Source organism: Rhinichthys klamathensis, unplaced genomic scaffold (assembly GCF_029890125.1).
Source record: "Rhinichthys klamathensis goyatoka isolate OS25496 unplaced genomic scaffold, OSU_Roscu_1.1 h1tg000021l_1, whole genome shotgun sequence".
Taxonomy (NCBI): domain Eukaryota; kingdom Metazoa; phylum Chordata; class Actinopteri; order Cypriniformes; family Leuciscidae; genus Rhinichthys; species Rhinichthys klamathensis.
The window spans coordinates 793,606-865,694 of NW_026606572.1; the positions used below are offsets into that span (position 1 = coordinate 793,606).

Genomic DNA, 72,089 nt, shown 5'->3' on the forward strand with positions numbered 1-72,089 from the left:
AGGACTATGATTAAGCTGGAAAATCTCATCTCATCACGACACGCAGCTGCTGAAAAACTGTCCAAGAATCACTGCTTATACATTTCATAGGTTGAGATTGGGATACCAAGTTAACAGAGTGGCAGTGCTTTATCTAGGTGGCATGCAGTGGCTCCCTGCATCACGGTAGATCAGCCCCTTAAGGTGAGTAAAGCGTGATGTATAAGCAGATGGTTTTGTCTATAAATTAAAACTTTTTCTTGAAATGCGGGTGGAGTCCTTCATGGTTTCAGCTTTGTTAGAAGCATTGTTATTGAATTAATTGAACAAAACAGTCCATTTCGATGTGTTAATGATGATCTTTAAGATTTTAATAAGGTGACAAAAACACTGGATGAGGGTCTCCATTTTGTACGACTGCCTCAACTTTAATAAAAATATTCTGGTGAGAGCTGAAATTTACCTTCATTTTTCTTTGTTTTCTAACACATCACGTTTCATTTTATCTTAACTGTTTCTTTTTTAAACATATAGGCCTACTTCAACTTTTAACAAAACTTGTGGTAAGTGATAACAGTGGTGTGGTGGTGGTGTTGCAATATGGAGATAGAAAAATATATAAATAATTCTTACAGTATTATTGAAATGGTTTATGATTTCCTTGCATTGTTTAGATCATAATTTAAAAATTAATCATGTTTTTTATTTATTTATATTTTTATATTTTAAAGAATAAAATCTACACCTAAAGGCATTTTAGCTAATATTAATGATCTTTCACACTATGGGACCTTAATTTAATAATAATAGGCCTAATCAAAAAAAAAAAAAAATTGTTTTATTAAGGGGAACATAGGCTATGAAGGGAATTAAAATCTCAGCCGTAAAGTAGCCTAATGCTCAGCATTCAAAATGAAACCGACAGCGATGGAATGGCCTATTTTCATATTGATTTACGATTGGTCTTTATTTTTTACTAGTCTATTTACATAATGATTTGCGAATGCGATTGCTTTTCCTTTGTTCCATTTATTTTCATACTAATTTGTGATTGTTTTTATTTATTTGTCTTTCACACTGGATGCAGAAGCTGTCTTTTTTCCTCCAACTTTTCTAACTATCATTTGACATAAAATGTCATTCTCCATTGCTTTGCTTCCTCGATAGTCGTTGTCTTGCGATTCCAATAATTAATTTGCATGTAATATGGGCTAATATAAAACGGTAGGCTACTCTTCGACGCAAAGCTCTTGCAGTTTGAGTCGGTCACTCGCAGAGGAGTGTGTGCATTTGAGTGTGTGCTCTTTATCTGGATCTGCTCCACGGCTTTCCACGGGCCACGTCACGTCACGGAGGGGGAAGAAACAGATTCCTGAGCTCTGCTCGAGTTTCCTGCGATCACATCCTCAGATCCACATCTACAGCGGACCAGACGCCGCGCTTTCCCCACTACAACACACTAAACCGGCTTTTCTTACAAAAATGGTGAGAAACCTGAACACTATTTACTAGCCTACCCTTTACACCGTTTAAATAACTTGTGTTGTATTGCTTTGAACGCTTTCTCTGTTTGTAATGTATTTGCCTCCCTTCTCACTCTCTCCGCCCGTTACAGATGTTTCGATGTTTCCCCGTGCTTTTCCTCCTGGCTGTGGTGTGCTGTCATGCCGAGGTAAGTTATATGAATACCGCATTCATTAGCTCGTCTTTTAAAGAAAAAAAATGTTTATGGGGAAACCGGATTACAATGTCTCTGAAATCCAACTTGCACCAAATGAACTGTCGAAAAAAGCTACCAGTCCGGTCAACATTAACTTAGAACAAAACAAGGCTGTGGGCTAATGATTATGGTGTTAAAGCTGAACTCAGTCATTTTTTTTTGCTAATTGAAAAAGTTTTACACATAATAGACAACATGTTTAATAATGTTTACTTACACTCCAGACATCAGTCCTCTAGAATTTTTTTTTTTTTTTTTTTTTTTTTTTTTTTTCTGCATGGAGCGGGTCGCTACCTCATGGGCGGCGTCATGTTGACATCACCAGTTGTGCATTTGACTAATAATAATACTGCTACCACCAGTACTGGGAATATAACTTACAAATTAACTTGTATTTGTATAACTTACTATTGTTGGTTACTGATTCCAAACTGCAAGACAAAAAGTTTTGTTAGGGTAAACAATTACATTGGACATTTAGGTAATCAGATTACTTTTTGATTAGGCCTACTTTTAGATTACGTTTGATACATTTCTCTGAATAGGATAATCTTGTACCATATTGATATAAAATGCAAAGTGCATTTGCAACCAATTACCAATGAATTATGAATAATTTACTGCCCTTGTGAGAATAACATGTAATCAATAAAAAAGTAATTGTTGTCTGATTACGAGTGTTTTAAAATGTAATGTAATATAAATTAATTACAAGTGTTTCATTTTTAGAAAACTAAATACATAACCCAGATTACATGCAATCAGTTACCCAGCACTGACAAGAAATGTTTATTATTTTATATATAGTTTTGTTGTGAAGTGGCAGCAGTTGGTAAACAAACAGCATGCATGAATGCAAAAAAAAAATATTTGTGTTCTTTATGGATCAAAATTGACCCATAAGAACCAGTTCCTTTCACCATGTCTCACGGCTTTTATTTATTTATTTTATTATGATTTCTTTGTTAAATATATGAATCAAATTTAACCTAAAAATACATTACATTTGAACAGATTTAGCATGCACATGCTATTTAAAATGTATACCATTGAGTGACTAAATAAATAATATGTAAAGTGCATATATTAAGAAGTTGTTTATAAAGAATGTTGGACCAGCTGAGATGTCAAGATGCATCTGTCACAAAACACACATTTACATCACCTGGTTTGTGTTTGTGTGGTTAATGAACTCTGTGTGTGGTGAGAGTGTGCGTGGTGGTCTTTACTTTGGGAATTGAGCTGTAAACAGACAGCTGTTAAAACCAATCAGATAATAACATGTTAGGTGGTGTTTGGCCAGTGAGTTTACACTGATTTCAGTGCTCAGATGCAGCTGCTGATGGGGGCCATATGTTGTCTTTGTTAGTGTTGTGTTAATTGTGTTCGTAGGCTCTGTAGTGCAATAACAACCTGCCAGGTGAGCCGCATTTAAGCCACACAACAACAGGAACCCAACACATGCAAATGCAAACATTCTCAGTGTTTCCCCTAGGATTTTTTTTTCGGGGGGGACTGCTAGTGTTGCAGAGCGGGCGTGTTACGGATACGTGGTGTAAATTTTTTAGCAATCAAAAAGCATGTCTAATTAATTGAAATAGTGTATTATGAATCATTAAACGTAGCTATACAACATTTAAAAAAAAATATGGAAAAAAAATTCACACTAATTCTGTGTTGTGTTTTTTCTGGTAATAAAATGAAGACATAAAACACAAATTTTATCATTTATCAATCATCAATTTTAATCATATGAAATTAAATAAACTTTTTGTCAAATAACGTGCTGCACAATGAGCTTTACTGTTAAAATTAAAACATGGATAATTCCTTAAATTCAGTTTTGATGATAATTTATTTGGATTAGTGTTAGTATTATTACATTGGGACATATCTAAATTCTACTGTACAACAGTAATATATTTCTGTCAAGTTAAACCGAACTTTTATTTTGACGGGTTGCCGTGAAGACCTTTTGAGTTTCTGTGTTTGTCATAATGATAGTTTTTCTCAAATGAAGCGGTTAAATGATCACGAAGTGACTTTCGGAGTGGATCTAGAGCCTGGAGAGGAAGTTTATGCATTTGTGTCTTCATATAGGCCAAAAAACAGCGCAAGCGTCACATGTGCTTCAGTGTGTGTGTGTGTGTGTGTGGTAAATGAAACTGCGCGTCGGCTGCACCATTCATTCACACAGAACAAGCAGGATTCGTATTTAAATTGTCTTTGTGGTTTAATACCCACACACACTCTACATCGCGATTTGATTTCAAGTGTATACTGAACTGCTTTCTATTTATTCCTCAAAAGATTGACAAATTCCATGAAATTCCGCGTTATACAGTAAATTTCTTTTTTTATGACTGGATTTCGTCAGCAATTTAAGGGGGGCGGGGGGTCGTTTTGGGGGGGCGGGCCGCCCCCCCAAAACAATGGTAGGGGAAACACTGTTTCTTGCCCTATATTTTAATTTATATGCACTGTGAAAATTACCTAAGAATGATTTTTTTCTTGAAATCCAAGATTATGCCTTCATTTATATTTTACTTCTTGTTTATGGAAACAAACAACACATTTTGGTCAAAGTTGTCCCCTGTGTCAATGACACATGCATCAAGAATGTACTTCCTGTGTAATACATCTGCCATTTCTCAAACAAGCACATATACGTATATACAGTGTGCTGAAAACAAAGTGGTTTTATTTTTAAAAATGTATTGAATGTTCCCAAGCATTATTTTTTAATTTGAATTGAGATTACATTTGTAGTTAGAGCATGCTTTTGTATGCCAGAATGACGTGTAAGTAATTTCATGCTGACAAGCTTGATAAGACAACCCTTAAGCTAAAAGAACAGCAGCTCATAATGGGTGTCATGCAACCCGCATGATTCTTCCCTCCGCTATTCACGCAGCTCATGCTGTGGTTTGTCTCTTTCTTGTATCTCACTCAGTGGGGGCTTTGGATCTGTCAGAGCTTGTGTTCCCTAAAGGCATGATGTGCTGCTTACATAGACAAGCTCTTAAATAGTGTCACCCCAAATTAAAACACACTGAATTTCCTACTCCTCCTACTACAAATACAGTTTGTGCTGGGATGATTTTGTAGTTGGTTGATAGAGCTTTCACATTGTAAGTGTAAGTGAATGGATTTGTGTGTGTGTGTGCGCGTTTATACAGTATTGGAGTCCAAGACAAAGAAAGTGTATCTTCTCCCATTGTTTGTGATTATGTGTTTTCATATAGACTGATCACAATTCAGACAATTTTTCATTGATCTTGAATCTTCCCTATTAATTCCAATGACTCCACATGGCTTTATAAAGAAGAGAAAAAACCCAGCTCCAATATAAATCTAACATTTAAGCAAAAAAAAAAGTATATAAAAATTTGAATAAAAATGAAAGACTGTGTAGACAAATTATTTAATATTCAGAATTAATTTCTTATCCCATAAAATATTGTGAATGATGTAATTTAATCAAAAACGTTTTTTTTTTTTTTTTTATTGATTTTAAGCAAATACAAAAATAGTTTGAGAGTGTAGAATGATGTCATTCGCAATTTCGCGAGTTAATTTGTAAAGTATTGGATGGTAGCAGCAGCTTCTCTGATTGGTGATTGGTGAATTTCTGTCCAGGATTATGGGTAGTGTAGTTGTTTACCAGTTTTTTTTTTTTTTTTTTTCATCAAATAACTTAAACTTGTGGCATCCACAGAAGTTTATATCACTGCGTAACAATCTTTTGTGGCAGGTCCTAATTAAAAGGTTTGCACATTATTACCAAACAATTGTCTTTATGGAGAAATATGTATGGGTTTTTATGTTCACATCACTACTGTTGCACTCTATTGGAGGTTTTATAATTGGCAGTCAGCAAGAAAAATTGAATCATTAAAGGGATAATTCACCCAAAAAATGAAAATTCTGCCATTTACTCACACTCATACTGTACCATTTCAAGTCTGCATGACTTTGATTCTTCAGTGGAAAACAAAAAAAGTGCAAAACAAAACAATGAAGAATGTTGGTCACAAAGCAGTTTTGGTTTCCATTGACTTTGATTGTACAAAATAAAACACCTGAAAGTCATACAGTTTTAGAATGACATGAATGTGCATAAATGATGACAGAATTTTTTTTGGGGGGGGGGGGGTGAACTATACATGCCAATCAACCTTTAAAAAAAGAAAAGAAAAGAACCCCAAAAGAAGTATCTGTCAGTTTTATCCCCAGTCTCTCTCTGATTCTCTGTCGTTTATAGGATTCATTAGTGAACAAAGAAAATTTTGTAGAAGAAAACACTGTTCTTCAGAATATGATAAGAATTATCACACACATGCACAACCCAAACACATTAGCACAAAATGTGGAAAAGAATGAATTTCAGCTCTTCTCAAGGCACTGTTTTCTCTACACGGCTAAATGTAGCAGAGGCAGGATAATGCAGTTACCTAAATCCCTTCCTATAATCAAAAACTGAGCTCTAAGAGTTTTGAGTTGCTTTCTACGTGCGTTTCCCTGCTGTCTTACAGCAGGTGAATCGACTGCGCTTTAAGCCCTGATAAAAATAGAAGTTACCGAGGGAGAAAGAAAATGAGGGAGAAAGAGAGAGTGAGGTAGGAGAAAAGAGAGGTGTAGAGAAAGAAGGCACTGTCAGGGTCACAGTGCCCTGTCTGCTGATCTTAACTGAGAGTAATCATCCTCTGTGATTTCAACTACGGAAATTATTGTTTTGATCTTTCCCAATGCAATGCTTTTGTTACTCAAATGTATGCACTATTGCTATAATTTTGTTCCTGACGCATGTTAGTGGCTGTGCCAGAAAAGCCAGCTGCCTCGCTGCCCAGTCAGTCAGTGACTTAGTGTTTTTGTATGAAACCCCCTCATATGGAAACTGGTTTCAGACAGGCTTCCAAGGTACCATAGCGTCATGTCTAATGATCTGGAACACATTCACGTGAGCTTAGGAAATAACCAAGGAGGTCAGAAAGACCCGATGAAAATTGTCAGTTAGCTTTCCCATTCATCTCAATGAAGCATGTAAATGTTATTGCCAAAATATATATGTAAAATATATATTTCGTCAGAATACACAGATACCTTTGAGAATGGCCATCAATGGTGAAACAGGATTTTTGCATCTAACGGCAGGGCTAACTGCTCAAGCTAGCCAGTTCAATTCTGACTCATTTTGGCAATAACTGAAAATGTTTAATGACAACAATACTTACTTCTCAGTAGCCTGGTTAAAACCAGACCATTCTCAGTTGTAACCGAGTTAGGGTCTGGCAAAGCGTCATAGACAAATCATTTCCAGAGGGGCGTCACCATAGACTGTAAAAAATATGGACAAAGCGTCTGTGACGTCACCCATAGACTTTCTGAAGAACGGTTTTGAGGCTGTTTATGGGGGGTATGGGCGGTGCCATCTTGGAAAATCTTACGATATTTCAAATACAAATGTTCAGAAAGGATACAGAGGTGGTATGATGTGTTGTGTCAGATCATGGCCGAGACGTCAAATTTCAGGAATTCCACTCGGCGCAGCCCGTTATCAGCTGTCAATCACGCGCTTATTTGACATACATTTTATATCTAAATACGATCTAAACTACCGAGTTAGAAAAAAATTCACCCCCCTCACAGTTGTCAGGCACTCGGGACCTATCCAAAAATACAATAAAAGTCCATGGGACCAACATGTAAACATATAAATTTATGCTGTGAAAACGGACATTTTAACATGCGGTCTATGGATATTTGCTCCCTTTTGGGACCTCCCTCTAGCGGATTTTCGATGTATTGCAGTTTTTCGCACTTCCGGGTAGGCTTCATTTTTCAGATTAGAATGTTGCCGCTTGGGCGTCACCAACGGACGTCGCGGATAGACCTAAAACCAATCAGAGCGATGAAGGAGATGACGTATGCAGAGCGGCAGAAACATCTCCGAGTGTTGTTCTTTGCTCGGTTTTTAACAAAAAGGAAACGTTCAAATTGATTCGAACGAGTGATGTTCGACGGCGGCATCCATCTTTGTAATGTAGGCTACAAAATCTGCTTCAAAATCCCAGCGCTGTCGTCATCGTGTAAAGCCCGCCCCAACGTTTCTGATTGGTGCCTCGATTTCGACGGATTGGAAATGGGCTTGAATGAGCTCTTTGCCAGACTAACTTTCAGAGCAAATCTAAATTTGCCGGAAGTTGTCTGGGTTTTCCCAGGCTAACTTCTCAGGATAATTGGAATCAGATTAAAACAGACTTACTGTGTATGTTTTTTAATCAGTTATCATTTTTATTCTTTTATTCTTTCCACCAACCGCCAAAACCAAAGTTCACATCTGCTCCCATCAACCAGATGACGGCATCTAAAAGCTGGAATACACTACACACTTCCCAGATTTTTGCCCCCATTGACAATCTGGACAAGTTGCTGAAAGTCAAAGCATATATGAGATATGAAAATCACAGTGTATGATGGGCACAGACTGATTTTTTTAGCTTCAGATTCCATGCAAGGGGATGTAAAACATGGCCTCATGAATGTATCTCCCTAAAAAAAAAAAATTATAAATATGATCTTCGATTCCCGCACCTTCCGATCAGAGAAAAAAACATGAAGTGACCAGGTGTAAATGGGGCCCATTGATATTTTGAGCTGATTTTTGTTTTTATTTGTCGTTCGTCGTCTAGCAGCGAGGCACATGTTTCTGTGTGAGTTTGTTGTGTTCGGAACAACTTACAGTGTGTGATCCTCAGTGCTATAGTGCACAAGGTCCAGTCGTGCAAGTGTATGATGCCTAGTGCCTATAGTTGTGTAATGTATTTCAGCCTTTAGTACTCAAGGACTCGATGTCTTCATACCTCTATTTAATGATACACAGCATTTTTCCTGTCAGCACAGTCAGTATTTATAAGCTTCACTAATGCTTTCAATAGTGACAGCTGTTATGAATAATCTCTTGCGATGAGGATTTGGTAGAAGGAATTCTTTCTCCCTCAGGGTGCGAGTCTAGTGTCCACAAACAGCTGGTCAGTCTTTTATTAAGGGGATATAAACACACTCACAGGACACAGGCAAGAGAGCTAAAAATTCAATTCTGCATTTCTCCTATTTTCTAGTCTGCTCCCTAATCCAGTTGTCTAATAAACCTGGAATTGTATATTACACTGGCTCTTTGAAAAATTGTTTTAGTTCCTCTTTTGTAAGTCACTTTGGATAAAAGTGTCTGCTAAATGCATGTAAATGTAGAGCTTAAATGTCTAAAATGTTCACCTTTTTTATGACTAATCTCGTCCGATGCTTAAAGGAGCTGTATGTAAGAAATGTATTTCAATTAATCATAAAATGGCCCTGGTATGTCACAAGACATTAAGAAATCATGTTCATTTCAAATACTTATATCACTGACGACAGTAATCCGGCCAGGATATTGTCATTTAAAAAGTGAAGTTGCAGCCCTCAACTGATGTTGATGTTGTCATGTTGTGTTTTGGTCTGATGCGTTGCCCTCCACCTATCTACCAATCACAAAGTCAGTAGTGTTGAGGCATCCGGGTTGCCAGCTCTGCTCTAGTTACCCCACCTGCAGCTACACACGTTCCTGCTGGATCCTGCAGCCGATCTGGCAACCTCGAGTCAGGGAGGAGGGGGAGGGGATGCACCGCTCTACAGTAATTTGAAAGTGATTGCATTACCAGTTTTTCCCACAATCTTACATACAGCTCCTTTAAGGCATGATCTGTCTTTGAATTTTTTATTTTTTATTGAAACGTCTGAAATAATACTAAATACAAGTTGTGTGCTCTCTTAACACGGTAGAAAATTGTGAATTCAGAACATTTTGTTCCATTTTAGCAGGCCGTCACAGAATCTGAATGCAATGATTTGTTGGCAGATTTCCACAGAATTGGATATCAGATTGGTACTAATAAAAGTATAGTATTCATAGTGCCGTTTAACACATATCTTATATTCAATATGGAGATTATTCCTCAAAATCAGCATAGAAAAAAAGAAAAGAAAAAAAAATGCTGTTGACAAGGTGCTGCTCACAAGGTTTTGACTGACAAGAACAGCCGAATGATAAAAGTGAACTTTAGTACAGACACTGAAGTCTTTGGTGTGTAGAACAGGGCTGATGCAAACCTTGTTGTGTTGCTCAGTGTTGCTTTTGAGCTGTATTATATTTCACACTCTGTCTGAAAACCATCTGCTGCATATGAACATAACAAACCCATTTCATACATATCCACTCTTTTCTGTTTTTATTTAGTTTTTCTCTATCTCCGTCACTGTTATCTCATGTTTGATAAGCTTTGACTCTTATCTTGATTCCACTCTTTTTCTTTTTTTCTCTCTCGTATCTCCTTCATCAGTGTCTCGTATCTCGTTCATCAGAGTTTGCATTGTTTACCATCTGTTTTCTCTCACTCGTTTCCCTTCGTCATTTCCCTCCCCCATATGTCTCAATGAATGTGCAGTGTCTTGTCACTGGCTTTGTGCTGGTGTTTTATGGCCTTGTTTTGTGTAGCCATCAGAGCTTGAAAGAGCCTTGTAATGAGAGGGAGGAACAGACAGTGGGAAGGATGAGGTGATGAGGGAAATTACAAAAGGAATCAACAAATTTAGTTCTGCTCATTCTGATACTGGTACACAAGGTGATACAGGGACAACGAGAGTAAAGGAAGACATAATAAAGAAACATTTAGCCCATTGTATTTTCTGGGTTATCCACAAAAGGACTGCGCGCTACTTTACAGTTCCCGTTGGATTTAATCCTCTGAATTTAAGTTCAATAAAGCCTGAATCTCGTCGTCGGCCCATTGGTCGTATTTTTTATACTCCATTGTTGATTCAAATAGCAAACAACTCTTACTGCACGCACCGCAACACATTTTTAAAAATGGTGGTTGAAATAAAAGTCAAACTGCATGGAGTCAACCAATCAAAATGCTGCGTGGATAAACTAGTTATACATTGGTTGAGGATCCAAATGCAGCTAAAATTATTGGGGCAATCCAGAATCGTAATCCATAAATAAGGCAATAGGTCAAAACACAGGGCAGATAATCCAAAAAGACGTCAGAGCAGAAAAACACAAAACCAGACAGAAGATCAAAAACCATGACAAAGGTTTTTGACAACTAGAGAGTGCTCAGAAATGCAGTGTGTGACACTTACAAGAATTTGCAAAGAAAAAGTGAAAACACAGGGCTTATATAGGCGGAGCTTAACAAGCTAATGACACACAGCTGAACCTAATCACAACATAATGATTTTTTTCAGTTCAGTGATCCAGTAAGCGAATTCGTTCAAACAGCGCTTATGTAAAGAACACCAGGCTGATTACATCTGAGATGGCAAAGAGAATAGAGACTCACGTTGCATTTTTAATGAATTATTTCATTGTTTAGCTTTAAAACACGAGCTCTGTCGTATTCTGTGATTGTTTCTGATGTGAAATGTCGCTATGTGAAATGATGGATGAGGATTGCATGCGATAAAGACAATTGCAGTGATATACTGTCGTGCAATAAGCACATGTGAGTCTGTTATATTGATGCGCAAACATGTGGCCCTGTTTGGTATCGTATCTTGACTTGTCTCAAAGGTAAAAAAGCTCTTTGCTGTTGCACTGTACACATATTATACACTGTGAATTCTGTGCATAAATGTATTATTTATATGGACTCCTGATATAAGCAGGTCTATTCTGCCAAGACCAAATACATTAAATTTGCCATATCCATTAACATGCTAAACTATTCAGAGAGTTATACAGTATGTGCAACAAAAGTAGGTTAACTATGTGCAATCAATAGTCATGTTTCCATCCACTTTTCAATCGAATTATCTGAAGTTCGGTAAAAAACTTTGTGCGAATAAAGCTGGTGAAAGTGTGTTTCCATCAAACGGCTTTAAAGCGGATAAAAACCTGTGCGTAATGACGTCACATGCTGTTTTGCGATCAAATTGGTATATCGAATTGATTTGAGACATGTTAAGGTGTTTCCATTCATTTTCTCACCGAATTGCACAACATTCAAGCCAACATTTGCGAACAAAGTTTTACTAGGCAAAATGGATCCCACCATAATAACGTTTCCATCCGCGTTTATCGCATAAGCCGTATATCGATCAAGATAAAATCCGATGAGACCGATCGTAGTTCATTTGAGTCGATATTCATGAAATTCCTTCGAATTTTACTGTTTCCATAAGGCATTTTTCATTCGATATCACTTAATGCGGATAAAATCGTGTGGATGGAAACATAGCTAATGACAATGTAGAATTCTGTAGACTTGCATTAGTGGAGGACAAGAGTTTGGTGTTTCAGGGCCTCGCAGGACAATAAAACGCCTTTGCCTACTTTGCCATAATACACAGCTAATGATAGCTGAGAAAACACACCAGTATGTATCCATTTCTGATTGAGAATACAACATCCATCTACCCGCAGACAGGTCCTTCACCATATTGTGGTGCCTTGCACACAGAACAAGGCCATTGCGAAGAATGTGGGACTGAAAACAAGCACACTTCCTTCTCCAAACACATGTCAGCCATTAACCCAGCTCTCCTAGTCCATGACCCTTTAGAGAGAATCGCAGCAGACAAGCCAGGGCGGCTGGAACAGAGCCTAGATTCAGATGGTAGGCGGGAGATAGATTGAGAAAAGTAACTTGGGTGAAAGAGAGAAGTTGGCGGGATTTACCAAAAGCTGAAGACTAGCTGTAATCCTGAGTGACAGCCAAAATGAGACAAAAGGCTAGAGACCAGAGAGGAATAAAATGGATTGATTCACTGAGGTGCAGCGAGAGATGGTACCACTTGAAAGGAAGTGGAAGAGGGAAAAAGAAAGAGAATGTAATTATAGCGGCTGAAATGTAGGAAATAAATAGGGAAAAGACTGTCCCATGCTGCCAGTGTGCTGGCGTCCATCCACCATCCTATTGCCAAGACCAGATTTGGAAACTGCTGAATGGACATTAAAATGGTGTCACTTCAGCGATAAGATTTTTTTTTTTTTGGATTAATTTAGTTATAGACATTTGTGAGGCCTCATGATTTGCAAGGTATAGCACTTATTGAACTACTCAAAAAAAAAAAATATATATATATATGAAATTTTTTGTAAATAATTCAGTCTGGGGTGCTTAACAGGCTCTGTTCATGGTTTGTTTTGCAGATAATAAAATCTTAGTCTGGTCAGAAATGATGAGATCAATTAATCAATTAAATGATGAGAGTTGTTAATCTAAGATAGCCTACACTGTTAATTTAATAAAAAGTAAATATCTTCCAGATAAGATTTAAATCTTTCCCGGCCAGCGTTTTTTTTTTTTTTTTTTTTAGTCTGCGCCAACATTTTTTAACACTTTCACAAAAATGTCATGGCCCCCAGGATATTTTGTCGTATGCATTTGCATTAGCATTGATGATCACAGATTACGTTATTTTCCATGTGCGTGTTTCTGCTGCTTCTTCACCTGTGTTTTGATCCGTTTTTTGTCAGCTTAGCCTTTTAGCCAAGTCTACCTAGTCTTTGTAGACAATTGAAATGGGGAAAATAATGCTGTTATCTTTCTTGAGTCCTGTGCACACCCCCTCACAAAAACACATTTGCAGTTCATCTAGTCTCTATCCCACTGCTACAGATGAATCGGTGTGGCTCTTTGGAACATTTAAGAGCTCTCTCACATTCACACACTCTGTTCCTTTGTGTGTGTGTCATTGAGAGCACACTCCTGAGGCCTCATGCAGCGCCGCCTTTAACTGAGAGCTCCATAGAACCTGGAATGTGATGCATTAGAATAGACTGACATCACTGACATTCCTTTCCAATAAAGGAGAAAAATGAGCAAGAATGCACAGATGGGACGGCATTCCCTTTTTCTCTGATGGATATATTGGGAGACCATAACATCATGAGCTAGTTTTGATGTCAGACTGTCAGTTTTTTATAGTTATATTAATATAATAACTAAAATTCATAACAGAAAGCATGCAGTGTGTTTGAGAGCTTTTGTAGTGCACTGGGAGTTTCATCTGCATATTTGTGACAGCTTCTCTGACCCATATAACTGAGATGTTTGAAACAGGACAGACTCCATGGAGAGACCCATGAGAGAATTTAGCAGAGAGGAATTCCTCTCTGTCCTCACTGCTCTCACTTAAGAAAGCATTTCTATTGTCTGGGAATAACTAATGCTGTTGTCTGTGGGAAATTCAAACTGAGTTTGGCAAGAATGTCGATAGAAAAGAAAAGTGGAGAGAAAAATAAAAGACAAATTAATTAGGGAAGAGAAGCTAAAGAAAAGGACATCATACCATTGCATACTTTAGAGAGGACGTGTGCTCATTAGCTCTGACATCATCTTTTAAACATCAAACATTAAATATGTACCCAGAATGCTCAAGGTTTTAGGGCAAACCAAACTGATTTTTTTTTAGCATTCAAATTTCCATTTAAAAGGAAAAAATAAAACGGACCTTCAATTGTCTTGAATTATTCTGTAACTACTCCAATATGCATTAAACATGTCATAAAATATGACTCCTTCCATCATCATGAATTTCGGGATGCTTGAAAACATGCTTTTTTTTCTTTGTTTCTTTGTTTTTTAATTATTACTTGATAATGCAACATTTGGATGTGGAGCCCTGAACATGACATGCAGACAAAAATATATATAGTAAATTGTGGCCAGAAACTGATCCAGATTCATCAATCTAATAGATACTTGCACAAATAATTTTTTGAACCTGTTTAGTTTGCAATGATGAATTCTATATTATAGAAATGAGATAAATAAGATGTTAAAAATAATAATTTCACTGCATTAAGCCTTTTAGGCTAGTTTATAGAAAATGTGAAAAATTTAGATACATTTCTTTATTATAATTTCTTGACAATATATTGTATAAACAACACATTTGTGATCATATGTTTATTTGAAAAAATAAATTGTTCACGTATTCATCCCAGTAATTCAGTATTCCCTTAATGTGGAACCACTTTTTCGTGAAAATCATATTTCGTAACCCATAGATCTTGTAATTTCAGGTAAAAGCAGACATAATAAAAATATAATTATACATATAAGTTTTTCCTCTTTTGACTAGACAACATGATATCATGGCCATGTGTCTCCAGCGCTTTTTACCTCTCTTTCTTATTATCATGCCCATGTGATAGTGTAGTGCACAGCTATGCATTTGAGTGCCTTGAATTCTTGCTCATTCGTGGCTTTGCTAGATTGCCAAAGTTATATAGATGCTGTTTGACATGCCTTTCATCTAACGTAATAAGCTAACAGTGATGCTAGACGGAGGCCTTGATGTGGTTTGTATTCTCTGTTGCTATCTTTTTCCCCACATCCTCTCATCCCTGCTCATTTCCAGTCCGCGGTCTCCCAGCATGCTCCTCTCTATGTGTGAGCAGCACCAGGACTGTATGCGCGGGTTTAGTGTGTCTGTGTGGGGGGAGGTCAGAAAGTCAAAGCTTGGCTTTGTCTAGAGAAAGATTGCTACACTTGCATTATTATGAGGAAAAATCTCTGTTCAAATTCCCAGCCTATACCATATGCAACCATTTATCTACCAGAGCAAAGGTAAAATATGGTATTATGTGGACTTGCAGGCACAATTGGTTTAAAACATGATCTCCTGATTGAGTATAATGACACATTAGCAATCACGAGTGGGATTAGTCATTGTGGAGGCACATTCCCACAGCAGTTTGTGTGGTCGATAACATCTATTCACCATGCAAGCCTCTAAAACAAGCATTGTGTGCCTGTGAAAGGTATTTTTCAGTGTGTGCATCTAATTCAGGAGCTGATGTATGATCCTCTCAGGTTGTTTGCATTGTAAGATAAATGTGCTTTATGCAAATATATGTCATCTAGCGTCCCAGGGACAAAGTTAATGATGTTTACAAAATTAGCCTTCAGCTAGAAATTTTAATTATATTCTCTGACTCTTGGGGTTGTCAAATACATAGGGTCAATAGCATGCCACTGTTTTTGATTAAGTTGTTCAAAAATCCTTAAAAAAACTCATTCATACAGACTATGGCTTGAATACATCTCTTTTATAATGAGTTTTCCATTTCTGAATTAAAATTCTCTTTTAGTGGGGCTGAAATGTTTAATTGTGAAGAAAAAATGGCATAACCAACCATTTTGGTTATTGACAACCGAAGCCATTTTGTTGTTGTCAATAAATCCATAGAACATCAAATTATATCACAGAAAAAAGACCACAGTTCCCCCTTAAAACTGTGTGTCAAGGTCAGTAATTGAGATATTTTTTATGACATGGCAAGGTTAGTTCAGGTTTTCAGGTGTCAAATGGAATAACCTCCAAAAAACATGTTCATGATATTGTTTTTGATATTTGGAAGATAGATGTATGAACACCCACAAAAAATAAAAACATTTGCATTGACTTCTATGAAATACCTTGATGACTAGCGAACATCTGTTGTAGTTAAATTTAATGCTGTCTCGTAATACTTAGATCAGTGTGTACTCTTGTAAATTCTAAGTTTTTACGATCATTACAATGATTTTCCCCCTGATGTCATCTGCACATCCTCTGCTTTCACACATTTACAGTTACGCCCAGCAGCATTCAGAACAGCTGAAGTCAGCGTGTTGCTGTCTCCTCGCAGGGTGACATTTATGCTTGAGTTATGGAGATATAGATGCTCCTGGAGGGAGATCAATGGAGGTTTTCGCTGGCTGGTGACATTCACTCTGGGAGAATTGACTCAGAAATAATGTTCAAAAACAAACAAACAGACTCCTTTGGGGTTTCCTCCCCATATCGACAGGGGTTTTGGGTTCCATCAATCTGTGAGTCTAATCAAGCTCACACAGCTGCTGACTTTATTATGAGAAAACAGCTCTTTTCTAATCAGCACAACCTATCAGTATACACAGAAAACAATGAACCCTTTAGCTAAACGAGCAGGGGCAATGAGTTGAACCCAATAGACTCTGGAAATGGTTTCCTGGGTTTCCTTTTTATCTTGGTATTCAGTATCTTGAATTTTCCATGTGGCTGGCATCAAATCTTTGAAAAACTTTCGGAGTTTCATTTGAAGCAAGTAAACTTGACGTTCCTTTAATGGATATTCAAGAGCTGTGTTCAGTTTTCTGACTCATTTCTGTCAAATAATCTGTCATTTTACTTCTGGATTGACCGAAATTCTGATTACAAACTCTTACACATCGTTTATGAAGCGACTCTAATGCTGTTATTTGAATTTCAGAGAGTCTTTTTCCATGACAGTTTATTGTTGTGGTGTCACTGATTTTATATTCTCTCTCCAGCACATTAGAACAAAATAAAATGCAATTGCTTCTTCATGATGACTAAAAGTCTAGCTAGCTAGTTCCAAAAGGGGGTTTTCACAGTCATGCCCTATGCTGGGTTCAGACACAATATTTTTGTCTGTTACGATAGTCACTGTGTCAGATTATGTGATTTTGACTCCCAAATTGTTGTCATGGACAAGAAACATGTGAGACTACTCGTTGCTTCCCGACCAATCATTGCTAACAGTCTTTAACCGTCACCATCACGAGCGTGATGTCATCAAGAAGGCGGAACTAGCGACTAACTTCACAAGAGTGTAAAAAACAATAGTTGTAGGCTACTAGCCTAATGCTAATTCCAGTACTCACCAGGTTAAAGTGCCTTCGCTATATCGTTCGTCAGCATTTATCTTTTTTCACTCTGTAGTCCCGCGAGGAAACATCATAAAGGCATAAGTATTGATTCATAGCTCCACGAACTTTTCCTCCAATGCATAATTCCACCTAGCAGCACCAATACAATCATCTCTCTTTCGTTTCGCCATGTTTGAAAGCTGTTTACAGAAGAGCTTCTGTGTTCCTATTGGTCAACGTCACAGATGTGACGGAACCCGTCATGGAGGACCGGAAAAAAAGTTAAACATGCTAGTCTTTCTGTCGGGACATTGTGAGGACGCAGGACGTTGGTTGTCGTCTACTATGACACATGAAACGATCGATTCTTGCATTCCGACGCCCATTGTTGCTTACAAATCATCACGACACCCTACGCCAAATGGATTGCGCCAAAATTGGGAACCGGCAGGAATCAAGCACGTCTCCCCTGCAGTTTTTAGTCGAGCCTGGCCAATCAAAAAAAAAGAAAGGGGCTTCACAATAGCCAATCAGAAAAGAACACGATTGTATCTGGGTAAGATTTAACGCAACAACCAATGACAAAAAAGCATATCATGGAATTGTTCACGTTATTCTGCTACAACATCTCCGAAAGTTTCGTTTGCCCACAGAGGAAAGCACTGGAGCTTCGAGCATCACTTTGAGCACAGAGTAAGTCATGATCTCCTGTTTTAATGTTACAACAAATTCACAACTTGTTTGACACAAACAATGACAACTTGACTGCTGTTAGAGAATGATTCCCAGATAATTAGTATCAGTTTTTCATGAGTGTCTGTAACTTAGCCAACAGTTTTACAGCCTGTTCACTGACAACACCTGCTCAGAACAAGTAGTCTAGGCCTAGTCATATTTTCCTTATCACACGATGACTGACATATTATCACATTATAAACATCTCTCTCTCCAAATAGGCTTAATAATTTTACTAGCACTAAATAAATTAAAGTGTATTGCATAGTTGATGTTATAGTTGACTTTTAAAATCATGTCATATTTTATAATTATATCCTGGCCATGGATGCATTAATCATTGCATCTGTCTTTCAAAGATGTCAGGTAAAAAGCAATTAAGCATCCTCTCATTCGCCCTGAGAGGAAAGCCCCCTAAAAAGGCCAGGTTAGAGGATGCTGGCCCAGAGAGGGTGGCGAAAAGGGTAGGCCCATTAGATAAAGGAGTCCAACCCCCCACACACGTTGGGGTCAAACGTCACTCTAGCCTGTCTTCAAAACTTGAGAGCCCTGCATCATGTTTTACCAGTAGTATCTGCTGTAGCTCTTTGTTTTCGGACTGTTCTGTTCTCCCCCTTTGCTACTCCAACACACACTCAGTTCTCCAGTCTCTTACTGCTGTGCTGAAAGGAAAACCGACAACCGCATGCCTTTTGTGTTTCAAACAACTTTGCTTTTAAAAGCAAAGACCGTGAAAGCTGTTAGATAAGTGGCATCATTGGAGGCCTGTGGACTAAATGTGTATGAGGATGTTTTTGTTCTCTGATGCAGGTTTTCTGTTGAAATGCACCTATTTTTAATGCAGTCTGGACAGCATATTTCCTGGTTCCAGTTAATTCATCTGTAAACATCAGTCATGTTTGCTGTTGGAGCCGTATGATTATATGCAGCTTTTTCAGTAATTAAAGATTCAACTTACAAGTACATTTTCACGAGTGAAATGACTCACACATGGTGTGCTCCCTTAATGTTTGTGCTCTTACGTCAATTATGTTAATTTAGCAAAGCACCACAGGCTACAGTTTATATGTACATTGAAATGTAAAATATAATGTTAGATTTACAAGTGAAATATTAAATACTACAATTACTGCAATATTTGGTATAGCTGTCTATAAGCTGTCACTGGAAACCTAATGGTTTAGTTATTGGTAACTGAATAATGTTACAGCTAGTTACTCAGATGTCATTAAGTAAGTACAATAATGTGGAAGAATCACATAAACCTGAACACATGCCAGAATTAGATGCAATTTAAATGTCACTTATGGCTCACATTGTAAAACTGAAAAAGAACAACATTAAAAACCTGCTAATGGTAAGTTAACTCTTCTGCTCAGCAAGGCTGCATTTATTTGATCAAAAGTACAATAAAACAGTAATTGTCAAATATTATCACAAATGTTTTCGATTTGAATATAAAATATTTTATAATGTTTTTATATAAATGTTTATTGAAAAAGATTTTTAAACTGCATGTGTGGGCAACAGTGTGAAGGGAAGTGTGATGTTTAGTCATTTTTGTGGAGAGACGAGGAGGTAATGATTCTCTCTGCAGTGATGATGATCTTCATTATAAAGCCATATAGTTACACTCTCTTTAAATCGGTTTGTGCAGTGAGAGAGTCCTTAAATGTGCTTTTTATGCGTGTGGATAGAGATTCAGCATGGAGGACAGACTCTATGATGGGGGAAAATATCGAGGGGAGAAATAAAAAGCTGACATCTATATTTTCCTCCTTCCATCCTGAAGTCAGTCTACCTGCAGCCCTGAGTTTAGTCTTCCCTCAATCTATCAATCACTGTTCTCGGCATGCACCCATTAATTCTTACCCTGGAACTAATATTCCTTCTCCTGTTGTCATTCTCTCACCCTATTCATTCTGCAATTTCTTTTATTCTCTGCTGAGAGTCTGGCATTTGCCCTCTATACACATGTAGTCAGCACTGCACAATGCTCTGTTCTTGGAAGTCTAATTTATGAAATTCAATAGGCACAAGGTGTGATAAAGAAAGAGAAGAAAACAGGTAGAGAAGGAATAAAAGGAAAGAATAAATTAAATTAAAGATTGAAACCTTGTGAGACTCTTTCAGTGAGATTCTGCTTTTATAGTAAGAGAAAATGTCCGACTGTTATCTTCAGTCTATCTTCTTTGACTATTATTAAAGAGGGGTGTTTTAAGGTGCAGTGTATTGTTCCTACACAAGGTCCAGGAACAAATGAGAACAGATGACGGAGATGTGACAAACATATCTCAGTGGACTAGACAAGGACAGCTGCCTTGGTTATGGAAGCATTTTTCCTGTTCATATTCTTCACATGTGTCCGTTAAATCTTTCAGCATTCTATGAACCAACTAAACCAATGCAAATTTGAGTAAATGAAAATTCACCTGTTATATAAATGCATGTTATGGATCTTATTCTGAATGATTTTGTCATGAAACCACCAGACTCAGAGGGATCCAAATGCATCGTAAGTTTAATCTCAGACAGGCAAGGGTAGCAAACACAGGCAGGATAACAGACGCTCAGAGAACAGACTAAGAAACGCTAGGAGATGTACACAACAGTGAATAATACATTCATACAAGACTAAGCAAAGAGTGATAGTGACAGTGAGGTATAAATGTGTGTGGAGCTGCGTGTGGAACCAGATGCAGGTGTGAGGGTGATCAGTGGAAACAGGTGTGTGCGAAATCATTTCAGGGTGTGTGCGTGATCAGTCCCAGGGAAGGCAGTGCAGGGGTACGCCCTCTAGTGACACTCAAGGGCAATCCAGCCGAACATCGTCACATAACCCCCCCCTTTAAGGAGCGGCTTCCAGACGATCCAAAGAAGATCCAGGCGGGGGGCAGAGCGAAGACGATCCCGGGGGAGGGACGGAGGGCCAGGCCCGTGCAGGGGAACGGGACCAGGAGGTAGCCGAGGCGGGCCTGGGCCTCAGAGCATGGGCGGACCAGACTGGGCCAGTGACCAGGACGGAGCAGGATAAGGCGAAGGCCAGGGTGGAGCTCCCTCAGGCTTCCCTAGGTGTGAAGACCTCACGGGAGGCCACGGCAGAGACGACCCCTCAGGAGACCACGGTGGCGCGCCCCTCATGGTCCCTTCGTGGCCCCTACTGCCCCCCTCCAAAAAATACTTGGGAAAACCTACGGGGACATAGGCTGGAACTGGAGGCTTTCGTTGGTTCGGCTGCAGGCTTCACTAGGGGTTTCGGAGGTTCGGCTGCAGGCGGCTCTGGCAGTTTGGTAGCAGGCTCTGGTTCAGCTAGGCAGACATGAAACTCAGACTTGTCATGGCTGACGTGAAGCCCAGGCTCGTCTAGGTAGACAGGAAGCTCTGGTTCGTCTAGGCTGACGTGAAGCTCAGGTTCGTCAAGGGAGACGTTAAACTCAGGTTCGTCAAGGCTGACGCGAAGCTCGGGTTTGTCAGGGCTGACGTGGAGCGCGGGCTCGGCTGGGCTGTCGCTAGGTGCAGGCTCGTCAGGGCTGATGTGACGTGCTGGCTCGGCAGGGCTGGACGGGACCAGTGGGGCAAGCTCCTCTAACTCACCCATAATGAGAGCCGAACCACTCAGTAGAAGAGCCGTGTGAATATACCGCCTTAAGGTGCTGTGAGGCTCTGGGTTGGGCATCAATGAACGAAGCGGTTCAGATAACCCTCCGCGGAACAAGAATGTTAGAAAAACGTTGCTCATCGACGTGTGCTGAGAAAGTTCATAGAACTCTGCCACATACCACTCGAGAGATCGATCATCCTGACGAAGTCACATTATCACAGCTCCCGTATCCGTGCTCGGAATCGCTGTGTGAGATCGCTGTGATATTGGGATCGGTTCTGGGCTAACAACTGTGGAGAAGGGTTGAGTCTGCGTTGGTCCCGGTGTAGAGACATGAAGACCGCGAACCATCTTGGCCAACTTCTCCAACGACGAGGTGAGTTGATCCAGTTGATCCTGGTGTACGGCGGCTGACTGGGAGACATTCAAGGCTGACATGCTGCTGGATCTGGTTTTGGCTTGGTCTTCTGTCATGAAATCACCAGACTCAGAGGGATCCAAATGCAGCGTAAGTTTAATGTCAGACAGGCAAGGGTAGCAAACACAGGTAGGATAACAGACGCTCGGAGAACAGACTAAGAAACGCTAGGAGATGTACACAACAGTGAATAATACATTCATACAAGACTTAGCAAAGAGTGATAGTGACAGTGAGGTATAAATGTGTGTGGAGCTGCGTGTGGAACTAGATGCAGGTGTGAGGGTGATCAGTGGAAACAGGTGTGTGCGAAATCAGTTCAGGGTGTGTGCGTGATCAGTCCCAGGGAAGGCAGTGCAGGGGTACGCCCTCTAGTGACACTCAAGGGCAATCCAGCCGAACATCGTCACAGATTTATTCATGCATGATTCATTTTTTTAAAGAGGACCTAATATGATTTTTTACAATTTTAAAATTCTTGAGTATATAGTGTTGCTGTTGAGTATATAAAATTACCTGCTGAGTTACAAATCACAAACTTCAAAGGGAGTTTTTCTCTATATCAGTGCGCACTGTTTCTGAACTCCCTGAAACGCCTCGATTATAGTCTTGCGTTTTCTTCTGGGAATGTACATGTCACAATATTCCTCATTTGACTAATTCCCGCCCAAGGTACACAGAAAAAAGATTGGGTTGCGTAAATTGTTTGTTGAACAACTCGCGGTTATGGTAAGGTGTATGACATTTCCAAAACACGCTTGAATCGGTTGGCCAATCCCAACACACTGGTCCAGTCAACCAATCAGAGCACATTGCACTTTTAAGAAGGAGGGGCTTCATATAAATAGGAACTAAACGGAGCATTACTAGGTGCTTCTCAATAGTAAAATTGATGGTTCTTCGTTTCCTCGCTCCTCCGTCCTCCAGCCCATGACCCAGAAACCGGTCTATTTCCAGCCATCTTGAAGGACTAATTGCATCGCGAGAAGGCAATGAATTAGGATCGAGGAAGCTACCTGAGGACTCATGAGTGAGGAGGATTCACAGGTGTATCCTTCCCTCGCATCCTAATGGAGGGTGGAGCTAAGACATAAGGAAGGGGAACGAAGATACACAAATAAGAAAAGCACCCACTTACAGACTGGGAAGAGAGGAGCTGGAACAATGTAAAATATGTGAAAATAATGTTTTTTCTAAACATTCAAGCATGAAAACCTTTTCTAGTAGATCAAATATGGGCATAATTTGGCCTTTTTAAATGTTTAATCAAAATATCATGACACAGATCCTTCCAGTGAAATGTCAGACTTTTCCAGTCTTTCAGTCTGCTTAAACCGCATCTTTCTTTCAATCGTCTGCAAGCTCACTTTCATGTCTGCCTCCGTCCAATCAACAACTGATAGATAGAACCAAGTCCCCGCCTTAAATTTTTGTGTTTTCCCATAATCCGTTTTACCTGGGTGCTCGTCACAATATGGAAGAAATTCAATTGCAACTTTAAACCAGAAAAAAACAGTACTCAAGTTGGATGAACCAATTTTATGATATCTTTATCAAGTGTAGCGTCAGTTCTGGCAGGTCACGTTGGTCAAGCTCGCATCAGCTGACTCTCAGCTGATCCACGTCTACCTATAGGAATACGCCACCTATCACTGTATACATATACGGTCCTTTAGTATTATCAACAGCTATCGCGTTTCTCAGGAGCTAATTACCCTCCTCCATCCCCAGCTTCTCCTCTCCCCCAGTCAGGATTTGGCATTCTGATTCCCTTTGAATCAGACTAAATTCTCTAATTATGTTGTACATTAAAATATTGAAATTAATGATATCTGCAATACATTCTTGTTGGTTCTGTTCTGTTTACCCTAAGGGGGGTTATTGCTGCTCTTATCCATGCTAGGCTGCACGGATGCACAGGGAGTTCTCGCCCAGAACAGAACCATACCACCAATCCAAACTATATACTAATTGTCATTCATATTTGATGATAGTGGTCCTGACAGAAATGGCATTTTGGGTAATTGTTGGAGCTTGACAGACTATGGTCACTGTAACATTCTTCAGAATTTTTCCTTTTTGTGTTTCACGGTGGAAAGAAACCTCAGCTGTCAGTGTGGAGTGACATGAGGGTGAGTGAATGATGACAGATTTATATTTGGGGGTGAGTTGTCTTTAATGTTATGTAGGTATATCTAGCTCAGCTATAGCCTGCAATAACTCGCGGCTGTGGCCATTATTCCTGTTTCCATGGTAACATTGACTTCTTGATTGGTGGATTTTGCTTCAAGAATTTGGGTAGTGTAGTACTTGATCAGGAATGTGGCTATTAAAAATGAAGTAGAGTTGCTGCTTCTACAGAGGCATATACAATCACTTCACAACCTCAGAGCTCGGGAAGTTTTTAAAGGGTTTCACAATCTTGCCAAAAAAATTCTCTTTGGGATTTTTCAGTTGGATTTCTACCTCTGGAATCCCACTAACTTATCATTCAAAAATTCATTTAGAGTTTAAATGATTTAGCTTCTGAGGACAAAAAAAAAATCCATTAAATTTGGACAGATATAATGAAATATGTTCGTATGAGAAGTATTGTATTTTTTATATGTGGACATTATAAGGGTGAAGTGTGAAGCTGAAGACTCTTCCTCTCAGGCATTGCCATTTAATTGGAGCTCTCTTTCCTCCCAAGATACTGTTTTTCGCCTCTTTCCTGCTTGTTCCACTTTTCTATTATCTTGTGACTGTCTTCTCCACACTTTCACAGATTTCAGCTGTTCTCTCCCGCTCATGTCACCCACATTTCCCATATACCCATAGACGTTCACATATACCATCAATCATGAGAGTTTGCGTTTTCCGGTGACATTAGCAGCACAGACGGTTTACAATGAGGAAGAGTTGAGCAGAGTTCAACTATATGCAAAGCATCATGTACACTTACCAATACAACGACTGCCTCCTCGTACAGTTGTATATACTGCAGTTAAATGGGAACTGACTGCAGTTGCTTTGAAACCCACATGACATTTTTTTTTTCACTATATCAAACTTAAATTATACCACTGAAAACCTTTGGTTAACAGCCACTGACCAACCTCTGAGTTGAGACTGTCTAGTGGTCAGGCTGATGTAATACTATTTTAGGATTTGTGTAGCGTGTGTGTGTGTGTTGCATTTGAAGGGACCGGCATACACACATACTTACTCGTATACAGTTAGATGAAATGTCTCTACCAATGTTAAAACCATTGAGTCAGAAGGGCAGAGAGATTAGTGTCATTATAAGTATCGAGGAGATTGATTTCATATTATTTTAATTTAGCTGCGGATGTACTTAATGTGAACTGATTTGCATTTTTAGCTCTCACTACATCAGTATTATGACCTTTTTTGATATAGGACTGTAATAGTGCATGAGTTAGCTATAGCGTATGGGATACAGTTGAAAGGAAGGTCACATTTCTTTGTGGTCATGATTCCAGAGCCAGACAAAACCCCACATTCCTCGACTTTTCTGCACCAGGAATGTTTGCTCTCTGTCTTCGCTGTATATCCCTCTCCTTGGCAATCCCACCGGCCCCTCGGCCTGCCAGAACAGCCCTCTGGGTAAACAACAGCAACACTGTTCAGATGTGCTTGGAGGGAAAGCCTCTTTTCCCACTGATCTAGTGATCTGTGACCATTTCAACCACAACTCTTGACACTTGAGGCTGATTGAATTTACACTGCAAAAAAAAAAAAAAAAAAAACATTCCTCAACTACTTTTTAGTTGGTATTTTTGTCATTCTTTGTTTTCCTGTAAAAATACCTAAACTTTCCTACATTTATTTTTGAACATTAGGAAGATTGTTTTAGATATATTAAGTTTGTTTCTGCCCCCAAAAAATGTAAATTCGTGAAGAATTTTTTTTGTTAATCGTTAAAAAAAATATTTATTAGCATAAATCTAATAAAATGTAGTGAGGTTTAGAATTCAAGAAAACAAGAAGTAGCCATTCGCCAATTTGGAAAGAATAATTAACAGTTCAAGATATACCAATACTACCTTTGGGGGTTGGTAAGAATTTTTTGGAATATGTTTTTGAAAAACAGTTTGTTTGACCAAAAATACAGTAAAACTAATATTGTGAAATATTATTTCAATTTAAAATAACTTTTTTAAATTTTTACCTGCTCACAAAACATTCAATGCTGAAAACAGTTGTGCTGATTAAAGTGCCTCTATTATGCTTTTTTGAATATCACATTTCATGCAGTGTGTAATATAGCTTTATGTGAATGTTTTAGGTCTGCAAAGCTTTAAATTTCAAAGAGCACGACAAATAAAGTTATTGTCTTAAAAATATAATTGATTCTGAACTGCTGAAATGAGTCGTCAGCAACTTCCTTTTACATACAAATGTCTACTTTGACACTCAAACACTGTAGTTGTAGAAGACGCTGTTTTCAGCGCTGTGAATCCAATTGTCATGCATTTCAAAAGGATTTGGGCTTGGGCTTGAATTGACACTGTAAAACCGACGCCATTTTTACTGTTCGTATCACGGTGTAGGCCTATCAGGCGCTGAGGAAGCTCCGAAGATAAAATTCAGATATGGTAAATGGCCGTTTCGTTTCCAACACGTGCTGTAAGCAGCAGACCAATCACAACAGTCTGGGCCATCTGACCAATCAGAGCAGAGTAGATTCTCGGAAAGGAGGGGTTTGGAGGGACCGGATCTTTTATCAAACTGTTTCAGACACTGTGAGAAAAGAGGTGATGCTGCAATGTATATTATGAGTAGGCCTAAATGTTTATGCTTTTTGACCTTTACTGCATGTAAACCTATTGTAGGAGACTTCCAAAACAAAATTAGGAACCTTTAAAACAGCATATAGGGGCACTTTAATTAGCGGAAACCGTACATTTTTTCAGTATTCTTTGATAAATAGAAAGTATAAAAGAAAAGCATTTATTTGAAGTAGAAATCTTTTATAACGTTCTAAATGTTTTTACTCTTACTTCTGATTAATTTGAATGTATCCTTGTTAAAAGAAAAATACATATATACATTTATTAAAATGAACGTATGACAAAACATTTTAATCGTTAGTGTATATTCTCTGAAAACCCTTATTATCTTGCACACTTTTTCTTCTTAGGTAAATTTATTTGAGATATTTTTACTGTATGGAAAACAAGACAAAAATTGAATTAGGCTCAGATGTGTATATTTGTACAGTAATTTAACAACATTAATACGGCCAATAAAGGAAACAGCTGAGAGAGAGAGAGAGAGAGAGAGAGAGAGAGAGAGAGAGAGAGAGAGAGAGAGAGAGAGAGAGAGAGAGAGAGAGAGAGAGAGAGAGAGAGAGAGAGAGAGAGAGAGAGAGAGAGAGAGAGAGAGAGAGAGAGAGAGAGAGAGAGATGATAACAACACGATTGTTTAAGAGTCTGAGAGCATCATGTGTGCAATGAAGTCTTGGAGGTCATAGTTCAGCTTCAGCCATCTTGTAGCCCATCTCTCATTTACTCTCTCCTACAGTAAGTTGTATAGCTCTCTTCAAGCCCCCCTGCCTGGTTGTCATGGAAACATGCTTTTTGATTTGATTTAGCTAAAGTACGTTAGAATGTTCATTCGTTTAAATGTCAGTGTAGCTTCCCTGTAGAGAAAGAGATTCATTTATGCATGAGGCTTGGGTTTTCTTCTCTCTCCTTTAATGTACCTCTGTTACCGCTGGTCCGCAATTGTATCTTCCTCTATTGTCAGGACAAAACTCTCTCAAGTGAATATCCCATAAACTTTTAATACGGCAGCGTTGTGTCGGCATGTCCTCTGATGACCTCAATCGGAGCAAATGGTGAATAGAAATGATTGTTGATCTATTTTAGAACAGCACTGGCCAAATCCCTCTAAGAATGCAGGCCTTGGGATAGAAAATCTCACTCTGGAAAGTTTGCTTACATTGTATGACTCACGCATGAGCTGGAAGGGGGGAAGGGTCTGTCCATGTGTGTGTTTGTGTGTGTTTGTAAGTGTGTAGTAAGTCCAGGGTGGAACCAGCAATCATGGTTCATAGGAAAGGAAAGAACAGGCAAGATTTCAGATGTGACGACACCCTTTTTGAACACACACACGCATACACACACAGGCTGCATTTGATTATGGTTGGACTCTATGTAGGCTTGGGAAAGCAGGAGGGGTATTTCAGGAAACTCCTAAATCGTTACTCCAGGCTCAACTTGGCAGCACGTGATTGGCTAGCTCTCTGTTCACATGACTTTGCTGTGGTGTGGAGTCTGGGGTCCTGGATAGCAGGGGGATATTAGAGGAACACACACATACACAAAAAAAAGAAAGAGTAAAAAAAGGGAGTTGGTCTGAATTTTTCAGACGTGAGGCACATTCACTGACCTTACACATAAATCAGAGAGAAAGTTAAGTGGAACTAAAAAAGAGCGCAGTGTAAAAACCCCAGCGCTGTCTAATCTACATGAATTTAGTGTCTATTTTTAAACATGCACTTGAACTTTATCCTACAGGACGTGTTCTTGCGTATTGTTGCGTTTTTAGGAGTGTTGAGTTAAACGTTTAAGAAACATGCTGAAACCATTTCATTGTGCTTTGTCCATAGTTTTAAACGAAAAAACACGTTCCGTGTGAACGGCCCACAAACCTGATGTCATTGCTCCATCTGCTGGTAGAAGAGAGTAGATCACTTTTGATGGACCTTGAGGTCTTCTTTGTATTCAATGTTTTGTGGATAATGATGATTTAACCCTACCATTCAAAAGTATGGGGGTCAGCAAGATTTTTTTAATGCATGTACTTGATCAGAAATACAGTGAAAACACTAATATTGTTGTTATAAATGTTGGAAAGAGTTGCTTAATATATTTGTGGAAACTGATACATTTTTCAGGATCATTTTATTAATAGAAATTTCAAAAGAACAGCATCTATTTGAAAGAGAAACAATCCCCTCCATCTGTTAATCTGTTGGCATGTTAAATATCATGCTTATTTTCTAATTTATATTTGTACAAATTTTATATCATTTTTATGTTCACATTTGTATTTAATAAGAAATTAAAAAGAAATTAAAATAGAAATTAAAATTTAATTTACCAGATACTTTTATTTTATATAGGCTATTGTGATTTACATGATTTAAAGGGATAGTTCACCCAAAAATGAAAATAATACAGTCAACATGGAGCATATACACGTAAGAGTAAGTAAGTCAATAAGTCTCTATACCAATATACTTAGCTTTATTTCAAAAGTAGGCTATTATTATTAAAATGTATTTATTTATTTAAAGGTATATACAAGTGTTATAAACGGATAAAACTTAAACAAGAGTAGGCCTAAATTGGTAGGCAATATTACAGAGCGATTGATTCATCCTTACTAACACCCTGCATGTCTATACCGGACACGACCGCTGTTATATTTTTAATGCATCTGTGCCTTGTGGGACACACGTTATAGAAAGGTTGTCCTAGTTTTCAAGGAGAACCGCTAGTTGTCAGGGAAACTGGTGGCAGGAGGCTCTCCCGAGTGTTTAAAGTGGAGAGAGTCCGGTCATTTTAAGAGATAGTTATCAATCTTCTGTCCCCAGAGGAAACACTGTGTGTGAGAGAGAAAGAGCAAGTGTGTTTGTCTATGTTTGTGGTAAAAGTGAATTTGTGGTCCTGTAGCCCACGCTAGTTTCTGTTTCGAGAGTTTTTTTAGTCCGCCCTGGTTTCATGAGCTATTCGAATAGAGATGTCAAACCACAAAACAACCTTCACAAACAGTCGTTTGTGAGAAGTGAGCGTTATGCATGCTAAATGTGGGGTTTAAATGTCAACTGAATAATTCCAGAATCCGACATTTAAAAATACGAAATAGTGCTTTTGCAGCAGATGCCTTTTCAGCCGCCCTCTGGTGGTGAGAGTCTGTATGTGCACAAACTTACTTTGTTTCTGCCCACCCTTACAAAAAAACAAAAAGTTCATTTTAAGTATACTAAAGTAAAGTTCAAGTATATTTTTTAAGTATACGTTATGTAGTAAGTGTACTAATATCAATGTACTTGAAGTATACTTGTGTATAAGTGTACTGTTTCAATACTACTTGGGACCAAATTGGCCCACTTTTTAGTGTAGTATACGTTTAGGTGTACATTAAGTGTAACAGTAGTAAACTTTGAGTACACAACTAGTTTAGAACTGTTTTTCAGTTGTACTGCAATACTACAAATGAACTTATAGGTATACTTATAGTTTATTAGTCAAATCATTGTAACACATTTTTTTGTTTGTTTGTGAAAGTACACTTTGAAGTGTACTCTCAGTAAACTACTAGTTTAGTAGTTTTATACTACAAGTATACTTGTAAGATTTCTTTAAGTGAACTTAACCATACTTACAGTTTACTATTTATATATTATTTTTGCACTAAATATACTACTATTTATGTATTAATTTGTATACTTGAACTAACTTTTAGTAGATTTGAAGTAAATTCTTACACTACCAGTGGGCAACTCAAAAATTCACATACTCAGAATAAGGAACATCTCTGTTTTCTTTAAAAATCTATATTTTCAAACAATGTAAGTTTATAAGACAGTACAACTATGTGAAAAAAGTATTTAAAAGGCTGTTCAATCCAAAGAAGAAACAAAATTACAGCCAAGTATACTTTGAATACTAAATTATACTTTTAAGTATATCTCGATCAAAATATTGAGTACATAGGGCAAATATACTTAAACTTTCTTGTGCAATTTTAAGTATGTTTTCCGAAAAGGACATAAAGTATATTTCTGAGAAGTACATAAAAATCGACTCATAGTATACTTTCTTATTTTGAGTTTAAAAGAAGTGTACTGATAGCAGACTTGAATAAAGTTATTTTTTGTAAGGGCAGTACCTAATCAGAGTTTTGCAGCTGTGTGTCTGTTTTATTAATGTTGTTTATTTCTGTGTGTTTGTCGGCAGGAGGCTCAGAGCAAATCAAAGGTGTGTGCGAATGTGTTCTGTGGCGCTGGAAGAGAGTGTGCCGTGAACGAGAAAGGAGACCCCAGCTGTCTGTGCATTGAGGTAAGAAAACCTTCTATAGGAAATATGCAGGGATTTGACCAATGCATTTCCTTGACCTTTATATTTCCTTGGATGACTGGATGAGGATTTTTAAACATTTTATAGAGATTGCAGAAAAGCAATTTCTAGCTGATGAAATATTTAGATCTGAGTAAAACTAGAAAATTTTGTATGACTTTTTAGTAAGTTCTGTGACTGTTCCAGGTTTTGAAAATTCCAAGTTTTTATAATGATCTATTGTTGTTGTTTTTTCCGTGATTTTGAGAACACTGAAAACAAAAAAGTACAAGTTTGCAAAAAAAAAAGACCACTTATTGCACAAATAATATACGCATACTTAATTGTGACCCGAATGTAATGATTATTGTTAATAATGTTAATTGCAATTAAATGAAAATGTGTTATAGTTTAAATTTAGATTAAATGCAATTATGCAGAATTTTAGAGTGTTTTTTTGACCCACCTAAGGACTTCGGTACATCTTTATATATAATTTCATAATTACATCTATTGTATGGTAAATATGATTAAAGTATACTGCCAAATATACTGACAAGCATTTATGGCAAACAAAAATATTCTTTAAATTTGGTGCATTTAAAATATATTAACTTTAAGTGTAATAGCGAATAGCACACTACAGTTAACATTATAATCAAGTACTTTACATGTGCTTTTAGTATGTTAGTCAGACACATCAAAATAAGTGTACTTTTTTAAAGCACAACAAAAGATTATTAAACCATGACGATTTAAAATGCGTTTTTTAACTTTACATCATCACAAAGTGTGCTTTTAAAAAAGTGTGTTAAGAAACAGTCATAAAAGTGTCCTCTCTTTAAGTTTATTTAATTCATATTACGTTATCTGCAAGTACAGTTTTATAGAGCAATATAAAGATTTGAAGTACACATTCAATATAATACAAGCACACTTTTTTTTTTATAAGGGATGAAACCTGTTCACTTTTGAAACTTTTCACTTCCCTGAAGTTTTTCCACCATACTATATTGGTCTGGGTTGCTGGCACTTTATTGTTAGACTTTAAGTCAAAATTGTTCAGAGCAATATCCTGAATGAACACTTTTATACAATAACAGCAGTGTGTGTGTGGGACTGGGGTCATGCATAATGTAGGCTACATAAACCATTTATGTGTCTACTTAGATTATACAGCAAAAATATTGAATATATCTCAAATGACATTCACCCTGTAGTGCCTTTGCTTCTTTCATTTGTTTTTCTTGCTTGAGACATAGGCAGTTGTGATAGTTTAAATTGTTGTGTTTTTCTCCTGCAGCAATGCAAACCTCATAAGCGCTCAGTGTGTGGCAGTAATGGAAAAACGTACCGTAACCACTGCGAACTGCACCGTGACGCCTGTCTTACTGGACTCAAGATCCAAGTGGCCCATGAAGGACACTGCAAAGGTGTGTGGAGGAGACCAACATGCAGGAGAATAGGAATGAACCACAGGCATATAGGCTGATTAGGAATGAATTGAAGGGTGATATTGACCGGAAATTACATTCCCTGTGATTTTGCAGGGATTTAACAGTCAATTCTAAACTAAGATTGTACTATAAAATTACACATTATAATAAAGATACAATATGACCTTTAATAAACAATTAAGCCCCAATGTAGTTATCATCATTAGGAGAGTTTTAGTACAATTTGTGAAACATGCAAGCACAGATATCAACACTTAGGGCCAGATCTATTAACAGCTTGATCCGGCGCAAACCCTCCTTTGGTGTTAAAAAACTACTGTCGGGATTTACTAAAGACACGTAGTGAAAAGATCACACGCATCGGCACTTTTTTGGAATTGCGCTCTAATGGTGATTTTCCCTGTTTAGTAAATTTGGCCCTTAGTATACAAAATTCACAATCAATGAACAAACATAATAAAAAAAAAAAAAAAGTGACGACTGTGACGCTTGGTTGCTGTTAGTAATCGCATGATGAAAATGAACTCAAAGAAAAACAGGTTTTTATTCAGAATATCCACAAGAAAATCCACAGGAATGATCATAGGGAGCAAACACAAGCAACTAAAGAAGACAGGAAAACTGATCAAACAGAACTGAGGATAAAAATAGACCGGGAACGTAATCAAGCCCTCCATTGACAGCTACGCAACTACCATTTTGACGTTTCAAAAGGTTCATAAAGAGATCGTAAAACTAATCAATATGAATTGAGTGGTTTAGTACAATTTTTCTGAAGAGACTTGATCGCTTTATATGATGAACAGATTGAATTCAGGCTTTTATTCACATAAACATTCATCAACTCACACATCAGTTGTGGTAAACGGAAGCTCAACTGTTCACTTGATGTGTGAGAACCAATGAGGTTCATTCTCCTGTTACGCAGCGTGTTTGAACCTCATTGGTTTTTGCAGAAGTTCAATAAAATAAATGCCTAAATTCAATCTGTTCATCATATATAATAATCATGTCTCTTCAGAAAATGTGGACTAAACCGCTCAATTCCTATGGAGTAGTTTTACGATCTCTTTATGAACTGTTCGAAGCGTCAAAGTGGTAGTTTTCTTATTATCATCAATGTTGAAAACAGTTGTGCTGCTTCATATTTTTGTGGAAACTAATATTTTTTTTTAGGATTCAAAAGAACTGAATTTGTTTGAAATAGTAATGATGTTTTTCTTTGTAAAAGATTTCTGTCACTTTTATAAAATGTAAGGCATCGTTGCTGAATACATGTATTGATTTCTTAACATACTTGTAATAAATTAATAACCAGAGCTAGTGGCTAGAAATATTGTGTATGCATTTTGAACAGTCTGTGTTTATTAACATAGTAAAAGATGTGGTAAACAAAATCTCATTAAAAGTTGTTTGGGATATTGTTTACCCAGGAAAGACATCATGGGAACGCTGGGATCCTGCTTATAGTAAGAATAGAGGATAAGCTTCATCCAACATTTCTGATTGATAACGGGATAAAATAAGAGATAGGAACATAATGTATTGATTCACTTTGGCAAGATCCCTTGGGAACAGTTTATCTGACTGGAACAGGACATTCTCTCTTGTTCTTACTAATGTACTCATCAATGGTCCAGCTCTGTAACATTGACGTCTTAGACTTATTACCATCTCAGCAAAGAGTGTTGGATCATTGGACGTTGAACAAACGGTCAAATCCAGGTCTAAGTCTGTTATCATGTTATTCTGACCACGTATATTGTTACATTACGACATGCTATGAGGTGACGTTGTAACCTCTTATCTATATTTGATGCGAGTAGTTGCTCAGATGATAACCAAGGGAAGATTCAGTCATAACTACGTGCAGATTGTGAGACATCACTCCACTCACGTTTATCTTTGTCTCTTACAGAGAAGAAGAAGGAGAAGGCTGCAGCCAGCCCAGGTGAGTTGAATTATGACCACTGGCTAAGAGCCAAACCAGAGCTTTCTGATGACTCTACTTATCTGTCGGCTGCACAGATTACCATTAATTACCGACATATTATGAGCTCAGAGATACTGAGAGCAGACATAACCTCTCTGACACGGCGACAGTGGAATTACTTGCGCTCAAAATAACTCTTTAGATGTAGAGAATGTATTTAATCTCTTGGGACCAAGTTTTTGCAATTTTGTTTATGGCTTTAAAGTATTTGGACCATGAGTTTATTGTATGTGCTCTATAGAGGACATCAGCTATTAAGAAAATAAAGATGCTATTGGCAAGAGTGATGGTTTTTCAATCACCAACCAATTTGAACTCATTTCCTTTTTAAACATGCTTTTGTAACATTGACGCATACAATAATGAAATCATTGGTTATGAAATAACTTTATCGGTTGTATCTTTGTATGAAAACTTGTACATATGAAGCAGCAGTGCCTACATTTCATAGGCGTTTAAAATAAACATGTTCTTTAGCATTTTACAGAGAACAGTATGCGTAATATATTTATCAAATAAGATACTGTATTAAACATAATACGGTGATAACACAGCAATACTGTGTGTAAAACCCAGGCATGATGATATAAAATCATGTGAAAACTATAAAATATATACAAATATACTACTGTGTAATTGCAAACGCAATTGAGTTTGTTCCCGTTCGACCAGCAGACGGAGAAGACCTTTATACAGGGGCGTAATTTGTGGGGGGGATGGGGGGGATATAACCCCCCCAATATTTAAATCTATGCATTACAACCCCCTCATTATTTATACCATGATCACAATATCAGGAGGCATACCCAAACTTCAACCCCCCCAATGTTCAAACCAAATCTACGCCCTTGCCTTTATAGAAGTTGAACTTTGCGTGTCTTGAAATCAGAACATGAGGACGTGATTCCATCAAAGATCTGGTGGAGGCACAACTCTGTGAAAACCTAACTCGGGCTATGTAGAAAATGCTCACGCTCCCTCCAGTCTACCAGCGTATGTTGATTTACACTTATTAGCTTATAAATCTAATTATGTTTAAAAAAGACACATTTCTAGTGTAGCTCTCCTCTCTGAGAAAACCTCAGACTGAAATCTACATTGATCTATTGATGTTTTCAGACTAGTGATCAGGTGTTTTCAATCTCATCTGAAATCAGCAGTTTTGGGAGTAACACATAACAAGTAACATGCATACAAAAATCAGATTACTTTTTGATGTAACGAGTAAAGCATTACAAGTAACGTGCATTACACAATCAGATTACTTTTCTGATGTAACGAGTAAAGCATTACAAGTAACATGCATTACGTAATCAGATTACTTTTCTGATGTAACAAGTAAAGCATTACAAGTAACATGCATTACGTAATCAGATTGCTTTTCTGATGTAACGAGTAAAGCATTACAAGTAACGTGCATTACGCAATCAGATTACTTTTCTGATGTAACGAGTAAAGCATTACAAGTAACGTGCATTACGCAATCAGATTACTTTTCTGATGTAACGAGTAAAGCATTACAAGTAACATGCATTACGCAATCAGATTGCTTTTCTGATGTAACGAGTAAAGCATTACAAGTAACATGCATTACGTAATCAGATTACTTTTCTGATGTAACAAGTAAAGCATTACAAGTAACATGCATTACGTAATCCGATTACTTTTCTGATGTAACAAGTAAAGCATTACAAGTAACATGCATTACGCAATCAGATTGCTTTTCTGATGTAACGAGTAAAGCATTACAAGTAACGTGCATTACGCAATCAGATTACTTTTCTGATGTAACAAGTAAAGCATTACAAGTAACATGCATTACGCAATCAGATTGCTTTTCTGATGTAACGAGTAAAGCATTACAAGTAACATGCATTACGTAATCAGATTACTTTTCTGATGTAACAAGTAAAGCATTACAAGTAACATGCATTACGTAATCAGATTGCTTTTCTGATGTAAAAAGTAAAGCATTACAAGTAACGTGCATTACGCAATCAGATTGCTTTTGATGTAACGAGTAAAGCATTACAAGTAACGTGCATTACGCAATCAGATTGCTTTTGATGTAACGAGTAAAGCATTACAAGTAATGTGCATTATGTAATCAGATTACTTTTCTGATGTAACGAGTAAAGCATTACAAGTAACGTGTATTACGCAATCAGATTGCTTTTGATGTAACGAGTAAAGCATTACAAGTAATGTGCATTATGTAATCAGATTACTTTTGATGTAACGAGTAAAGCATTACAAGTAACGTGCATTACGTAATCCGCTTACTTTTCTGGTGTAACAAGTAAAGCATTACAAGTAACATGCATTACGTAATCAGATTACTTTTCTGATGTAACAAGTAAAGCATTACAAGTAACGTGCATTACGTAATCAGATTACTTTTCTGATGTAACAAGTAAAGCATTACAAGTAACGTGCATTACGTAATCCGATTACTTTTCTGATGTAACGAGTAAAGCATTACAAGTAACGTGCATTACGTAATCCGATTACTTTTCTGATGTAACGAGTAAAGCATTACAAGTAATGTGCATTACGCAATCAGATTACATTTGATGTAACAAGTAAAGCATTACAATTAACGTGCATTACGCAATCAGATTACATTTGATGTAACAAGTAAAGCATTACAAGTAACGTGCATTACGTTATCCGATTACTTTTCTGATGTATCGAGTAAAGTAATGCATTACAAGTAACGTACATTACATAATCACATTACTTTTTTGATGTAACTGCAAATTGACGTGGCAAACTGCGAAGTTGCAAAACGATCCCCGTTCACACGGTTCTGTGAAAACGATGCCATGCCACTTTGTAAAGAAACACTACGTGCCTATAGACTGAACACGTAACACACAAAATTCATGCTTTTGTAGTTTACATAGAGATGGTAGTGGTTTCATTTTCAAAAACTTGCACTTTCAATCCCGTTTTCAAAAGTTTGCATTATCAGGCCCCCAAAATGCTGTTGTCGTGTAAATGAATGTCCAGAACGCATTGAACGCAAGTTTTACGTTTTTAGTTGAAAACGGTGTCGTGTAAACTGCCCTTTCGTGTCCGCAAACTTAGCAGATCATATTCTTGCAGAAAATTACTAGGACATTTTCTGTTTTTTTATGCAGATCTTTTTTCTTTCAGAATACTGTTTCTCATTCCTTAAAATTGGTTTATTTCAAATATCCGACATTTATCAAATGGACATGATAATCACACATTTTTAAAAACCAAGAAGAGAACTCCCAAACATTTCCCAAGAAGCCCAGGATGTCCTCTTCATGATGCACCAGTGGATCTAATCAGTAAAATGTGCTCTGTCAAGAACAAAACTGACTTGCTGGATCCCAGGAGGATAAAGCTGAATTTACTAAACCTGAAACACCAGTTAGCATATGATATATGTGTTACATCATGTTCTTCTGTCTAACTTTGTGTCTGTCTGCCTGTGTGTGTGATCTCTGAAGTTGTGTGTTACGTTGCGGATCGTAACGAGCTGCGCAGACGTGTGATCGACTGGCTGCAGACAGAGGTTGTTCCAGACGGCTGGTTCACTAAGGGCTCCAACTTCACTGATATCCTCCTCAAGTACTTCAAGGTGTGTGCAGTCATTTCAAATATTAAACCAGCAAGAATTTGTATATTTCCGTACTTTATGACAAGACACTACAGGCAAAAAGTTTTTAGATTGTGGGCTACGTTTCAAAGAAAACATCCAAAATAGACTTTTAAGTGTTTTTATTGCACTTTATGTATTTCCATCTGTAGATTTTAATTCGAATGCATATCTTTAAAGGCTGTTTTCTCAAACTGAGTTCTGAACTCTGTCAGAAATCTCCACTTCAGTAGCACTTACATCAATCTTTATAGTTTTATTCTGAAGGTTTGTACAGTGAGGTTTGTTAATTTATTATCTACCTGATTTTATAAAACATTTTAATCCAAAAAAAAGAGATAAAAAAAATCCTGCAGTAAATTAAAATTTTAATATGTCAACAAAATGAAACAAGAATTTTTAACCTGGCTTCATCCAATGTTCAGATTTATGTTCTTAAAATGTATGCAAATTAGTGTATATGTGGCTAAAGTGTAAAGTGGCTTCAATAAAGCGCAAGATGAAGTGAACAACAAAAACAGTCTTTAATATTAATACAACAATAACACGCAGGAGATTTCAGGAGTAATAGTATAACAACCACGTAAATACATAAATGAGACCGAACCAAAAACTGAATGAACTGATTCATAACAGAAAACAAAAACAGGTGCGTAAATTAGATTGTCCTTTCTGTTACCGTTTTACAGCAAAACCCATCCACGGCACTTTTGTGAACTTGAACTTGAGAGCGCGATGTGTCTGGTGTGAAGCAAATGGCGCTTCAGGCATATGGCTCCGCCACTGCCAACAATATGCGGAATTATTAACATCATAACATAAGCAGAATAGGTTAAGTGACAGTTTTGGTTTCCACATTTTTGAACATTTCTTTTGACATCTCTTTTGCATTGATATCAGTTTGAAGTGTAGTCATGAAAGGAATGAGATTGATTCTGGTCTAGATCCTCCAGCATCAGGGCTTTTTGTATATTAGCCTCCACCAGGGAATGTCTGCGCCCTCCTGCCGCTCTTCAAATTGCCTTCAGGACACGCCACATCATTTTTCTGACAGCCTCCTAAGGCGTGTAAAATACACCTAAAATGACTTCTGTTTGCATAGCAGCAGTTTGTTGGATCTTTTGATGGATCAGTCTGTTTCAGTATTAGTTCACCTTTGCACTGGCAGAGATGTGACGCACAGATGGCTGATGAACAAGTCTCTACAGCTGTCAGCACAATCCATAAATCTGACTGACTGCTATCACCTGACCAATAATCCATATGCTGCTCTGGGGTGTGTTTCCCGAAAGCATCGTTAGCCAACTATGGTCGCAAGTTCCGTCGTTACCAATAGAGTTCAATGGGATTTGCGGCCAACTTGCGACCATAGTTGGCTAACGATGCTTTCGGGAAACGCACCCCAGATCAGTTAAACATCCTTCTCTAAAGTATTTAAAGGGATAGTCCACCCCAAAATGAATTCCTGTCAATATTTGCTCACTCATTCCAATCCTGTATGAATTTTCTTCTTCTGTGGAACTCAAAAGAAAATAGATTTTTCTCCAAGCAATGGAAGTCAATGCGGTCAAATGTTGATTTGAACCCTATTGACTTTCACTGAAACATTCTACAAAATAGATTCTGTTGTGTTCCACAGAAGAAACAGTGTCATGTTCAGGTTTGGATCGACATTAGGGGAATAAATGATGGAATAATTCAAAATTTCAGGTCAATTTTCCCTTCAAATGTTGGAGAACAAAGCCTGGAAGTTTGACTCAATCATGAACATGTCCTTTTACTCTTGTTTATTGGTCAACATGACAAAATCACTTGTACCAGGCAGAGTACAGTCTTCTGACAAACTGTTGAGATAAGATTAAACCAAGTGCATGATGTGTAAAAGTTTCAAAGTAGCTTATGTTGATCACTGATGCATGTGTCTGTATAAACTGAAGAATTGAAATGGCTTTTTTTTCCTGCGATGAAGTGTTTCCACAGTTATTAACATCGCAAATCTAGCAAAGTTGTTTGTATTTTTATTTTTTACAAAGTTTAATGTACATTTATAACAATATACTTGGTAAACTTGGCATTCAATTTCAGATACCTAGAGTTTCTAATACATCAGCTAAAGGAGTGACACCAAATACACTTCATCTTTCTCTCTTCTGACCACCTTAATCAATCTCTTTACATTTTTTTACTTCTTTAGTAAAGAAACACCATTGTGGATTTTTTTCTGTTGCTACTGGAGCAAAATGTGCATACACAAAAAATATTTCATATAGCCTATAATTTCCGTTCACTAATATACAGTAGATGTTTACCCAAACTATGATGACTTCCGCTTCAGAGAAGCCCGTAAATGTGAAAAGGGTTCATATACTGTAGCGCACAGTCTCATCTACCTACTGTCCTACACACATTTGCAGACTACCGAGTGGATATCAGACATATTAGTCATCAGACTATCTGCTCAGAGCAAACACTGCAGCACTTGCACAGAGACCAGATAACCTCAGAGTCTGGCCTGCTGCGTCTCACACTCCCATTTCAGGAAGACTTCATTCTTTAGATTCGAGGGAGCATTTGATTGGACAGAATATCTGATGAGAAGCTGAAGTGTATGTAGATTGATACCATCAAAATCATTGATCCATCCCATATTGATCGGTTTGAACGCTTATATCTTCTAAATGCAAATTTTGTTATTGTTTTGGAACACAATAGCTTTTACAGTTAACATATTCGTACGAAAAGACAAAAAAATGTCAATTTTGATTTCATGGGAACTTTAAGGATATTAGATAACTTAGACATTTTATATTTACATCTTGCTACTTTTCATGCTGTTTCCTTGACTTAAAATGACCTGTCTAATAGTGATCATCATGACCTTCTCGACTGTATTCAACAAAAAAACAGTGTCAAGCAGTTTCATAATTTTAACATAACTCATTCAATCAACTTTCAATTAATTGTAGTAAAAAATATTGTAAGTATTTGTTTACAGTTTTTCTCGATTGCTTAAACACTATAACCAGGCTTTTGAACTAAAATATCAAAACCATAATGCCATTTATCAAAAAGCACACCCATTTCACTGAACTATGAACACTATTCCCCTGTTTTGACACATTAGTCAGATTTGTTGAACTGTCAAAGCAAAACTCTACACACAAATCCCTTGCCTACACCACGTGGTCATTTAGAAAGCACTAGCATTCAAAATTGTTCACTCAAGTCAGCACAGCTTCAGCTCAGTTAGCACACAATTACCCAGGTGAAAACACTAAGAGTCAAAATTGAACACACATCAGTCAGATCCTTCAATCGATAGATAAAAGGTTATACAATCTTTTATAAAAGATAAAAATCATTTAACTGAGTTTTGGAACAATGGATCCACAGAGAAATTAAGCAATATGTCGAGGAGGGAGAGGAAGAGGAGGAGGAAGAGGAACAGGAAGAGGAATAGGAGGAGAAGGAAGGGCAAGGGCAAGAAGACAAGCAGTCTCGGATGAAATTCAAGCCACTTTAGTTGGCAATGTCCTTGTCCATGGTATGACTATATAAGGGAGGCTGGGCAACGAGTTCAGCCAAATTTGAGTCGCTTCACCGTCGCCTCCATCATCAGAACCTTCAGGGAGGTGTGGTGGCAAACAAATTTATATCACTGAATAAGAGACAAACATTTACAATTGTCTTTGTACGACTGCTGGCCTTTTCTTTCAAGAACATAAACCTCATCAGTCACACAGAGTGGCTGCAGAGTGTGACAGTGAAGGGAGGGCATCCTTTCTCCTTTATAGTCTTGACTCCCAGAATGTTATCTTTCTAGGCCAATGATGGTATTTCAACCATATGTGGAACATTCTTAGACTTGTTCATCATATTGTATCCTTGAGTGGAGGCATGTACCAACACTCTTTACCATTCCAATACAATTCCATATTTGAATAAGGTTTGTGTTTGCTCTTTTACTGTCATATGATGCTCACATCTTACGTAAGAGTAGGAGAGAGGGGGGAAAAAAAGATGGGGGGGGGGAGCAACATGAATTACCAGTTTTGGAAATGTTGTTTTGAATTTATAGCACCAGTGTGTAAGACTATGTTGTAGTGTGTGTATTTTTGAGGGCTTGTGTGTCCTGTCTGAGGGCAAAGTTTGGTTTTTCAGCAAGAGTGAATGGTTTTGAGTGTAGAGCTTCATTTTGACCTGAAAATAGGATGTTTGAGGAATTGGGTGAGACGTTATGGATTTGTGTTTACTGTTTTGAGAATACGAGGCATAGTTTCAAGAAATGTGTTTAAGCAATCGAGAAAAACTGTAATTGTTAATCAAAATGTAAAAGTTAATTAAATTGAGCATACTTTTTTTGTCTGATCTCAACACTAGGCCTTTTCACGCTTAAGTTTTAACCCCGGGACCGGGTAAAGGAATGTTTCACACTTGTTATTTAGAAGCAGGGGTTATGAAACATTGATCCGAAACAACATTCTAACTTGGTTTGGGTGTAAAACCAGTGCGAAACCTAAGACTTCCCCAACCGTGCATTACATTATTGTGCTTTGGACAGTAACAGAAACACTGTGACTTATAAACCCAGGGTTTAGGGATGTAGTTTGAAACCATGTGTCAGTTTATGAAAACCAAGATTAATTGTTAACCACAGGTAAATTATGAGCAGTGTGAAACTTGAAGCAGGATAACCCAGGATTACTTTTACTTGATAGAGGGTTAACTATTTCAAGTGTGAAAATACATGAGTTCATTACATTTATTTTCAGTATGCTCTTATGCTTCTTGGTAGAATTATGATAACGGAGACACTCAGCTGGATTCTTCAGAGCTGCTCAAGTTCATTCAGCACAATGGGACCGCCGTTCAGATGAACTCGTACGTTGAAGAGGAGAACAACCGTCTACTCAGGTGAAAACACACACAGTCACACTCACTCACAAAACCACTACACTACCGGTCAAAAGTTTGGTGTCAGTAAGGTGGTTTAGAAAAGATGGTCTAATGTTACATTATGTTGGTACTCAAGGATATAACCAAATTTGCAAGATTGGGGAAACCAAATAGTTTATAAGTCTGTCATTGAAAATTAGTAATCAACATTAATATAATAATGGAGGGAGGGGAAAGTGGGAATTACACCTTTAATTTCCATTCATTTCAATGATCAGCTGAAAATATCTATACGATACGTAAAATATATGTTAAAAGTTCTCCTGATCTTTAACTGTTTTTTTCTGTGGAAGCTGGTCGATAAACAAAATGTAGACACAACTGTTCAGTGGAATGCAAAAGAGAAGTCAGGATTTTGTACCCTTTTGTCTAAATGAGGACAGACTTTACATTTTCCATTAGCCACTAACAATCTCTATCCACTACTACAGTTATAATCATCATAATAATCCCTTTCACACTGGACTTCTTCCTGTTTCTCTGACAGTAAAGGTCATGGGAGTTTATTGTGTCCATCTGGCGGTCAGGATGACCTAGAGTGGAAAAACTCTACAAACACTGATAATAACGGGCAAACATTTCACTGCCCTACTGGTTAGCTGGATAGTGCATTGAAAACACAAATAGGACTTGTATTTTTAACTCCAAAAATGCCCTCTTGATCACATCTGAATAAAATGTTTTGTCCTTAAAGGAATTTACAAATGATCCCACATGTATCTCGCAGGAGTCTTTGTGTGGACGCTCTTATCGAGCTCTCAGATGAGAATGCCGACTGGAAACTGAGCTTTGATGAGTTCCTCAACTGCCTGAAACCAGGCTTCAACCCTCCTGAGAAGAGTAAGTCTCTTTCTGTCTTTCCTTCTTTCTGCATGTGGATTATACAGACTTTTTTCAACCAATATGCAAAAGTCAGAAACGTTGGTGAATCCAGAAAATATGAGCAGATGCAATTTAAACCACATATGCGAACAAAAAATGCACCACTTGTATAATGACAATGTGGGCAGTCAAGATTGTGTACAAAGCCGTAGTCCTTTTTTACTCTGAAGGTGGAGTTTTAATTCCTTCATAATAAAGGTTTTGCTTCTGTATTACAGAACCTTCTTAAAGGAATGTTCAGTTCCATAGTTTTCCCAGAATTGTAGTTGTGTGAGGCAGAAAGGGGTTTTCCGCTCTTCCACAGAATGTTCCTCAGGCTGATCGGCTCCGTATGCAGAACTAGGTGAAAGTTCAGTGGGAGGAACTGCCTTCTCTAGCAGAGTTTACACATTCAAACCTATTGTCAACTAAAACTAAAGCTATGAAAAATGTTTTGTTAATTGAAATAAAGCTGAAAAAAAACTCGAAATGCTAGATGGAAAAATTAAATGAAAAGAAGATATGTTGTCTTTGCAACTAACTGGTAAGTAGTTCAAGTTGAAGTACTACTAAAATTACTATAACAAACTTAAATAAAAATGTATAAGTTAATAGAAATATAAAATGAACAAAAACTAATAAAAATGACAAAAACGCATAACAAAATGACTAAAACTCAAACTAAAATGATTATATAAAAATACAAGTTTATTAAAAATATTAATAAAAAAAACATAATAGTATATACATAATATTAAAATAACACTGCTCAGAACATGGACCTGTGTATCCGTCACAGGATATGAAAAAGGACATACTATAGAACAATATAAATATCATGGAGAAGGGTATATCACATTTATAAATTATGTTTACATTGAACTTACTTAACAGCATTCATAGTATATCATTCAGAATCAAAAGCAAATGTCCTGGCTTCAGCTTGCCATGATTGTTCAGAACTGCACACTTCAGTCATATTCATTTACCCTAGTTTCCCCTGAATGGTTGTAGCAACATTGTCCCAGATTCCCAAATTCAAAACAGGAAATTACAGTGGAATGACTAAGGCATACTTGGTTGGAGGCACATTCATGTAATGCATGCCTTTCACACAAAATGGCTATGTTCTGAGAGAAGTCACTGATTTCAAGCTTGTAAATAAAGAATAAAGTGTTGGTGGTCAATGTCAAAGCCTTCTTTTGCTTTTTGAAAGCTTGTTTTGAAATATTTCGCATATTTTTGGAGCACATATTTTTGTGGTAACATGGGTATGGTGTGTGTATTATTACAGAATGTGCTCTGGAAGATGAGACCTATGAGGACGGCGCCGAGACACAGGTGGAGTGCAACCGCTGCGTCTGCGCGTGTGGAAACTGGGTCTGCACCGCCATGACCTGTGATGGTGAGTTTAAATCACCAAATACATTTTATCATCATATTTTGATAGATTAGCAGAGAGTGGGGTAAACTGTGCCACTTTACACTGCATAGTCGAGGCAAAAGGACACTGAGATAAAAAAATAATAATAATTCACCCAAATATATATCAGGATGTCAAGATATATATTTCAGATAGCATTGGCAATACAAGGCCATAGAAATAAGACTTGACAAAAAAGTGGTAAAGTGACGAGAAGTTCTGAAAACTGTATTTGGTCACATTATAAGAAGGTTTCTTACGTTAAGGGACTGACACATCTTACCCCACTTTTCTCCAAAGTACTGATTTTATAATAAATGTAGATTTTTATAATGAAATGATAATGAGACGGACTGGCTCCATAGAGAAAAGCCCAGTTATTGACACTAATGGGGATGAGGAGATGACTGAAGAGGAGTGGACCCGTCGTGTGGCTGAACTCAACAAGCATCAGGTCAGCTGACTAACTTCATAGCAAATTAATGTCATTCATTTATTACAAATTCATTTTTAACTGCTTCCTATCGGACTGTCCCATCTGATAAAGAAAATGCCTTAAATATATTTATATTTCATTCAATACCAAAATATATTGAGAAAAAACTTTCAAAAGTTTGGGGTCAGTAAGGTAATTTTTTTTTTTTAAAGAAATTAAACCTTTTATTCCGTTTAAAACTGAGAACCAGGCATTTATAATGTTACAGAAGATTTCTATTTCAATGAATAACTGTTTTTTTTTTTTACTTTCTATTTATCAAAGAATCTTGGTTTCCTGGTATCACTGTTTTCACAAAAATATTAAGCAGCACATCTGTTTTCACCATTGATAATAATAGGAAAAGTTTCTTGAGTAGCAAATCACCATATTATAATGATTTCTGAAGGATCATGTGACACTGAAGACATACTGGAGTAATGATGCTGAAAATTCAGCTTTGATCACAGGAATAAATTACATTTGAAAATATATTCAAATAGAGAACATTTGTTAATATTTTATAATATTTTATTATTTTGAGCCAAATAAATGCAGCCTTGGTGAGCATAAGAGACTTCTTTAAAAAAATATAAAGAATTGTCTCAGGTGACGACTGTAACCATGGTTCAAAGAGAAGAGGATGTCATCAACTTCAATTGGCTTTATGCACAGCTTCACTACTTCATGAACTTAAGCCAGCTCCTTTGTTTCCTGTCTGCCATTATTGGACAAACTGATTAATCCAGGTGTGCCTGATTATTGTTACTGAGGCCAGGCACACCTGGATTAATCAGTTTGTCCAATAATGGCAGACAGGAAACAAAGGAGCTGGCTAAAGTTCAGGAAGTAGTGCAGCTGTGCATAAAGCCAATTGTCTGAAGGAAGACGTACAGGCATGTCCGGAAGAATGGCAAGGCGATGCAGTGTCTCGTTCCCCTTCTCGGGGAACCATGGTGACAGTCCTAACCTAACCTGAGAAGTTCCCTTTCTAAGTGGAACTCTACACTGCGTCGAGAAAGATGACGCTATGGGGAACGAAATACTCGCTACGCCATACTTGTGAAAATGCCTGCCCGCTGTGCTTGTGAACCAACAGCGAGCTATAGACCGTAGCCAAGCTTACCATACACTGCACCTAGTGACCAAAAACTGAACCAGCCTTCAATTCAGATTCACAGAGAAACATTTTAACATTATCTCGAGCATTACGTCAGCGACAGTGGGACGCTATGGCGGTATTGTCCCCTTTTCCTGTCTTGTCTAGCCAATTAACATGTGTTCACAGAAGGAGCACATAGCACTTCCAGCGGGAGAATGGCGATCAGAATGGCGATCAGGGACGCAAAACAGCACGAATGCCCATCGTTCCCTCGTTCTATAGAATACGAAGAATACTGAGACTGCCCCTAAACCTAATTCACTAGGGGACACTAGAGGGCAGAGTGAGACGCTATAGCGTGAATGCCCAGTCTCTTCCTCTAGGACTCTACTCTCACGCTATCAGGGAGGCACGTTAATATAGACGTCATACTTTCAGTAATATCTGGCCGGCATATGCAGCTAGCCATATTCGCTTTACAGCCACATAACCGACCATACCAGGAAGGGCGGCAGGTAGAAGAAAGGGATGGGGTCGCATAAAAGCCCAGTTCTACACCTGCACCACCACATACAATAGAAAGAAAGCATTCTCATATTGTCTCCGATGCGAAAGCTATAAGGGGAGCAATTATAGCAATCGCTCTACCTCCTTTACAGAAACAGCGCAGAGAAGACCTAAATAATTTCTCTAACAGATAAAAGAGTGGAGCGCTTTTAAAAAACTCCTTCCTAATCTGTGTGCCTTCTGCCCCTTTAAAAAAAAGAGGGGACACACTCAGTAGTTACAAAGGTGGACCACGATAGTGAACACACCAACCTTAATTACGAGTGTGGTTACAAGGGAAGCACACTAATCTTACGGAACCATAAAATAATGAATAGGAAGCACACCGCAAATGTGTTTTTACTTAGGGTTTATCACATAATACACTGCAGGCACACAGAAACTGAATCCCTCAGTAGAAGCAGGAGCTTGCTGATTTAAAGAGCATTTTATAGTCTCACACTACATGCACTAACTCTTAAACAAGTAAAGTGAAGTCAAATGTGACATACAGTCGTAAGTGGTTTTGTTGGACATCATTAAGAATCTAAGAACTAGCTTCTTCAAGTCAAGGCAGGATTAGCTGAGCTTGAGGGAGGAGTTAGTTTGTCATCTGACTAATACACTTTTTAAAGGGCTGTAAATTGCAGGTGACCTTCCTCATAGGCGGTTACATTCATGATTGTTACCTAACCCTATCTAACCCTAACCCAGGCAGAACCTCGGAATGGACTGACTTGTAACTTTTTCCCTCCATCAGGAGACTGTGGAGAAGATGAAGAGCAGCACAAAGGAGGTCTAAAACAGGACAGAGAGAGACAAGAGGAGGGAGAAGATGTGGACGAATTCCTCTCCTACTGATCACAATCAGGATTCCTGAGATTACGTACTGTTATTGGAAGAATCACAGTATTTTCAATAAATAGGTTATTACTTTTATTGCTATATGAACTGCATCTACTCTCTGGTTAATGTGCTTTTCATTGCGGTTGTATTTTTCTACATATTTCATTAGCTTTTCATTCTTTTGTATGTTCATATGTCTTCGAGTGCTGTAAACTGTTTGATTGTGTCACTCCAAACGATGCCGAAGAGGCCCCAGCACTTTGTTATGGGGGCCCTTGTTTTATTCACTATTGTTTGATTTTATGTACCATTCTTTATACCATTTATTTGTTTGTCTGTCTACAGTTATATGTGGAAATGTTTATTTTTTATTTTATTGAGACAATGGCAATAGAAGAAGAAAGAAGAATAAGAAAGGGTTTCGAGAGTGATGCCGAGAGAGCAAAACAACACGGGTTCATCCATCAAACTGTGACTTCAGAGCTTCAGAACTAGAGATATCCCTCAGTCAGATGGTAGATAGTCATGCTAAAACAACAACAACAAACTAGTGAAAGCTCGCTTGACAGATAAAAAAATGTGACTTGAAAGAAGCTCGCTCTCTCTTTCACTCTCATCACGAACGCAGTCATAGTCTTGAGACCTTTCGTAAAGGTGCTAATGTTAGAATTCCTCGGTTTGCGGCTTTGCTCTTATGCATTAGATGGTAGATACGCTCATTACACACTAGAAGCAGTGTGGCTCAGTAAAGTAGAGAGGCAATATCTTTGAATTTTTATTTTATTACTTGACATGCATGCCTTTTCTGCCATGAGCGATTGCATCGAAAGTCCTTCGATCAGAGTAGATCAGCTCCATAGATTGGAAGAAAACTGCTGCACAAATGCATTGAGCTTGTATTTATGTTAGTTGCTAGAGGCAGTTCATGCTGAAACTCTCTCACTGCGTTCAGTCCCACTCTGATGCTCAGTTTGAATCGATGAAAATGATCTAACAAGCCAGGTTTATACGAAATAAAGGAGTTTAAGCAGTTGAGGTGGGACTGAGTACAGGAGGAGTGATCTGAAACCAAAGCCTGATGTTTAGGATGTTTTAAATTGTTGTACGAAAACCTCCAGGTATACCACTACTCTGGACCCAGCAACTACTTTATACCTGTTACGTAAAATATCTGTCAGAATAAGGATTAGAGTCGCTATTGCCTCTGTAGTGTAGTTGCATTCCCACCGAATTGGGAGAATTTGTGTGTGTGTGTGTAAGCTTGTTTAATTTCCACTAAATTCCACTAACAGTACGAATCCTTTGTGGTAATTAGTGCCTTATATACAAACAGTGCGCCACGGGTGAAGTGGCTTCTTCTGTAGGTATAAACCACCTAATATAGGACACGGTGCACAAGAATTTTCCAGTATTATGGTAGACACCTAGACAGCCTTTTATATGTCTGTATGATTGTTTTATTCAATGGGGCAGAATTAAAACATTTTACTGTAAAAACCCTTGTTCTGTTTCATTCATATTTACTTCTCTGATTATTATTTGATATGTACTGTGTGCTAATAATAATGCAATAATAAAAATAAAAAAGTACGAACGTTTGATATCTTATGTCTCACAAAAATGATTACGGTTTAGTGTGTGGATTTTTGATTTTATGTAGGCTAACTTCAGGAGGTAATCAACTGGGAAAGAAATGCTATCCTGTAAAAACTATTTGATTTGAAAACTTGATTTGAATGTGGCTTTTATTTCTTCTATATTCACAAGTGACTGTAAGAAATGGTTGAAGGGTTAGTTCACTCAAAAAAAGAAAAAATTCTCATCAATTACTCGCCCTCATGTCGTTCCAAAACGTAAGACTTTAATTCATCTTCGAAACACAAATTAAGATATTTTAAATGAAATCTGAGAAATTTCTAACCCTCCATTGACAGCTACGCCACTACCACTTTGTCGCTTCAAAAAGTTCATAAAGTGATCATGAAACTAATCTATAAGAATCAATCTGTTTTATCCAGATTTTCTGAAGAGACTTGATAGCTTTATATGATGAACCGATTTATTCCCATATGAACATTGATCAGTGACCATAAACAGAAGCTCATCGGAATCTGCTTGCAGAAGCTCAAACGTACTACGTAACACGCGAGAATGAACCTTATTGGTTCTTGCTGAAGCTTAAACGTGCTGCGTAACACGAGAATGAACCTCATTGGTTCTTGCTGAAGCTCAAACGTGCTGCTTAACACGAGAATGAACCTTATTGGTTCTTGCTGAAGCTTAAACGTGCTGCGTAACACGAGAATGAACCTCATTGGTTCTTGCTGAAGCTCAAACGTGCTGCTTAACACGAGAATGAACCTCATTGGTTCTTGTTGAAGCTCAAACGTGCTGCGTAACGCGAGAATGAACCTCATTGGTTCTTGCTGAAGCTCAAACGTGCTGCGTAACGCGAGAATGAACCTCATTGGCTCTTACAGAAGCTCAAACGTGCTGCGTAACTTGAGAATGAACCTCATTGGTTCTTGTTGAAGCTCAAACGTGCTGCGTAACGCGAGAATGAACCTCATTGGTTCTTGCTGAAGCTCAAACGTGCTGCTTAACACGAGAATGAACCTCATTGGTTCTTGCTGAAGCTCAAACGTGCTGCGTAACTTGAGAATGAACCTCATTGGTTCTTGCTGAAGCTCAAACGTGCTGCGTAACTTGAGAATGAACCTCATAGGTTCTTGCTGAAGCTCAAACGTGCTGCGTAACTTGAGAATGAACCTCATTGGTTCTTGTTGAAGCTCAAACGTGCTGCGTAACGCGAGAATGAACCTCATTGGTTCTTGCTGAAGCTCAAACGTGCTGCTTAACACGAGAATGAACCTTATTGGTTCTTGCTGAAGCTTAAACGTGCTGCGTAACACGAGAATGAACCTCATTGGTTCTTGCTGAAGCTCAAACGTGCTGCTTAACACGAGAATGAACCTCATTGGTTCTTGTTGAAGCTCAAACGTGCTGCGTAACGCGAGAATGAACCTCATTGGTTCTTGCTGAAGCTCAAACGTGCTGCGTAACGCGAGAATGAACCTCATTGGTTCTTGTTGAAGCTCAAACGTGCTGCGTAACGCGAGAATGAACCTCATTGGTTCTTGCTGAAGCTCAAACGTGCTGCTTAACACGAGAATGAACCTCATTGGTTCTTGCTGAAGCTCAAACGTGCTGCGTAACTTGAGAATGAACCTCATTGGTTCTTGCTGAAGCTCAAACGTGCTGCATAACTTGAGAATGAACCTCATTGGTTCTTGCTGAAGCTCAAACGTGCTGCGTAACTTGAGAATGAACCTCATTGGTTCTTGCTGAAGCTCAAACGTGCTGCTTAACTTGAGAATGAACCTCATAGGTTCTTGCTGAAGCTCAAACGTGCTGCGTAACTTGAGAATGAACCTCATTGGTTCTTGTTGAAGCTCAAACGTGCTGCGTAACGCGAGAATGAACCTCATTGGTTCTTGCTGAAGCTCAAACGTGCTGCTTAACACGAGAATGAACCTCATTGGTTTTTGCTGAAGCTCAAACGTGCTGCGTAACTTGAGAATGAACCTCATTGGTTCTTGCTGAAGCTCAAACGTGCTGCGTAACGCGAGAATGAACCTCATTGGCTCTTACAGAAGCTCAAACGTGCTGCGTAACTTGAGAATGAACCTCATTGGTTCTTGTTGAAGCTCAAACGTGCTGCATAACGCGAGAATGAACCTCATTGGTTCTTGCTGAAGCTCAAACGTGCTGCGTAACTTGAGAATGAACCTCATTGGTTCTTGCTGAAGCTCAAACGTGCTGCTTAACACGAGAATGAACCTCATTGGTTCTTGCTGAAGCTGAAACGTGCTGCGTAACTTGAGAATGAACCTCATTGGTTCTTGCTGAAGCTCAAACGTGCTGCGTAACTTGAGAATGAACCTCATTGGTTCTTGCTGAAGCTCAAACGTGCTGCGTAACTTGAGAATGAACCTCATAGGTTCTTGCTGAAGCTCAAACGTGCTGCGTAACTTGAGAATGAACCTCATTGGTTCTTGTTGAAGCTCAAACGTGCTGCGTAACGCGAGAATGAACCTCATTGGTTCTTGCTGAAGCTCAAACGTGCTGCTTAACACGAGAATGAACCTTATTGGTTCTTGCTGAAGCTTAAACGTGCTGCGTAACACGAGAATGAACCTCATTGGTTCTTGCTGAAGCTCAAACGTGCTGCTTAACACGAGAATGAACCTCATTGGTTCTTGTTGAAGCTCAAACGTGCTGCGTAACGCGAGAATGAACCTCATTGGTTCTTGCTGAAGCTCAAACGTGCTGCGTAACGCGAGAATGAACCTCATTGGTTCTTGTTGAAGCTCAAACGTGCTGCGTAACGCGAGAATGAACCTCATTGGTTCTTGCTGAAGCTCAAACGTGCTGCTTAACACGAGAATGAACCTCATTGGTTCTTGCTGAAGCTCAAACGTGCTGCGTAACTTGAGAATGAACCTCATTGGTTCTTGCTGAAGCTCAAACGTGCTGCATAACTTGAGAATGAACCTCATTGGTTCTTGCTGAAGCTCAAACGTGCTGCGTAACTTGAGAATGAACCTCATTGGTTCTTGCTGAAGCTCAAACGTGCTGCTTAACTTGAGAATGAACCTCATAGGTTCTTGCTGAAGCTCAAACGTGCTGCGTAACTTGAGAATGAACCTCATTGGTTCTTGTTGAAGCTCAAACGTGCTGCGTAACGCGAGAATGAACCTCATTGGTTCTTGCTGAAGCTCAAACGTGCTGCTTAACACGAGAATGAACCTCATTGGTTTTTGCTGAAGCTCAAACGTGCTGCGTAACTTGAGAATGAACCTCATTGGTTCTTGCTGAAGCTCAAACGTGCTGCGTAACTTGAGAATGAACCTCATTGGTTCTTGCTGAAGCTCAAACGTGCTGCGTAACGCGAGAATGAACCTCATTGGTTCTTGTTGAAGCTTAAACGTGCTGCTTAACGCGAGAATGAACCCATTTGTTAGATGTAAACTGCCAGAGTTATGAACAGCCCCGAATAAGCTGCAGGAAAATGGATAATATATGGTAAAAAAAAAAAAACGCACTGACTGCTTGCATAATAAAATCTTTGCAACAGCTGTGGTTACATAAGCAGCAAGGGACCCTGAAAACTAAAGAAAACTAAAGTTTCTCAATTCAGACTGATTTTTAAAGAGAATAAGAGTCTGTATACATAGTTCTGGAAGAGAACAATAGTTTGTTCGAGTTGTTTGTGTATGTTGTAAGAGAATTTACAACAGTTTTTCTCTAGCAAGTTCTAGTAAAGGGTTAATACAGTTGGGCGGAGCCATGCGAAAGTTGAGCCCCTGAACATGAATGCTAAAGAATGAACGCTTGATAAACCCTCTTTGATAACTCACTGACTGTAATGTGTGAATGCTGCCGTTAGGCTGAATAATTTAGGTCACACATGGATGTTCGGGGAGCCTAAACTCGGTCGAACTGTTGGAAAACAGCCTGAACCATAAGAAGGGGATTCTTTTTCGTTATCATCTAAAAAAATGGAGGGTTTTGAAGGAGCCAGCAGCGCCGAGGGTGTTTTTGACCTGTCCCGATTGAATCTGAACAATCAGAGTTTGGACACGATTAGCGAGAAACGACGGAAAGACACGAGGCAATTGTATCTGAGTTACAACCGAATGACCATTCTGCCCGAATCAATCTGTTTATTCTCTAACCTGGAGTTTCTCGATATCAGTAACAACACGCTGTCGGTCATCTGCGAGGAGATTACCCGACTGACCAAACTCAAAACCCTTATAGCCAAGAATAATCGTTTAACTGAATTTTCCCTACCGAAAGAGTTTGGCTCTCTGCAGCTGGAAGTGTTGAATTTTAGTGGAAACAGGTTTGAGGAGGTGCCGAGCCAGTGTCTGCAGCTGCTGAGACTACAGTCACTGTCACTGGGAGGGAACAGACTGAAGAGCATCCCAGCAGAGATAGAGAGTCTGACCAGGTAATACAGAAACACCTGACTGCACCTTGACTGTCTCAAAACATCGTGAGAACTAGGGTTTGAGGCAGCTACTCGTTGGAGGATTGCCATACTTTTACACTTGTAATATGTCTACTCGGTGTAATTAAAGTCTCATGATTAACTAACCTCCTTTTTTTTCGGCTACAACTAATTGGCACTCAATTCCCGTGATCATTATGTCCTAATATGTTGGATGAAATAATCAAACTAATTTTGGAAATGATATAATTATATTAATGTAATATATTAATGTGGTAATTATATAAATAATTTTACTATCTTTAGGGGATGTCCGATGTTGTAATTTTTTGTCCCTGAGTGTTTTTTGGATGGCAAGAAAAGAAACAGAACTGCATTGAAAAAAACATTTACATAAAATGAAAAGAAAAAAAAATGACACCTCAAACAGTAAGAAAATAGTTCTTAAGAAGCTTGTTGTTCTTATTGTTTGGCAATGACATTAAGGGAGATCTCATGATGAAGACATCAAATCTAGGCAAAGTATTGAGAAATCAATAGCATAGTCACTCCTAGAAAAATAAAGAAATATATCTTTCATTGAAAAGTTTAAATCATATTTTATAAAAGTAGAAAGATAACAACTTAAGTTCTCCCAAAGAGATTAAACCTGATTGCAATAGTAGAATAAATGAAGCAAAGTTTCTTTCTCAACTTATGTTAGAAAGATCAACAAATGTAGAAATCTGGGAGTTGGTTGCATGGATAGACATTATGTTGAATCTTGAACTGTACCATGTCCCTGAGTGCTAACTTTTAATTGTCCCGTGATGACGTCACGGTCCAGGAAGTGACATCACTTTAGGTGGGAAAATAGGGAATAAAAGACATTTGCATGTATGGTCCAGATGGACTTATGAAAGTCATCGCAGCTGATTGCACAACAGCATGGATTTAAAGAGGTAGAGGTACGTGAAGCCGGATATGAAGTCAGAATTAGTTACCCAACTCCTCTAAAAGTATGACTAATTCATCTTTTGAAATAATTTGCCTTGCAATCAGTTATCATACGTTAACACAGATCATTTATTGACTAGCCTATACCCTCATATTAAACCAAAATCAGACTCCTCTTTCATGGACTCTAATCTTCTATTTTGGATGTCTGTCCGATTCTAATATGCGTTCTATGCAGGACCAATCTGAAGTTGAAGAAAACAAAACGGCAGAACAATGTGGAATAGGCCTGTCACAATGATATGAAATACACTGTGCACTCAACTTTCATTAGTAAATAAGAAATTTAACATGCTGTTCTTCACTACTGTGGCAAACTAAATCATTATGTCCTGGCTGATGCAACTTTATAACTGTAATCAAAAAGAGTGTCAGGCTGCCCTTTTTTCTAGTTTATAGCTTGTGCTCAGAACAAAGTGCAACATGTACAAAAAGAGGTCGTGTTGACGATTATCTTGTCCTGTCCCTTCAATGTCAGCTTCTTTAGAGTGTCCCCGAGCTCTTTTACAGTAATTCTGTCACAGTGCCAATTGAACTCAACAATTGGGTGTCATGAACAATCGGTCCCCCCATTAAATGGGTTCGCACTAGGACCCAGGGGACAGCCGTGTGTAAGTGTATGCTTGCTGTCAGTTCTCTGCTACAGTGCTTTAGCACTACCGTAGCCTGCTGTATTGTACAACATGTGATCTAATTCTGGGTATATAAAAAGTTTGTTTCACATTGTATTGTTTGCATTTTCTTACCAAATGATCACAGGTAATAAGAGATTTAATAAGCTAGCTGGCTAACGGTATGCTAAGCTAGTATGCTGAGAAGTAAAAAAAAAAAAAAAGAGAGAGAAATATTTAATTTACAATGTTTAATTTAGTTTTTCTTATCATTATTAATACATGTAACAACATTTAAAAGGCATTTATGGTCATATTTATATAGTTAAGGCAACATATATCGACATCAAAACAAACTCATCATATATATATATATATTATCAAACTGCAATTTGTAATATTGCGATTCATTTTGGACCTGGTTCAAGGCTCAGAAATGTTTACTGAAGAATTTTGGGACACTATTGCACACTTTCACAAGTTAGCAGATGCATTTCTCTGCCTAATGTTTGTTTACCTAAATACCTGCTTTCTTATCCTGCCAAGTTCATTCTGAACCTTATCAGTGTTGTCTTTATTAGTCACGTGCATATTAATAAACACCTTTCCCAATGTCAAGGAAATTAAGCTCCCAGAACGTGACTCACGGTCTACCAGGTTGATGATTACGGTATGTTATTAACTGATATGGCAAACCGTAGACAAACATCATAGTCTGCCTGTAGTTTGCAGCTGTTGCAAAGGAAACACTATAGCACACTAATTAATAAATCACAATTTTTTGCAATATTATAGTTTTTACTGCATTTTTGATCAAATAAATGCAGACTTGGTGAGCAACAAATGTAATCTGCTTGTATTGAAATCCAGCTGTCATGACAGTGAAGTGCTTCTCAGCTCATAATGGTCTCATTTGGGCTTTGGTTCACAGTGAGAGTGAATGGGATTCTCTCAGGAGTAGAGCTCCAGGCCGCAGGATCAGTTTGCCGTGTGGTCTCAGTAGAGCTGTGCCGAAGCCGTGACCGTGAGTCTGCTGAGGCCGACTTGGCTTCGAGCCATCCCGTCATAAAGAGACGTGCCCTGTTGTCCCACATTACACACAGAGTTGGTCCTTTTCGAGAGCTCTGGGCCTCTTTTTTTCTTTACCATCTCTGCCTGCTGTGGTAATTATCGAGACTAAGCCGAGATGGGTTGGCGAAGGGAATAAAGAAATGAATGCCTCTCTTTAGGGAGGACCACAAATGGAGAAAGTAGGGTAAAATGGTAGATCATCCAGGGTTCCAGACTGCGACCATTTTTTGAGAATGTGCGAGTTAAAATGTTATGTGGTCGCATTTGTGCGAGTGGACGCTTGAGCAACAGAACGCCGTTGTATCAGCTGCTGCAGTCCGTAACTTATGTTCAAAATGAACGAGTAGGCTACATCATGAATCCATTTTCCAAACCGTGTTTTTGACTTATTCTGAATCACTACGGTACGCCTATAATAAGTGTTTATATTCGGACTATTTTATCCCGGGGTCGTCTCTGCTGCGGAGTAGCCCAGTGCCTGCGTGACTCGCCATAGACATTAACGGAGAGAAGTAGTTCCGTCTACAGTGTTCTTCCGCAAGACACGTGCAGTTTATTTATTGACGAACGTAGACGTCACGCGCATTGCACACTGATGGTGAAACGCGCCAATTACCAATTCACGAATTAAGGCAGATAAAAATGGTCTCACGAAACACAGAGCCCCTTCCTCCTACGTCTTTTCAGCGGTTATATTTTCCTCTGTCGAGCGATTACTCTCATGATCGCTCGACAGAGGAAAAGGAAATTATTATAAAATGCAGAAGGTAAGGAGTGTGAGATTTCTGCTTTTTGTTACAACTATAAACTTTGATAACGAAAAATCTGTATCAGTTTATTATAATACTCTAATCTTTTAAAATGTAATGCATACATTTGAATGTTTAATGATTTTTAAGATAGATAGATAGATAGATAGATAGATAGATAGATAGATAGATAGATAGATAGATAGATAGATAGATAGATAGATAGATAGATAGATAGATAGATAGATAGATAGATAGATAGATAGATAGATAGAATATGATTCAAATGTAAATAGATAGATTGTATATAATTCAAATGTAAAATGCTTAAAATTACAGATTAAAATTACTGTCCCAAATCCATGAAAATCCTGAAATTTGGCAATGATAATTAATATATTACAGGTATTTCTGCTGCAACCCAGAAAGCCTTTGCTAGCCTTGGTCCATTAAAACCACTATTCATCAGCATGCATTGATTAATCCCATGGCATGTAGCAAAAAAAAAGGTGTGACCAAATCATATGCTGGTGCGACCAACTGAGAAAGTTGGTAGCACCAGTGCAACCAGTGGAAAAGTTAGTCTGGAGCCCTGTCATCTCTCACTCGCTCCTTGTTTCTCTGTCTTCTTTTTGTCCCCTGTAGAGGAATAATTCCTTTTCTCTGGGGGGTTTGAACTAAATGAACTGGCTCTGAGATTAATCACAACATTACAAACTTTTATTTTAGGAAAAGCAGGTACTAGACTATTTACTTAAAGGGATATTTTGAAGAATGTCGGTAAACAGTTGATGGACCCCATTGACTTCCATAGTTCCATAATTCCATAAAAAAAATGAAAGTCAATGGGGTCCATCAACTGTGGTTACCGACATTCTTCGAAATATCTTTTGTGTTCAGCTGAAGAAATTCATACAGGTTTGGCTTGAGGGCGAGTAAATTAAGACAGAATTTTCATTTTTGAGTGAACTATCCCTTTAAACTAGTCATGAAGCACTGGACGGGTGTCTGTGACGCAACAAAAGGGATGTTTGCTGAATATACACTCACCGGCCACTTTATTAGGTACACCTGTCCAACTGCTCGTTAACACTTAATTTCTAAGCAGCCAATCACATGGCGGCAACTCAGTGCATTTAGGCATGTAGACATGGTCAAGACAATCTCCTGCAGTTCAAACCGAGCATCAATATGGGGAAGAAAGTTGATTTGAGTGACTTTGAACGTGGCATGATTGTTGGTGCCAGAAGGGCTGGTCTGAGTATTTCAGAAACTGCTAATCTACTGGGATTTTCACGCACAACCATCTCTAGGGTTTACAGAGAATGGTCCGAAAAAGAAAAAACATCCAGTGAGCGGCAGTTCTGTGGGCGGAAATGCCTTGTTGATGCCAGAGGTCAGAGGAGAATGGCCAGACTGGTTCGAGCTGATAGAAGGGCAACAGTGACTCAAATAACCACCCGTTACAACCAAGGTGGGCAGAAGAGCATCTCTGAACGCACAGTACCTCGAACTTTGAGGCAGATGGGCTACAACAGCAGAAGACCCCACCGGGTACCACTCATCTCCACTACAAATAGGAAAAAGAGGCTACAATTTGCAAGAGCTCACCAAAATTGGACAGTTGAAGACTGGAAAAATGTTGCCTGGTCTGATGAGTCTCGATTTCTGTTGAGACATTCAGATGGTAGAGTCAGAATTTGGCGTAAACAGAATGAGAACATGGATCCATCATGCCTTGTTACCACTGAGCAGGCTGGTGGGGGTGGTGTAATGGTGTGGGGGATGTTTTCTTGGCACACTTTAGGCCCCTGAGTGCCAATTGGGCATCGTTTAAATGCCACGGCCTACCTGAGCATTGTTTCTGACCATGTCCATCCCTTTATGGCCACCATGTACCCATCCTCTGATGGCTACTTCCAGCAGGATAATGCACCATGGCACAAAGCTCGAATCATTTCAAATTGGTTTTCTTGAACATGACAATGAGTTCACTGTACTAAAATGGCCTCCACAGTCACCAGATCTCAATCGAATAGAGCATCTTTGGGATGTGGTGGAACGGGAGATTCGCATCATGGATGTGCAGCCGACAAATCTGCGGCAACTGTGTGATGCCATCATGTCAATATGGACCAAACTCCCTGAGGAATGCTTCCAGCACCTTGTTGAATCTATGCCACGAAGAATTGAGGCAGTTCTGAAGGCAAAAGGGGGTCCAACCCGTTACTAGCATGGGGTACCTAATAAAGTGGCCGGTGAGTGTATATCTTAGTTATCATGAAGCATCGATCTGTATTGACTTAAAAACAGCAGAAGTTAGGGTGATTTCCTCATAACCAAACTCTGCTGTGATCTATTTTTTTAAAACCTTTTTGCACGTCTGCATTTGCTCAGTGGAAGACTTCCTGTTTATTTTGAATGTACTTAAATGTATTGGTTTTTGGGAGTCAGGCCCCACTAGCTAAAGGAACATTAAATAAAGATGTACAACATTAAACTGACAGCATATTTTTGAGTTTATTTATTTGTATTACAACAGAAATACCAGAGGTACATAAATAGTTTAGATAGGAGAGCATTCAAATATGTCTTAGACAAAGGGAGGCCTTGGAGTCGAAAAAGGTTGCAAAGCACTGCTTTAATGTGCATACGCTTGATTTTCTAGTATTGATAAAACAAAACAAAAATGGATACATGCTATTCAACTGGATGAAAATGCATTTTATGCTTTCAGATGCTCTTTTTTGTGTGTGTGTGTTTCAGAGTATGTCTGTTTCACTAGCATGACTTTATTTTCCAATGAAAGATTCCAAATAACATCTATGTTAGTCATTTTGTCACCATTTTGACATCTATATTTGCTTCACAACCCTTCTTTCTCTCTTTAGCTTAGAGCTGTTGTATCTGGGTGGTAACCAGATCTCCTCCATCCCTGCTGAACTAGCTAACTTGCCCTTCCTCAGTTACCTGGTTCTGTGTGATAATCGTATCCAGAGCGTCCCACCTACACTCAACAGGTAAGTCTTTTAGATGTGCAGTGCAAATACTTGCTAATAAAGTGTGCAGTTAAAAAAGAAAATAGTACACCATACTAGGATCCGTCTATCAGTGGATATATTAGGGATCCGGTGATGGACGCATGCTTTCAAATGCTCTCGTGTCTATCTATTTACAAATGAATATTAAAAATGTTTTTTGCCTGTCCTGCTTTTTCTTTCACTCTCACAGGCTCCATTCCTTGCGCTCTCTTAGTCTGCATAATAACTTGCTGACGTATCTTCCGAGAGAGATCCTGAGCCTGGTACAGCTTCAGGAGCTCAGTCTGCGAGGCAATCCCTTGGTGGTACGCTTCATCAAGGACATGACATACGACCCCCCGTCCCTGCTGGAGCTGGCTGGCCGCACCGTCAAAAGCAGGAACCTTCTGTACTCGCATAAAGACCTCCCGAGCCATCTAGTCAACTACCTAGACATGGCCAGCAAGTGCCCCAACCCCAAGTGTGCAGGTGGGAGAAGAAAGATGATATAAAGACAAGTTTATATAGATTATATAGAGTTCAGAATCAATGAAAGTCCTTTATATAGAAGAATGTGCTCTCATTTAAAGGGTTAGTTCACCCCAAAATGGAAATAATGTCATCATTTACATTCCAAAGCTGTATGACTTTAGTTTTGGAACACAAATCAAGTTTTTATTTTATATTCTCTCATTATTTGTGTCCATCCATCAAAATCCACACATCCAAAATTCCCAAGCTTCATAAAGTTCATAAAGACATTGTGAAAGTAATTCATATGAATCGAGCACAGCCAAGTCTTCTGAAATGACACAATTTAAATGTTGAACCGAATTAATTTAGGATTCTATTCATATATAGAGCACATCAAATATGGTAAACAGAAGCTCAAATGTGTGTGCTTAAACTGCTGGAGTGATATGGATCAAGTTTACACAGTTTTTATGAACAAATTTTGGTGGAATGGACTTTCATTAAGGCAATGAAACAAAACCATCGTTTTTTTGGGGGGGGGGGGGGGGGCTATTTTGCTTCCACGACTTGTCTTCTTTCAGACTAATGGAAAGAAAACGTCCAGAATACACATTTAAATGTTTATTTAATTATACTTTATCTATTAAATTAGTAGATTTCCATTACAATACGTCCTGTATCTTTAAATGTTGTTTTGTCAAAAAATAGTTTTTTTCTCTTGGCACTGAGCCAGAAACCTACACTTTACAACAGACTTTAGTTTATCACTATCTATATTCTGAAGGTTTCAAATTTATAATTCAACTGATTTATGTAACATTTTATTCCTAAAAATATTTTTTTTTCTTTTTTTTCTGGCTGTTTTACAATATTTTCTGATTTATGGAGTGATAAAAAAATAGATATCAAAAACCTCTGTAAAAACGAATTTGTCAAAAATTGTTCAACCTAGCTTTATCCAGTGTTCAGATTTATGTTCTTCCATTATAAAGCTTGGTAGAGCCAGGATATTTTTTTAAATACTCCGATTGTGTTTGGCTGAAAGAAGAAAGTCATACACACCTAGGATGGCTTGAAGGTGAGTCAATTATAGGATAATCTTTTATTTTGGGTGAACTAACCCTTTAAAAGTACCTACCGGTACACTTGTGTTACGAAGATGAACGTAAGTCTGATGGGTTCGGAATGACACGAGGGTAATTGATGACAGAACTAACTTTTTATTCAATGTCAAATTTTCTAACCACAATATATCTCACCACCTCATTCCCAGGCGTTTACTTCGACTCATGCGTTCGTCACATTAAGTTTGTGGATTTCTGCGGGAAGTATCGCCTGCCCTTGATGCACTACCTGTGCTCCCCAGAATGCACCTCTCCCTGCAGCTCCAACCCTCAGAGCGACGCCGACTCGGACGATGACAACAGCGTTCCCGCCGACCGCCTTCAAAGAGTTCTTCTGGGATAACCTCGCTCACCCCACACACGTCTCTTTCTCTCTGGCTTACAGTGTTATCAGCAAGAACATTGAACTTTACAGCCAGCTGGCCTGAAAACCTCTCAGCTGAAGCCAAATCTTTTTGCCAAGGGATTGAGCAAGTGGAATCCCGCTGCATTGTGGGAAAGACATCTGCAGATAGCTTCTCTTACAAAGGCCTTGCCTTGCAAAGGCAAAATCAAAAAACACTGGTGGTTCAGAATAGTTGTTTTATAAATTGTTATATTAACTGAGTTGCCTTGGTCATCAATCTGTTTAGCTCTTGCACTTTTGTAATATATAGAGGACGCAGTTTAGGTACACTCATGTCTTTTGCTTGACAATAGGTTGCTTTGTCTCTCACAGGAGAGCGATAACTCAGATTTTCACACTACGCACAAAGATTTACTGTGAATTAAGAAAAACTAAGCTTTGAGAATACTTGCTTTTTGGGGATTTGAGAGGTTTAGAAATATTTGACTGTTTTCTTCTTGTTTGTAATTGTGGCCTATCATAATGGCTTACAGACCTCACTGTCAAACAGTGCTACACATCTTCACGAACATGTGCTAACATGTCTGCAAGACATCTTGTTTAAGCTTTCGCGTTTGCATTGAATATGCTGACACCCTGTGGTTGCATTAAAAAAAACTGGGGCAACGTTTGGAATCTTGAGATAAACGGTGACAAAGGTTACCAGGCGCTTTGTTTTGAAGGTTATTTCTTCATGTAGACCACTTCTTCAACAATAGGAAATATGTGATATTGTTACAGAGCCAAAGGACAGAATCGTGAAGTGTTTCTGGTATTTCTTTTTAAACAGAACTTTAACACTTTCTGTTTGTACACTCACTTTTCTTTAGTTTCTTCACGTGTCTTACACTCTTAGGCTTAACCAATACTGACTAATGCAAATACTTAATGCAATCATTATTTCAGAGTTTTAACATTTATATCTAAGGCTTTTATACTAAATAATCTTTTATGATGTTTTCTTTATATCATTGACAAGCTAGAATGTATTTTATTTAAGATGATGAAGGTCGATTTGGATTGCATTCACTCCTCTAATGGTTTATAAACATGTATTTGCACTTCTTATATAGAGTACTATAATAAAAAATATTAATTTGTGTATTGATCACTTTTTTTCAAATTGTGTTTTCACTTTTTTTTATTCCATGTTCTTCTGAAATAAAGCCAGAGCTTTAGAAACATTTCTACAGTCCTATTAAGTACAAATCTCTGTGATGTCCTTTTGAATGATACTCAAGCTGTTATATGTGTACATTTTTATGTACATGTTTGTGTACATTTACACAAACAAGATTTTCTGTGACTAGAACTACACTGAACTAAATTATAAACGCAACACTTTTGTTTTTGCCCCCATTTTTCATGAGCTGAAAATGATCTAAGACTTTTTCTATGTGCACAAAAGGCCTATTTCTCTCAAATATTGTTCATAAATCTGTGTTAGTGAGCACTTCTCCTTTGTCTGAAAACCAGTCAATATCTGGTGTGACCACCATTTGCCTCACGCAGTGCAATACATCTCCTTCGCATAGAGTTGATCAGGTTGTTGATTGTGGCCTGTGGAATGTTGGTCCACTCCTCTTCAATGGCTGTGCGAAGTTGCTGGATATTGGCAGGACCTGGAACACGCTGTCGTATACGCCGATCCAGAGCATCCCAAACATGCTCAATGGGTGACATGTCCGGTGAGTATGCTGGCCATGCAAGAACTGTGATGTTTTCAGCTTCCAGGAATTGTGTACAGATCCTTGCAACATGGGGCCGTGCATTATCATACTGCAACATGAGGTGATGGTCGTGGATGAATGGCGCAACAATGGGCTTCAGGATCTCGTCACGGTATCTCTGTGCATTCAAAATGCCATCAATAAAATGCACCTGTGTTCGTTGTCCATAACATACGCCTGCCCATACCATAACCCCACCGCCACCATGGGCCACTCGATCCACAACGTTGACATCAGCAAACCGCTCACCCACACGACGCCATACACGCTGTCTACCATCTGCCCTGTACAGTGGAAACCGGGATTCATCCGTGAAGAGAACACCTCTCTAAAGTGCCCGAAGCCATCGAATGTGAGCATTTGCCCACTCAAGTCGGTTACGACGACGAACTGCAGTCAGTTCGAGACACCGATGAGGACGACGAGCATGCAGATGAGCTTCCCTGAGACGGTTTCTGACAGTTTGTGCAGAAATTCTTTGGTTATGCAAACCGATTGTTGCAGCAGCTGTCCGGGTGGCTGGTCTCAGACGATCTTAGAGGTGAAGATGCTGGATGTGGAGGTCCTGGACTGGTGTGGTTACACGTGGTCTGCGGTTGTGAGGCTGGTTGGATGTACTGACAAATTCTCTGAAACGCCTTTGGAGACGGTTTATGGTAGAGAAATGAACATTCAATTGCACACTCCCTCAAAACTTGCGACATCAGTGGCATTGTGCTGTGTGATAAAACTGCACATTTTAGAGTGGCCTTTTATTGTGGCCAGCCTAAGGCACACCTGTGCAATAATCATGCTGTCTAATCAGCATCTTGATATGCCACACCTGTGAGGTGGATGGATTATCTCGGGAAAGGAGAAGTGCTCACTAACACAGATTTAGACAGATTTGTGAACAATTTTTGAGAGAAATAGGCCTTAGCCTACATAGAAAAAGTCTTAGATCTTTGAGTTCAGCTCATGAAAAATGGGGGCAAAAACAAAAGTGTTGCGTTTATAATTTTGTTCAGTGTAGCTTTGTAAAGCAATACATTTACAGCAGAAGTGGTAAATGGCATAGAAAGCAAGGGAACTTGTTGGTCTATAGCAGTGGTTCTCAACTCTGGTCGGGGACCCACTTTTCTGCACATTTTTGTAGTTTTGTATAAAGTATCCAGTGGTCATACTAAACTTTTAATTAGGATCATAGTTTATGACAAAAAATTCTTTATGTTAATTTCTCTGTAGGTAACACTATCTGACATCACACATGTACAAAAATAAAGAAATATATATGGTAATACTTTATTTTACAGTGTCCTTGTTACACATGTTACATGTAGTTACTGTAGAAATAATTATAAATTATGCATAATTACATGCAACTAAATCTAACCCTATATTAAGTACATGTAGTTAATTATTATTACACAGTAGCCTACTTAAATGCATGAATGGTGCATGCAAAATGCTGCATAACACAGACAACTTAAAATAAAGTGTGTGTATATATATATATATATATATATATATATATATTTATTTATATTTCTGAACTTTTGTCACTTAACACGCTTACATGTCTCCGGAAGTCGCCATCCCTCCATTGAAAATGAATGGGATCATGTTGTTTTGTTGTTAAGTGTCGCTGGCATTGTGAACAGGGTTTTCTGTCAAGTGTGGGTCAAGAATTTTGAGGACTCATGCATAGAGAGCTTTGAAGAGCTTTATTTTAATAAAAATAACAAAAACACACACAACTTAAACCAAACCTCCCCAATGGCACAACAAACAGGCTTCCACACAAAGGAACATAGATGACGATCTGGCACAGGACAGAGAACAGAAGGAGAATAAAAAGGGAAGGAAACAATGCAGGTAATGAGGGACGACAGGTGGGGCAAATAAACCCATGACCCGGGGCCAAGACTGAAGACTGACAGAAAGGACATTGCACACAGAAACAAAATGTGTAACAGGCCCATGGCAAACAAACATGTCTGAAGTGCTCATGCCATGTGCCATGTGCTCATAAACAAGACAAGAACAGAACCAAAATGAAACAGAAAGGATCCAGACACCATGCCGCGAACACTCAAACAAATACATAAGAGTGCACGGCCCAGAACACGTCCTTCTCAGATTTCGATTCAGATTTGTGACCAAATTGATACATTTTAACCGAATTTGTTACAATTTTTCTCTCAAACTAAAATGGGGGAATGAATAATTGCAATATGGCCACAATTTAAAACGAGGGAACAAATTGGTAAAACTAGCCATGCATTAATAAGTTGTGGGAACAAATCCTTAATTCATTGTCATGATACCTCCTTTCTTTCTTGCGCATGTCATTTGGGGGTCCGTACATGCATCCTTCTCCAATCTAGTTAATTATTTTAAATGTGATGCTGATCATGCGGTCCTGTTGCTCCTGGCTAACCTTTTTGTAAATGCTAGTGAAGCCTGCACTTTTCTGAACGTGTGATTACCTGTCTTTAACGCTTCTTTAACCTCTATCTTCTGTGGAAAAAAATGAAACCTTTGGTGCATTCAAGCAAGGTATCATTAAAATGTAAATGTGTTTAAGTTGCCAGGATTGATTCCTCTCAGAATCCATTAGCCAGACACTTGTCAGTTCAGACGGTCAGAGAGAGATTCAGCGTTTGGCCAGTGAACATACAGGACTGAGTTCCTGCATTAGCATATGAAAGCCATCTCATCACTGGTACTGAATACAGAGGGACTTTCTTTTCACCTCCCAAATTCAAAGTTTTACTCTATACGGGACACTCTTTCTTTGAAGGAGAAAGACCTGGTAACAAATTGATGCCACTCTTTTTTCCCACTTCATTCTGCCTTGCCTTCACTCTCTGTGAGGATTGTCTGATCCTTGATGGGTTTTGAGGGACAGATGTGTTGTTATTTGTCTTGTTTGTTTGACCATTTTAAACACTTGTTAGGAGCTCAAAGCCCCATGGCACCCTACTGACAGCACACTGAAAGTGTCTCTCCTCACTTCAGTGCACCTCAATATATAGTTGCGAATGCTGAGATGTCTCTTTCTTCATAGATTGCACATTTGCTTAATGCTGAAACTTCTTTTCACATCTTTTATCTCTCCTCCGTAATTTGGTACCTTGAGAGCAAATGATTCATATTCATACTGGAGTTCAGAAAAGTCTCTATATGTCTTGCTACAAGTTAAGAGAACAAAAGATCTCTTAGCTCATAATTATACTACATGTTTATTGACTCACTGGCTAGAACAGAGATTCCCAAACCTTTTTGTATGATCAATCTTGAGACCAACCAAAAGTTTTAGAGGTTTGCATCTGTCCAAACTTCATTACATTACCATTAGACATATGATTTCGTATTCATTCGTATGATTTTGTGCAATCTGCTTATGCCGCATTAATGGTTTAGGGGTGGAGTTTCATGCTTTTTTCTAAAAAAATTCATGAACCATTTAAAAAAAGGTAAATTACTTTTTATCTTGCAGTTCTGACTTTTTCTCACAAAACGGCAAGTTTATATTTCTGACTATATCTCTCACAATTTCAAGTTTTAATCTCGCAATTCTGACTATATTTTTTCCTCAGATTGAGTTCATCTCTCGTAATTCAGACTTTCCCCCCCCCCTGACTTCTGAGTTTATATATCTTTTAAAGGTGCAGTAAACAATGTCTGAGAAAAACTGTTGATATTTGAAATCAACCCAAACAAACACACCCATTCATTCATTGCTCCGCCCCTAAAAATGCATGAATGAACGTACAATACAAGAGGGGACATCTCTTTATCATAGCTGAAGCGAAGCAAAATAATGCTGCACAGATGACGAACGAATGATAAGGAAGAATAAAAAATGAACATACAGAGTACATAAGAGTATACAAGCAAGAGTTTGTTGTTATTTGCCAGCACCAGCTCTAGACAGACAATTTCCATCCCATTTCCATCCCATGTGTTCAAGAGAACAAAGTCATCACTTCCTGTGAAATTGGCATAAAATATCTGTAATAAAAATGGAAGTTGCTGCAATCTGGGACCGTTGCTCTTTTTTCCTCCATCATACATTTTGTGAATCTCAGGAACACGATAAATACTGTCAATGGTGTTTGGGAACGCAATCGATTCTGGGAGGTAATTAAACCAAATCATTTTGATGACAGACTTTGGCTCAGGCATTTCAGAATGATCAAACATCTGAGATGCTGTGCAATGAAACTGGTCCGCTGTTTTGTCCAGTTATCCAATCACATCCACTGTTGAGGCAAAGCCACGTAAATGTGTTTGCTGCAGATCGAGGGATTTATTTAGTAAACGTGTTTCCATCATAATTTATTCGCATTTCTTATGGGCTAAAAAATCCAGACTTTTTTTTATGCGATATCCCAAAATGCACTAATAGCTATTGACACTCAAAACTATCCTGTTATTGCTAACATTACAACAACAGCAAATCTTGGTACTGTGACACATAGCAAAACCAATGTTACTCACATATGGAACAAAGCAACCTCTGCATCCGTTTTCAGGCCTTCCCGCTTAGATCTTTCCAGCGCTGGAAAGCTTTTAATAACGCAGGTCCTAAAGCTCTGGGCTGATCATATCCCTCCTTTTTCCAGTGATATTCCTCTGAGCTTTTCTCTTTTGTAATTTCTCTCAGCCATCTCTCTTTCTTCAAATCTCCCTCTTGCTCACTCAAGAGTTCTGAGGGCTGTAATAAAAGGCTTGATTAAAGGTCAAAGGTATAAAAACAAAACCTTCATAAATAATGAATTGTTCACTGAGCTTTGTAATATATGCACCGTACGCGACACATTTGAACACATATATGTGTGGTATGAGCTACCTGACCACAGGAATGTGCAATAGACAGCTGTGTGGGCGTTTGAGGTCTTCACATCAGGGATATGTCTAAGGAAATATAAACGAAACCCTAACTCTATAATTAAAAAATCCAGAACTTTTTCCTCATACCAATTCATACTTTAAAAAAATTCTTGTAAAACTGAAAATGTGTGTGGCTAATTTAAAAACCAAATACATAGACATATCTGTGTAAAGTCAATTAAGCAATGGCTGGGGATGAGCTAGCAGTTGTACTTAGCGTGTGTGTGTGTGTGTGTATAGCTGCAATTACTTGCAACACGAGACGCATGAAAGACGCCCGGATGAAATTGAAGCATTCACATTTAAATGGTTGTAAGTTGAGAGCTGTGAACAAAGTTTAGCGTCGTACAATGTCCTGCACTCACTCTACAGAGACAGTCCTGTTGTCGAGTGCACATGACAGAACCATATTCTGGAATAACAGTCTTTATGCATGTCTGGAATATGACCCACATTCACACAGCAGCATATGACCATCAGTAACCTGTCATTTTGGGCAGGACTACCTGCCACAGGAGGTGAGTAATAACTGTGCCATGACTAGAGTGGGTGGATGGAATGAGGAATTGTGTTCTTAGGATTATTCTGTGGTTTTTTCCATTACAATACGGACCTTTTATGACTTCCCAAGGTGAGTGTTGTCATCATGGTGTACAGTCACCGGTGATTTCGGTCTATACAAGTTATAACTTGAAATCAAGCTCGGCCATAAAGATAGTGTTGTTTAATGACTTTTGGCCAAGTCAAGAGGAATCATTACTCTATAATATAAAATGTAAACTGTACACCGTGGAGATATCAATCATAGACTGCAATTAGGTCAATGTGGATCACTTTGTAGATTTATGGCTTTACACATTTCTCCAGAAAAACAACAACAGTAAGGAATGCACATAACACATTCACTACTAGGCTAAAGAGATATAACCGGTTTAGATGGAAAGGATCTCAAACTGACTAGCTGAAGACGTTACTGTTGCTTTACCATTAATAGACATGCTTCTTGAAAATAAATTCAAGCGGGTGATTCCCCAGAGGTTGATGTATGTATGCAATTTCCCACGAACCACCTAGTCAGGTCAAAAATAAAACTTATAATAGGAATTCAATAGAAATCAGAGTAAGACAAAAACACGTCTTGTATTGACTTAATTTTATACATTTTGAACAAAAAAGCCTGAGCCACCGCCAGGATTTTTTATAATTTTCACAAAAGTTTCATGGCTCCCAGAATATTTTGTTGTATGAATATCTGAACACGCAATATAGCAAAAAAAGGAACAGAGCCCATTCTTTTAAACAAATTTTTTTTTTAATTCTAGCTTGATGCATTCTTTTTTTTTTATCAACACTTGAATGTGTATAAGATTCATAAAAAAGCAACATTTTGAACAAAAAGCTGAGAAAATAGCTCCCATGACTACAACATGCATATGCATTTTTCTCTTGTTTCTGCTCCTTTTTTGCCTGTGTTTTTATCCAGAGATTCAGATCTCTTTCAAAAGATGTGTAATAGCGCCCTCTAACTACCACCCACCTACAGTAAAAACCAGAAAGCCGGAAAAAACAGCGGAGGGGTTTGTCTCATAAATTACGTAAAATTCTGTCAACGACGAGGAAGCGTATTCTCATAAATGACGGAAAATTCTGTCAACGAGGTGGAAGCGTATTCTCATAAATGACGGAAAATTCTGTCAACGAGGTGGAAGCGTATTCTCATAAATGACGGAAAATTCTGTCAACGAGGTGGAAGCGTATTCTCATAAATGACGGAAAATTCCGTCAACGGCGGGGTGTGTAAGATGTGTAATAGCGCCCCCTAACTACCACCCACCTACAGTAAAAACCAGAAAGCCGGAAAAAAACAGTGGAGGGGTTTGTCTCATAAATTACGTAAAATTCTGTCAACGACGTGGAGCGTATTCTCATAAATGACGGAAAATTCTGTCAACGGCGGGGTGTGTAAGATGTGTAATAGTGCCCTCTAACTACCACCCACCTACAGTAAAAACCAGAAAGCTGGAAAAAAACAGCGGAGGGGTTTGTCTCATAAATTACGTAAAATTCTGTCAACGACGTGGAAGCGTATTCTCATAAATGACAGAATATTCCGTCAACGGCGGGGAAGCCCTGTCTCATAAATGATGGAAAATTCCGTCAACATTCTGTCAACAACGTGGAATCACTGTAAAAGACGGAACATTCCGTCAACGGCAGGGAAAGAGTTAACATCGCACAATTCAGACTTTTTTTCTCAGAATTGTGAGTTTAATACTTGCCATTTGGACTTTCTTTCTCTACGAGTTAACACAATTGTGACTTTATTTCTCACTATTTTGAGAAAAAATCACTGATGCGTGCTGTGAGAATCCTATAAATTCAGCGTTTAAATGCATTTTTTCCATATTCATTCTTGATACACTCTAGAAAGTAATAATGGATTCTGGCCTGTATGTAGCTTTGGTATCTGTTTTGGCAAGGTAAGGTTTTGCTAAATGTGTGCACCCATCGTTGCCCATATGCCATTGTCAT

At 38.3% G+C, this 72,089-nt stretch overlaps 2 protein-coding genes across 3 annotated transcripts; both read left to right on the forward strand.

Annotated features, from left to right (window-relative positions):
• Positions 1 to 1,229: 1,229 nt before the first annotated feature.
• On the forward strand, positions 1,230 to 49,290 carry fstl1b (follistatin-like 1b). Its single transcript, XM_056240887.1, has 11 exons — positions 1,230 to 1,464; positions 1,595 to 1,651; positions 31,115 to 31,216; positions 32,517 to 32,646; positions 34,589 to 34,621; positions 38,146 to 38,276; positions 43,090 to 43,208; positions 43,978 to 44,090; positions 45,406 to 45,516; positions 45,900 to 45,988; positions 48,418 to 49,290. Exons 1-11 carry the CDS (start codon positions 1,462 to 1,464, stop codon positions 48,457 to 48,459), a joined length of 930 nt encoding a protein of 309 aa, XP_056096862.1. The 5' UTR covers positions 1,230 to 1,461; the 3' UTR covers positions 48,460 to 49,290.
• Positions 49,291 to 53,931: 4,641 nt separating this feature from the next.
• Positions 53,932 to 64,055, forward strand: lrrc58b (leucine rich repeat containing 58b). Of its 2 annotated transcripts, none has more exons than XM_056240899.1 (4): positions 53,932 to 54,519; positions 60,838 to 60,966; positions 61,178 to 61,455; positions 62,714 to 64,055. In XM_056240899.1, exons 1-4 carry the CDS (start codon positions 54,065 to 54,067, stop codon positions 62,905 to 62,907), a joined length of 1,056 nt encoding a protein of 351 aa, XP_056096874.1. In that variant the 5' UTR covers positions 53,932 to 54,064; the 3' UTR covers positions 62,908 to 64,055. The 2 variants fall into 2 exon arrangements, with proteins under 2 accessions (XP_056096874.1, XP_056096880.1); XM_056240905.1 differs by having other exon boundaries at positions 62,807 to 64,055.
• Positions 64,056 to 72,089: the final 8,034 nt, after the last annotated feature.

Bases quoted from the DNA above. Each gene is read 5' to 3' on its own strand.
- fstl1b (XM_056240887.1), top strand. The intron at 32,647-34,588 runs GTGTGTGGAGGA...TGTCTCTTACAG, and splicing joins CCATGAAGGACACTGCAAAG to AGAAGAAGAAGGAGAAGGCT. The intron at 45,517-45,899 runs GTGAGTTTAAAT...CTGGCTCCATAG, and splicing joins CACCGCCATGACCTGTGATG to AGAAAAGCCCAGTTATTGAC.
- lrrc58b (XM_056240899.1), top strand. From the start codon at position 54,065: ATGGAGGGTTTTGAAGGAGCCAGCAGCGCCGAGGGTGTTTTTGACCTG. The intron at 54,520-60,837 runs GTAATACAGAAA...TTCTCTCTTTAG, and splicing joins GAGATAGAGAGTCTGACCAG to CTTAGAGCTGTTGTATCTGG. The intron at 61,456-62,713 runs GTGGGAGAAGAA...CCTCATTCCCAG, and splicing joins CCCCAACCCCAAGTGTGCAG to GCGTTTACTTCGACTCATGC.